General features: G+C 45.8%; 10 protein-coding genes across 14 annotated transcripts in view; 7 read left to right on the top strand and 3 right to left on the bottom strand.

Annotated features, from left to right (window-relative positions):
• The window catches only part of LOC306715374 (inosine-uridine preferring nucleoside hydrolase-like), a 3,071-nt gene extending 1,532 nt beyond the window's left edge, over positions 1-1,539 (top strand). The window contains exons 4-8 of the mRNA XM_079185719.1: positions 20-131; positions 229-365; positions 496-573; positions 1,104-1,220; positions 1,310-1,539. Coding sequence (XP_079041845.1) covers positions 20-131; positions 229-365; positions 496-573; positions 1,104-1,220; positions 1,310-1,462 — 597 coding nt within the window. The 3' untranslated portion in view covers positions 1,463-1,539. The remainder of the gene's footprint in view (positions 1-19; positions 132-228; positions 366-495; positions 574-1,103; positions 1,221-1,309) is intronic.
• A 562-nt stretch (positions 1,540-2,101) lies between these two features.
• Positions 2,102-5,006, top strand: LOC306715373 (inosine-uridine preferring nucleoside hydrolase-like). The gene is made up of 8 exons (XM_079185718.1): positions 2,102-2,189; positions 3,121-3,301; positions 3,452-3,631; positions 3,751-3,862; positions 3,977-4,113; positions 4,278-4,355; positions 4,466-4,582; positions 4,666-5,006. The coding sequence occupies exons 1-8, from the start codon at positions 2,140-2,142 to the stop codon at positions 4,816-4,818; spliced, it is 1,008 nt and encodes a 335-aa protein (XP_079041844.1). The 5' UTR covers positions 2,102-2,139; the 3' UTR covers positions 4,819-5,006.
• Positions 5,007-5,325: 319 nt separating this feature from the next.
• LOC306715375 (inosine-uridine preferring nucleoside hydrolase-like) lies at positions 5,326-7,913 on the top strand. Of its 3 annotated transcripts, XM_079185721.1 has the most exons (9): positions 5,326-5,481; positions 5,609-5,793; positions 5,872-6,051; positions 6,467-6,578; positions 6,666-6,802; positions 6,899-6,976; positions 7,070-7,186; positions 7,280-7,452; positions 7,605-7,913. In XM_079185721.1, the coding sequence occupies exons 2-8, from the start codon at positions 5,614-5,616 to the stop codon at positions 7,430-7,432; spliced, it is 957 nt and encodes a 318-aa protein (XP_079041847.1). In that variant the 5' UTR covers positions 5,326-5,481; positions 5,609-5,613; the 3' UTR covers positions 7,433-7,452; positions 7,605-7,913. The 3 variants fall into 3 exon arrangements, with proteins under 3 accessions (XP_079041847.1, XP_079041846.1, XP_079041848.1); XM_079185720.1 differs by having other exon boundaries at positions 7,280-7,913; XM_079185722.1 differs by having other exon boundaries at positions 5,359-5,481; positions 5,576-5,793; positions 7,280-7,913.
• Positions 7,914-8,034: 121 nt separating this feature from the next.
• On the bottom strand, positions 8,035-11,079 carry unc50 (unc-50 homolog (C. elegans)). The gene is made up of 6 exons (XM_079185373.1): positions 11,001-11,079; positions 10,051-10,322; positions 9,845-9,965; positions 9,599-9,738; positions 9,258-9,365; positions 8,035-8,707 (listed from the first exon to the last, which is right to left on the bottom strand). Exons 2-6 carry the CDS (start codon positions 10,316-10,318, stop codon positions 8,571-8,573), a joined length of 774 nt encoding a protein of 257 aa, XP_079041499.1. The 5' UTR covers positions 10,319-10,322; positions 11,001-11,079; the 3' UTR covers positions 8,035-8,570.
• Positions 11,080-11,340: 261 nt separating this feature from the next.
• LOC306715397 (NADH-ubiquinone oxidoreductase 75 kDa subunit, mitochondrial-like) lies at positions 11,341-16,482 on the top strand. Its single transcript, XM_079185759.1, has 19 exons — positions 11,341-11,422; positions 12,245-12,321; positions 12,420-12,511; positions 12,658-12,765; positions 12,903-12,979; positions 13,066-13,147; positions 13,254-13,384; positions 13,479-13,664; positions 13,762-13,896; positions 14,050-14,164; positions 14,295-14,440; positions 14,527-14,655; positions 14,777-14,906; positions 15,016-15,176; positions 15,271-15,425; positions 15,518-15,693; positions 15,789-15,923; positions 16,013-16,085; positions 16,174-16,482. Exons 2-19 carry the CDS (start codon positions 12,249-12,251, stop codon positions 16,263-16,265), a joined length of 2,196 nt encoding a protein of 731 aa, XP_079041885.1. The 5' UTR covers positions 11,341-11,422; positions 12,245-12,248; the 3' UTR covers positions 16,266-16,482.
• Positions 16,483-17,052: 570 nt separating this feature from the next.
• LOC306715106 (ras-related and estrogen-regulated growth inhibitor) lies at positions 17,053-20,977 on the top strand. The gene is made up of 8 exons (XM_079185347.1): positions 17,053-17,139; positions 17,308-17,412; positions 18,314-18,370; positions 18,471-18,544; positions 18,677-18,815; positions 19,299-19,392; positions 19,594-19,665; positions 19,923-20,977. The coding sequence occupies exons 2-8, from the start codon at positions 17,361-17,363 to the stop codon at positions 20,029-20,031; spliced, it is 597 nt and encodes a 198-aa protein (XP_079041473.1). The 5' UTR covers positions 17,053-17,139; positions 17,308-17,360; the 3' UTR covers positions 20,032-20,977.
• Positions 20,978-24,746: 3,769 nt separating this feature from the next.
• On the top strand, positions 24,747-43,919 carry creb3l1 (cAMP responsive element binding protein 3-like 1). Of its 2 annotated transcripts, XM_079185349.1 has the most exons (13): positions 24,747-25,013; positions 32,291-32,426; positions 33,199-33,285; positions 37,378-37,532; positions 37,636-37,717; positions 37,997-38,220; positions 38,451-38,597; positions 38,761-38,819; positions 40,252-40,320; positions 41,594-41,696; positions 41,790-41,952; positions 42,179-42,341; positions 42,435-43,919. In XM_079185349.1, exons 1-13 carry the CDS (start codon positions 24,903-24,905, stop codon positions 42,478-42,480), a joined length of 1,545 nt encoding a protein of 514 aa, XP_079041475.1. In that variant the 5' UTR covers positions 24,747-24,902; the 3' UTR covers positions 42,481-43,919. The 2 variants fall into 2 exon arrangements, with proteins under 2 accessions (XP_079041475.1, XP_079041476.1); XM_079185350.1 differs by lacking the exon at positions 33,199-33,285.
• Positions 43,920-44,053: 134 nt separating this feature from the next.
• harbi1 (harbinger transposase derived 1) lies at positions 44,054-46,914 on the bottom strand (the record flags this gene model as incomplete). Its single annotated transcript, XM_079185603.1, has 6 exons — positions 44,054-45,611; positions 45,724-45,899; positions 45,978-46,185; positions 46,272-46,347; positions 46,449-46,651; positions 46,750-46,914. 6 exons carry the CDS (start codon positions 46,912-46,914, stop codon positions 45,411-45,413), a joined length of 1,029 nt encoding a protein of 342 aa, XP_079041729.1. The 3' UTR covers positions 44,054-45,410.
• A 680-nt stretch (positions 46,915-47,594) lies between these two features.
• atg13 (ATG13 autophagy related 13 homolog) lies at positions 47,595-53,067 on the top strand. Of its 2 annotated transcripts, XM_079185901.1 has the most exons (18): positions 47,595-47,750; positions 48,230-48,310; positions 48,457-48,537; positions 48,662-48,781; positions 49,014-49,060; positions 49,410-49,550; positions 49,662-49,702; positions 49,809-49,905; positions 49,998-50,105; positions 50,201-50,294; positions 50,478-50,576; positions 50,751-50,828; positions 50,967-51,079; positions 51,181-51,307; positions 51,385-51,462; positions 51,552-51,659; positions 51,830-51,958; positions 52,041-53,067. In XM_079185901.1, the coding sequence occupies exons 2-18, from the start codon at positions 48,242-48,244 to the stop codon at positions 52,116-52,118; spliced, it is 1,608 nt and encodes a 535-aa protein (XP_079042027.1). In that variant the 5' UTR covers positions 47,595-47,750; positions 48,230-48,241; the 3' UTR covers positions 52,119-53,067. The 2 variants fall into 2 exon arrangements, with proteins under 2 accessions (XP_079042027.1, XP_079042028.1); XM_079185902.1 differs by lacking the exon at positions 50,478-50,576 and having other exon boundaries at positions 52,041-53,064.
• Positions 53,068-53,125: 58 nt separating this feature from the next.
• kpnb3 (karyopherin (importin) beta 3) lies at positions 53,126-61,779 on the bottom strand. The gene is made up of 26 exons (XM_079185900.1): positions 61,667-61,779; positions 59,858-59,938; positions 59,259-59,451; positions 59,066-59,168; positions 58,852-58,948; positions 58,660-58,764; positions 58,397-58,519; positions 58,165-58,285; positions 57,965-58,052; positions 57,757-57,863; positions 57,544-57,668; positions 57,362-57,451; positions 57,104-57,277; positions 56,804-57,022; positions 56,619-56,702; positions 56,404-56,536; positions 56,196-56,317; positions 55,977-56,073; positions 55,694-55,866; positions 55,491-55,602; positions 55,317-55,372; positions 55,118-55,240; positions 54,800-55,019; positions 54,477-54,705; positions 54,250-54,391; positions 53,126-54,158 (listed from the first exon to the last, which is right to left on the bottom strand). Exons 1-26 carry the CDS (start codon positions 61,748-61,750, stop codon positions 54,072-54,074), a joined length of 3,288 nt encoding a protein of 1,095 aa, XP_079042026.1. The 5' UTR covers positions 61,751-61,779; the 3' UTR covers positions 53,126-54,071.
• Between the last annotated feature and the right edge of the window lie 3,557 nt (positions 61,780-65,336).

The following is a 65,336-nucleotide window of genomic DNA, read 5'->3' as shown; positions in this document are numbered from 1 at the left end:
TATCTGCTGCTGTCTGCAGGTGATTCTCGTGGCCACGGCGCCCCTCACTAACCTGGCTGTCGCAGTGCAACTGGACCCCGACCTCCCAAAGAAGCTGAAGGCGCTCTACATCATGGGGGGGAACACTGAATGTAGGTTACCTACTGTTAAGTCTAGAGTCGATCTTTTATTCTTCTCTTCTGTGCACTGATGGTACTGAGAATAATGACTGTGTGTGTGTGTGTGCAGCCAGGGGTAACACCACGGTGTGCGGAGAGTTTAACTTCGTGGCTGACCCCGAGGCGGCCTACGTCGTGCTGGACCGCTACACCTGCCCCACCTACATCGCCCCCTGGGAGTTCAGCTGCAGGAACAGCCTGCCGTGGGTGAGCTTGAGACAGAATCATTGACAATCATCCGAACAGTGACTTTGAAAAGACTTCCTCACTCACTACAACAGTATTTATGTTAAAAGTGACGATTGAAAAGAGATGTAATGATGATTGCCTCCCTCAGTCTTTCTGTGACCAGTTGCTGGCTCATGACACAGAGAAGGCTCGCTTCATGAAAAAGATTTCGTGCCTCTCGATGAAGGTAAGAGATCGGGTGGAAAAACATAACCAACGCTTCAATGTCAGGTTGTACAGTTCGGAATGCAAAGCAGAGCATGTCGGCACAAGTATAACGATGTTCTCAGAAGGGTTATTATGCACCACCGCCCATTACACCTCTCCATGTATGCACCAAGGAAATGTTCTGAAGTGATCAAATTATATTTGTCATACGTCAAATATGTTCACCAGGGCCGGAACAAGCCTTTTTTGGGGGCCCCGGGAAAGAATGACCCCTCCAACATTCTCCACAAAATGTGCCAGCAACAGCTAACTCGGATCTAATACAACTACAATCAGCCAAAAGTCAATGAGTGACACTACTGTGTTTGTTAAAATCCCCAAACTGTTTATTAGCAACCACATCCCAAGATTTTGTTGTTCATTTTATCCTGACGTGATTGACAGAATTGAGTACTATGTGTATCTTTAAATGCTCATGATTACAGAGAAACACATAGATGTTGTTTGGGGGCCCTCTAGTGGCAGCTGACTGATGTCTTGTCTCTGCAGAAAGCTCAGTCAGCAGACTACCAGAAGGAGGTCACAGAGGGAAAAGGGTTCAATTCCTGCGACACCTACGCCATGGCTGCCGCCATCGACGACACGTTCATAACGGAGAGTGACGAGGTGAGCATCTGCCGCTTTAATGTCTTTAAAAATACAAAGCATGCCCGTTCAGATCTTCACCCGACAACGTTCTTGTGTTCCGCCACCAGGTTGCGGTGACAGTGGAGTTGGAGGGGACCTACACCCGAGGCATGATGGTGCTGGACTACATGGACCTGCTCAAGAAGAAACACAAGGCCGTCGTGATGAAGAAAGTTGACTTGGAGAAGTTCAAGCAGATGTTCGTGAATTCACTGAAGTAGAATGATTCTGTCACATGCTGAGGGCCTGACGGTGCTTCACCTTAATGAATAAAACTGACTTTTGTCATAAAAACATCTCCTTGGACTTTGTTTTTGCCTGTTTTGGGGTTAAATCCATTGCAAAATCCAGTTTCACATTCCAGAAGAAACAAGGGAAACACATTTTATTGACGCGTTGAAACCCAAGAGTCTGCAATCACTTATGTTTAGATCAGATGATTCACAGATGTTTTTCGGGCTCACTGTTCGATTTGGCTGAACACCAGACAGTTTGATTCAAAGCACAAGCTGCACTGTTATCTGTTGATTCCTGCTGCAACATTTTGTCTTTTGACTGTTGTTTGTGCTGCAGAAGACGCAGGACGTTAAGCAGCACTGAACAAGTTGAACAGATTATCTGCTTTGTCGTTGTTCCTCTAAAGTAGTAAACAATCTGGTTTTCATTACAGAGGCAGCTTTGAATGCATCTAATAAAAAGAAAAATACATAGTTGTGAAATAAACACTCACTTCCATGTTCAAACTACGACCGACAGTTTATTAATCTTCTTTGGAATTCAACGAACACAAAAAACGACATTCTTCTAACGTCCAGATGGGCGGTTGCCTCTTTCCCGTTAGAAACCCCTCCGTGTGCCTCCGTGGCTTTTAAAAGGCGGCTCACTTCAAGGCGGTCAGATGCTCCCAATGCAGACAGCGGTAAACATCGGCCAAGCTCCGTTCACCAGGTGAGGATTTTCATGTTATTTGTGTGATTGAGTTTTTACCCATAATGTCAACATCATCTAATCCTTAAACTGGTACTCGGAATAACTTTTAATTTCCTCAATAAATTAAATTGTCACAGGCTCATGTTGTGTAGAAGGCAAGGGACGACTATTTGTTTAGCACCTTTCAACAATAAGGTAAATGAAAGTGTTTGACTTTAATATAAAAATGCATTTGCAGGATAAAGTCGATACAAAACTACACATAGAATAAGGAAGAAAAACTACGCTAAAGTGGAAGAAAACTGTATAAACAGACAAATAGGAAATCACACTTGAGGGCAAGAATAAAAAGTCTTAAATAAAAAACAGAGGCACAAGATTCAAAGCTTTGTTTGGAACAACCGTCAAGTTTCCTTGGGAGTGTGTCCAAGATGTGAACGGCACAGAAACTGTTCCTCTTTGTCCGTCTTTGTGGGAACTCTTAGCAGCAGCCTGAATCAGCTGCAACTGTAGGAGCCACAGAATAAAACGAGCAAATGTAACATTTGATGCTTGTATCTTCACTCTATCTTTAGACCGACCACGGTACAGCTGCTGCGTTCGCAGCTTCATGGTAACGTTCAAGAATAGAACCAATTTAAAATAAGAAATAACAATTTCTTTCAAAAATTTTAATAAACTTTTATGAACCTTTAAAAAAATTTTAATTCATTTTTTTGAAATTGAACTTAAAAACAAAAAACTTAATAAACTTAGAGAGACTTAGCCACCATTACAATGTTCCTTTAGAGATAAAAGCATATATGCACGTTTTTCACCAAACATTCCTGAAACACAAGTCCTTTGACACCAAAAATGAGTAAAGTAGTGTGCCATGAAACCAAAACAAGAAGCTGAAAGACCCTATATCGCACGTATTAAGCTCTTCTCGTTGTTGAACATACTCTAGGATGAAGAAGAAGCTGATCATTGATGCAGACATCGGCGTGGACGATGCTCAGGCCCTCATGGTGGCCATCGCGGACCCCGATGTGGAGATCTTGGGGATCATCTGCTGCTACGGCAACACGCCCCTGGAGAACGTCCTCAAGAACACGCTGCGTGTCCTGAAAGTCTGCAACCGGCTGGATGTAAGTCTGTGTTTTTAAAATACACGACTTTGCCTACAACCAACAGAGGTGTGGTGATGGTTGAGTTGTGATTCAAGGGGGGGTTCATATTAGCAGCTGGGATTGGGCAACACACCCCTTCACAAGCGCGATGTACCACCCCCTCCTCAGATCCCAGTGTACCGCGGCTGTTCAGAGCCACTGGTGGCCCGCAAACGCCACGCCGGGGATTACCACGGGAAGGACGGTTTGGGCGACGTCCCGGATCCAGACGCTCCGGGCCTGGAGCTGCTGCAGAAGAAGAGAGGTGTGCCGGCCATGATCAAGCTTGTCAACCAAAACCCTGGAGAGGTGAGGCAAACCCAGAAAAGGAATTTCACGGATCTCAATGTGAGATTAGAAGAAATAAGAACTACTTATAGCTTCCCCCCCCCCCCCCCCCCCCCCCCCCCCGCCCTCTCTGAGTTCAGGTGACTCTGGTTGCAGTGGCGCCCCTCACTAACCTGGCAGTCGCCATACAACTGGACCCTTCCTTCTCCAAGAAGCTGAAGGCGCTCTACATCATGGGAGGAAACACTGACTGTACGTTATTCGTCTCAAAATCAATTCACCCGCCCAGATGTGTCTCTGCGATTTCCACCTCCGCACTCGCGTTAATTAAGAACGATGAATGTGTGCGTGTGTGTGTGTGTGCAGCCAGGGGTAACACCACGATGTGTGGAGAGTTCAACTTCGTGGCTGACCCCGAGGCGGCCTTCATCGTGTTGGACCGCTACACCTGCCCCACCTACATCGCCCCCTGGGAGTTCAGCTGCAGGAACAGCCTGCCGTGGGTGAGCGAGGCTGAACGTCCAACCTGTTTTCATACAGTCTAGTTTACAAAGGACTTCCTGGATGTTTGGAACATCAAAAGCAATACATCCACATGGCAGTTTACTTTCAGGAGTGTCCTTTGACATGTTCTACTATCCAGTGATGTTAATGTTTCTTCCCTCAGTCTTTCTGTGAGCGCTGGCTGGGCCAAAACACGGAGAAGGCTGCCTTTATGAAAAGTATTACATCCCTCTCCATGAAGGTATGTGCAGATCGTGGGAGCAGAGTTTAACATTGTGGCTTTAAGAGCCCTTTAAGTGCCAAGTGATCTCCTGTCACAGCATGGACCTTCGTGATGTCTTGTCTCTGCAGAAAGCTCAGTCAGCAGACTACCAGAAGGAGGTCACAGAGGGAAAAGGGTTCAATTCCTGCGACACCTACGCCATGGCTGCCGCCATCGACGACACGTTCATAACGGAGAGTGACGAGGTGAGCATCTGCCGCTCTTACGTCTTTGAAAATGCAAAGCAGCTCAGATCCTCACCCGACAACGTTTGGTGTTCCGCCACCAGGTTGCAGTGTCAGTGGAGTTGCAGGGGACCTACACCCGAGGCATGATGGTGCTGGACTACATGGACCTGCTCAAGAAGAAACACAAGGCCGTCGTGATGAAGAAAGTTGACTTGGAGAAGTTCAAGCAAATGTTCATGAATTCACTGAAGTAGAATGATTCGGTCACATGCTGAGGGCCTGACGGTGCTTCACCATAATGAATAAAGCGGAACAAAGCAGTATTTTGTTCTTGTTTTCATTTTTTTAAATACGGCTGAAGCATCTGTGGCGTCTTTTTTTTTGCATTTTGCACGGGCTGTTCTTGGATTCCTGCCTGGTCGCAATAAAAACTACCTTCACATGCAAAACAGGAAATTCTCCCTCTGTCTTTCCCTTGTGCTCAAATAAGGGTGTGATGAGAAATCTAATAGTGTGCTTAGTTGTCAGGCTTCAAAAGAGACAAATGCGTGGTTGCACTGACACATGAGACACAATTGTCCTCGCGTGTTCTCGGATGACTTGATCCGCGTCAAAGACGCCCAATAACCCAATTAAAGCATGAATAAGCAACTTTTTATAGACTCAAATAAAAATACTTCAATAGTAGGAGGAGTAAGAGGAGGAGACTAAACACTCCCCTCAAACATGTTTTTCTTTTGCCTTGAGTTCACAACAACAACCGACCTCATATGCCCGCATTGGCCCAGCCCACATGTCCGGTTACATCACCTTTTTTTTTTTGCTGTATAATTAACAGAGTGCAGCAGAGAGATGTTTCACTCCACAGTTGACTTTAGAAAAGGATCACACTCTGTAGCTGAAACTTTTTCGGACTGGTAAGTCAATCTCTGTGCTCTCTACCGCTGCACTGAATGGTTGTACAGGTGTGTTTACTCCCAAAAACAATGGCTTTTTGTTCTGATTGTGGAGGACACATCCTCCTCCTCCCTCCATTCCTTTAAGACACGATGGGGAAGAAGCTAATCATCGACGTGGACACCGGGGTGGACGATGCTCAGGCCATCATGATAGCCCTCGCAGCCCCCAACGTGGAGATCCTCGCGATCACCTGCTGCCATGGGAACACTTCCCTGGACAACTCCTGCAAGAACACGCTGCGTGTCCTGAAAGCCTGCAACCGGCTGGATGTAAGAAGGTGGCGGGTCACAGCTGTGTGATGTAGTGATGGCTCCAGCGCGTGCTAATAACCCTGTCATGCTCCTCAGATCCCAGTGCACCGAGGCTGCTCGGGGCCAATGCTGGGCCACAAGCGCCACGCTGGGGATTTCCACGGGAAGGACGGTTTGGGCGACGCCCCAGATCCAGACGCTCCGGGCCTGGAGCTGCTGCAGAAGAGGAAAGCGGCGAACGCCTTGGTCAAGATTGTCAACCAAAACCCTGGAGAGGTGAGGAGTTGGTGGAGCGCTTTGGGACTGTTGTATCAATGCAGCACATAACACATGATGACAACTGTTTCATCATGTTTTCCCTAGAAATGGTGTAATATATATTTAGTCTGTTATTGATGCTTTTTATCTAAAGGGAGCCACCACAAGTTTTTGGAAAGTTTGAATATGCAAAATGAGGCATTAACTTATGCTACCTTCTAGTGAATTTAGGAGAAATCAGACACAAATAGACAAAGCAGAAAAATCCATGCATCTTTATTAAAGAGTTGTTTGCTTCTTGTTGTTAAGTCTCTTATTCATATAAAGGGAGCCATCTACAGGAAAGAAGGTGAACTAATTGCTACAGCAGATGGTACATGATCAAGAAGTTGAACTGCACGTCACGTTTTCCCCTCACTTGTACTGTGTGCAGGTGACTCTGGTGGCCACGGCGCCCCTCACTAACCTGGCCCTCGCTGCACAGCTGAACCCTTCCTTCTCCAAGAACCTGAAGGCGCTCTACATCATGGGAGGAAACACTGAATGTAGGTTAACATGCGAGTTATCTGCTGTATGTGTTTAACTTGACATTGTGATAATGACGAGAGATGTGTGTGTGTGTGTGTGTGCAGCCAGGGGTAACACCACAGTGTGCGGAGAGTTTAACTTCGTGGCTGACCCCGAGGCGGCCTACATCGTGTTAGACCGCTATATCTGCCCCACCTACATCGCCACCTGGGAGTTCAGCTGCAGGAGCAGCCTGCCGTGGGTCTGTATTTAACCACAACAAGACAATTAGTTGAGTCACGCCAGTGTTGCGGAATGCAAAAAGACGAGCGCTTGACTTCCATCCCGTCTCCCTCAGGCTTTCTGTGACACTTGGCTGGCCCAGGACACGGACAAGGCTCGTTTCATGGAGAAGATTTCCCTCCACACCAGGACGGTACGACGGTCGTTTCATTTAAAAACACTGAAATATAGAATTCCGAATAAAATGTCACTTGTGTGTCTCCTGTTTGTTTTTTGGTGACTGCAGATGGTCCAGACTGATCGGTATCAAAAGGAGCTGGTCTCAGGACCCGGGTTCAACACCTGTGACACCTACGCTTTGGCTGCAGCCATCGAGGACACCCTGGTGACGGAGAGCGAAGAGGTTAAAATGCTGCCTTCACCCCGTTGGACGCTGGCATGTTCAGACCGTTTTTAGCCGGAACAAATCCAAAGACTTCTCGTCTTCCTCCTCCAGGTTGCGGTGACAGTGGAGCTGGAGGGGAAGCACACCCGAGGCATGATGGTGCTGGACCACATGGGCCTGCTGAAGAAGAAGCACAAGGTCTTCATCATGAAGACCATCGACATGGAGAAGTTCAAGCAGCTGTTGACGAATGCACTGAAATAGCATGACGTCTGTTAAACAGGTACGCACATTAAAAGGAGCGGATGATCTGTGTAGTTGATATTTTCTTTAAACATTTGTGTTCATTGGAAGTGGATTGACTGATGACTCATTCGTTATGTTTGTGTACACATTACAAATATCTAATCTTCTGTGTTTGTTCCTCTTCATCGGGGAGATTATTCCCACTTGTGGTGGAAGACTCGGAATGGAGGTCGTCTCCGATCTTTTTTTCATATTTCCTGTTAAGTATCTTGTTTTTCTGCTTTTCTATTGTATTCTATGGGCTTTGAGATACAGTATCTCATATCAAGGATGTTTTTATTTCTATTATTAAAGGTGTAATTGGTTTTTTCATTGGTTGTTGCCGCCGTTAACTCGAGTATAAAGAAAGATGTGGATGATTCATATCGTGAGTTGCTTATAAACTATGAATTTGTGTACGTGTGGTTCTTTTAAAACAAATAAATGAGTTGATACTGTGTGTGTACAGTCTCTGAACTATTTCCTTATAATTAAGAGAATGTAATGGCAGATTGTTGCTGATGGTTGTTATACTGTATATAGTAAATATAAAGATAAAGGATCACTACATACAAACAGAGTCAAGCTAAGTCAATAAAACCTTTTATTGGAAGTGCTTTGGAATGTACACTTTCAGAAAAAACAGAAAGGGGGGTGAAAAAAAAGTGCCATTCCCACGTTCCTCCACTTTCCTTTTTACCTCCTCAATAACCAGGATTATTTCTTTTTTTTAAGAAAACTCAAAGAAACAAAGCAAATGTTTTCCTCCTCAGAAACAATCCTCTGTGTATATATTACAACCTGCCAGAATATTTACAAATCATACAAAAAGAACAATAAAAGCTGTATCTCCTGCTTTCCGCAACTAGAGTCCAAACACATCCCTGTTCACCGACCTTGGAGCTCAACACAAGAGCCGAACAGAAAACGAACAGAGTCAATTGAGAGTCGACCAGCTCAGCGTCCCAGTTCACGGAGAGTCCACCAGAGTCCTTCCCGACCAGATGCTGACTAACAGAAGCTGGAAATTCATTCTTGACACCTAGATGTGAGTTGGAAGCAGATTTTGAGTCGGCCTGGAGCCGACTAGAGTCCAACCTCGAGAGACAAACCGGTCCTACTGGACTCTGTACTTGTAAAACCAGCAGAGGCCCTGAGTGAAGTTCCAGCCCAGAGAGACGGAGAGGACGTAAACGAGTGCGAGCAGAGCGAAGGGGTAGAGCAGCACCACGGTGTTCTTCAGGAAGGGGAGAGCTGCGTGGAGAAACACAAGACGAACACATCAGCGGCCGCTTTGTGCCGACGTAACAGATCTGTAAAGTCACGTTGAAGTGTGCACGACATTCCTTTATAGGGAACAAAACCGTGTTTAACGGAGACTGCTGCTTCACCCTTAGATGGAAATAAACACTCCAACCAATAAAATGAATTGCTCGGTCTATAAAATGTCTGAGAATGGTCAAACAAATGCCCCTCACAACTACTTGAAACCCAAGTTGCTGTCTTCAAATACGCAGTTTTGACCAATCAGCAGAGTAAACAGCAAACCCTCTCAACAGAGAAGCTGCAACTTGCAAATGTTTGTTCACTTTGCTTCAAAAAGGTCTGAAACAACTTATCGATGATCTAAACAGTTGACAATGAATTGACTGTCTATTAACCGAGACAGTTCTTGTTAAGGACGGAACAAAATACAACCAGAAGTCATCAGTCCAACCCGATCTGATCCGTCTCTTCGCTGCAATATTGGTTCTTTTTAGTGAAGATTAAACACAATCTGTTTATAAATATGAACGGGACTTACCGTTGTAACCTAAGAACGTGATGTAGAGATAATAACTGATGGCGATCAGCCACGTAGTGTTCCCGACAAAGTATCCCACGAACCAGTCTGAGTTTATTACCACAATATCTGAAACACACAAAACAAACAGTGAGCGTGGTGACAAAGGAAGGAAGCAGGTTTAAATCTACACTACATGAATACACATGTGATTATCAGAAGTATCATTTTATAGTAAACTTATGAGGCTCGAAGGTATTTGGTTTTAAATTTAACACATAAAATGTACTAAAGACCATTTCATGCCTTGGATTGGAAGACGTCATTTGGGAGACACTGCTACTGCTACACGTGCTACTCACGGTTGATGAAGAAGAGCTGCAGGAAGTGCAGGATGACTAGAAGAGGGTAGAAGGCATTGAGGTGAACATCGAATGCGTAGCCCCACTCCACATCAAAGTTTCTGCTGGGATGCTTCAACAGGTACTTGTTGCTGATAACCCTGAAAAAGACAGAATACATAACATTCAATCTTAACATTAGCTGCACAAGCAAGGCTTACATACACACAAAAACATGCCCCTCAACGAGGCAAACCCTCTACTCACCACATGAGGGTTGATATGAGAAGACCAACTCCTATACAGTCAACAACGACCACCCACAGCAGCAGCTTCAGAGTCTCCACCACTCCCATGTCCAGCACCAGCCCAAAGCCTACTGTTGACACTGCAGAGGAATAGAGGGAGCGTTGAGTCATCGCAGCACAGCGACACAACATCTGGATCCAACGCTTCACCGGTTGCAGACTTACCGCACAGCCAGATGCCGAGCAGGACCAGGAAAGCCGGGTCGTCCCTGGCCCACTGGTCCTTGGTCTGTTTCCTGTAGTGGAAGTTGCGGTAGACTCTCTGCGGCGACGTGAACAAGTAAAGCATTTGCCACAAGGCGAAGTCAAAGTCCATCTGTTTGAAATGGAGCAGCCGTCGCAGGTACTTGTAGCGCTTGAAGCCTGCCGTGTGCCGCGCGGTGTCGCTCGAACCGAGGGCGCCGTTGCTGTTCGGTGAGGTGGTCGGCAACATGGTGCTGAGTGTTACATGAGAGGGAGAAGGAGGTAAGGACAAGTGGGGAAGGAGAGGAAACATCCTGAGGAGGTTCAGCACTCTAATCTTAAACGACATGCAGATAAACCAACGCAACTAAACTCATGAGCACTGTATCATGCAACATTTTGGGGTAAAAAAATAGTTTTATAACCTGATGCATCACTCTCACTTTGAACCTTAGTCTGGTCTAAAGCTTCCAGTCTACAGTGATTACATTAAAAACACTTTAAATGCAGTTTTTTAAACTTAAAAGCATATCATATGTTATGTATGGTGTATTAGGGCGATATACATGAGGTTTATAAACCTCTTTTAAAAAATGACAACACAGAAACAGAGGATGCTATCGCTAACCGTTGCTACATATGCTCTAAGTTACATTAAACACTTCTAAACTATACATATTTTCTATCCTAAATAAACCAAATACACTGTTTATTTACTGCACGGTATGCGATGTACCCACAACAAGCACTGACATATCAATGTTGTGTTGGTTGACGCTGTGTTTGCTAGCAGACAATGTTAGCTTGTTGCTAACTAGTTTAATAAGATAAGAAGGCCTGGTCGGTTTTATTTGTAAAATACTTAGTAAACGCAGCAGTAACTATTTGGTAAAAGTTAAACACTAAACGTATTTACTCTGGATAATATTCACCTGTTTTTGCTGTACTCCTTAGTAGGAGAAAGCCCAACTCTGGCTGGTTTATGTAGCTATTAGTAGACGCTTCCTGAACTGTCGCGAAAATGAACACGTAGATACTTCCGGTATCAGCCGGTGCACCATGGGAAATGTAGTCTAAAATGAGAGCATCGCCTTCAGTACAAAATAAAAGATTAAAAAAGAAGATCTCCTTCAGTGATGTACATGGTTTGAACTAATACAACATGACTAAAGTGAAATAAAGTATTAGATATGGTTAGTTTCATATTGAGAACGTGAAGATTTTACTTTTATTGTGAAATATTTTAACGGAAGTAGGACACTATTCTATTTCCGCTACTTACGCCATAGTTATTTGACTGGTAGTACAACTGAGATCACCGCTGTTCTGGTCAAGAAGGCCAAATAGCGAAAAGGTAAGAATCAGAATGACATTATGTACTGATGCATGTTTTACTCTATTTGTTGTTTAATTGCAAAACCAGAGGAAATGATCGTGTTTGACCTCATTACCCACTGTAACCCTCCGACAACATTGCAATGCCCGTGTCCTTGAGTGCTCTTAGCTAACTCTGCTAGCATGTAAGCATCGGAAGGTCCATGTTACACGAGTCTTCTCCTGTACACATAAGCTGATAAATCGTATATAATGCTGTCCGACATGTTAGTTATGTCGATATCTTTCCAAATGTCTGCTGTTCGTCTCTGTGCGTTGTCTCCTTGAAACGTTAACTACCTGTTTTAGTGACAACATCATCTGTTGTTGACAAAATTCAAGACTTCCAACACAGTAAATATTTGTATTCTAGACCTGCAGCTACACCTTGCATGAAATCTGAGCATTATATGATAATGTAATGACATCATGTCTTTCCCCAATAAAGCAAGGGCTCTACTAATTTAGCATATTGCTAATTTTGGGAGGAATTTTACAACCTCTTCATTAAAAAAATAGTTATTTTGTTGAAACAAAACATATTCTGGATCCTCATCTTAAAACAGTGTTGTTGCAATAACTTCAAGACATTTTCTGCAGAACAGAGATGATGACAGCTTGACAAAAAACATCTGGCAGCCATGTTTTCTTACTAACAAACAGACATTTTCAACACACTCTTACTAGTTGTGCATTGGGCTGAAACAAGTTGTCAATTTTAGTTGATCAGTACATAAAAATACTCATAATATCAGATTTAAAGTTGACATTTGAAGGCTTTCTTTCTGTTTTTCTCTCACAGAGTCATGTTGCGACTGCCACACGTCGGCAGGGCTTTAGCCGGAGCTGCCAAGAGCAGCCTGGCTCCCTCCAGCACCGGTGAGACTTAATTGCGTTCAGGTAGAAACTCGTGCATTTCATTTTGTCCGGTGTCATTTAATCTAAAGTGCATTTGACCGTTGTATTTCCACAAACAGTGCGTACTTCGGTGCGTGCTGCCAGCAACATGGTGGAGGTGTTTGTAGACGGGAAACCACTGGAGGTGGCGCCTGGAACTACTGTGCTGCAGGTAAGAAACATCAGATTATTTTACTGCGAACATGCACCGATGTTTCATACGGTCCCTTCATATTGTACACTGTATTTTTTTGTGTATATGTAGTTACCAGTAGGCCATCTGTGTTCTTTAAATGACTGTTTCTTTTCCCCCATCAGGCCTGTGAGAAGGCTGGAGTCCAGATCCCCAGGTTCTGCTACCATGAGCGGCTCTCAGTGGCGGGAAACTGTCGTATGTGTCTGGTGGAGATTGAGAAAGCTCCGAAGGTAACCACGTGCATCTGATACATCACAAGTAGCCATTCAGCTGGAAATTGAAGAGTTTTAAACATTAGACTAGAAATAGCTATAAATGCTTCTTAATCTTAATTTGATGTGTGTGTGTGTTTGTGTTTGCTCCTCAGCCGGTAGCAGCCTGTGCCATGCCCGTCATGAAGGGCTGGAACATCCTCACCAACTCAGAGAAGACACGCAAGGCCAGGTACAAATTGAAGTATTCACAAGCGAGTCAAACTAAGAAAATCCACTGTGGAAACTTGCTTGATGAACGTGTTTGTGTCTCATCAGAGAGGGAGTGATGGAATTCCTGTTGGCCAATCACCCGCTGGACTGTCCCATTTGTGATCAGGGAGGAGAGTGTGACCTCCAGGTAACTGTGGATATATAACACCTTGGTTTAGGACTTAACCTTTATTCTAAGGGTACTGCTGTTTTCAGTTTTCTACTGTTGACTCTCCTGCCTGCTGCGTTCTCAGGATCAGTCCATGCAGTTTGGTTCAGACCGCAGTCGTTTCACAGAAGGGAAGAGAGCCGTGGAGGACAAGAACATCGGGCCCCTCATCAAAACCATCATGACCCGCTGCATCCAGTGCACGCGCTGCGTCCGGTAAGTGCATCACAAACATCCACACAGGGAATAGTATAGCAATCGCATTGGTGTAATATATGAGATCACAGCACGGTCATGCGTTCCGTTCCAGTTTTGCCAGTGAGATCGCAGGTGTTGAAGACCTGGGAACGACGGGAAGAGGCAACAACCTGCAGATCGGGACGTACGTGGAGAAGATGTTCATGTCGGAGCTGTCGGGCAACGTTATCGACGTCTGTCCCGTCGGAGCGCTCACCTCCAAACCCTACGCTTTCACCGCGCGGCCGTGGGAGACCAGGTAGGACGGGATCGGACAGTTACTGTTGCTTCCATTTGAAGTTCACTCAGTCCAGTCGTGCCGGTTTCTTTGGCTTCATCTCGTGCCGTCTTTGCAGGAAAACCGAGTCGATTGACGTGCTGGACGCTGTGGGCAGTAACATCCTGGTGAGCACAAGAGGAGGGGAGGTGATGAGGGTGATGCCCAGGCTGAACGAAGACATCAACGAAGAATGGATCTCTGACAAGACCAGGTGAATGAAAGGCCGGGAAACATCTTTCTGACTGATTTAAAGAAATGAAACCAGTCTCACTAGATACACTGTCTGTAAAATAAGTCGAAACATCCCATATGTTGCCAGCTTGTTTAAAGAGAAAGGGAATCCCCCCCAAACGTGTGTCCTCAGGTTCGCATATGATGGTTTGAAGAGACAGAGGTTGACCCAACCAATGGTGAAGAGCGATTCAGGTCAGCTGACCCCGACCACCTGGGAGGACGCTCTTTCTCGCGTCGCTGGAGCAGTAAGTGTTGTTTTCTTCTGTTTTGAATCGGCCCGGTGAGACGGGTGTTATTCACGCCTTATTGTTCACGCATCCCGTTTTGGTTGTATTGTCATATTTGAGTCTGTATGTGTGTGTGTTGTGTGTGTAGCTGCAGAGCGTGCAGGGCAGTGAGGTGGCGGCCATTGTCGGAGGGCTGGCTGACGCTGAAGCTCTGGTGTCCCTCAAGGACCTCCTCAACAGACTCAACTCAGAAAACCTCTGCACCGAGGAGGTCTTCCCCATGTCGGGGGCCGGGTAAGACTTGGTTTGAAGTCCAAAGTGTGTAGCGCACAGAGTCCCCGCGGCCTCTTAAGCTGACACACTCCTTTCTCTCCCCGCAGCACCGACCTGCGCTCCAACTACCTGTTGAACACTCGCATCGCCGGCATCGAGGACTGCGACCTGCTGCTGCTCGTGGGAACCAACCCGCGCTACGAGGCCCCGCTGTTCAACGCCCGCATCCGCAAGAGGTAAACTCGGCGTCGTTTTGTGTCCTGGAAACGGTTCGCAGTTGGTCTTTGCTTTTACCGGATAAAGTCAAAGTTATGTAATCAACGCGTCTTGTCTCTGTTCCTCCTCTTCCCGTGTCAGCTGGCTCCACAATGAGCTGCGTGTTGCCATGGTGGGTCACAATGTTGATCTGAGTTTCTCCTACGACCATCTGGGAGAGGAGACTTCGGTGCTGAAGGAGCTGGCAGACGGCACGCACCCCTTCTGCCAGGTAACGGACTCGTACGCAGTCTGACGCGGAGCACAACGGAGGGAGCTTTGATGCCGATTTCATGAGCTTTCACTTGAAACGTTCCTCTCCTCTCCCCCCCCGCCTCCAGGTCTTGTCAGCCGCTAAGCGTCCGGTGGTGGTCGTGGGTAGCGGCGCGCTGCAGAGGGAAGACGGAGCCGCCATCATGAGCGCCGTGTCCACCATCGCTCAGAACGCCAGAACCAGTAGTGAAGTGGAGGAGGGGTGGAAGGTCCTCAACGTCCTGCACAGGTACAACATGGCAGTCCTCTAAAGACTCATTTCACGGCAAGAGGCATGAGGTGCAGTAGATGATTCCTGCTCATCTTTGTGTGTGTGTGAGCAGAGTGGCCAGTCAGGTGGCTGCGTTGGACCTGGGCTACAAGGCCGGAGTGGACTCCATCAGGGCAAACCCCCCCAAAGTGCTGTTCCTGCTGGGAGCCGACGCCGGCTGCATCACCAGAGCCGACCTGCCCAAAGACAGCCTCATCATCTACCAGGGTACGCACGCGCGGCACAAAGCGTGCACACGACCGGCGGTAACCACAAGAGTGTGAATATATATTTTAAAGATCATTTTTCAACCCCTCCAGGTCACCATGGGGACGTAGGAGCACCGATGGCGGACATCATCCTTCCCGGTGCTGCGTACACGGAGAAGAACGCCACATACGTCAACACCGAAGGCCGGAGCCAGCACACCCGGGTGGCCGTCACCGCTCCCGGAATGGCCAGAGAGGACTGGAAGATCATCAGGGCCGTGTCTGAAGTGAGCAGGAGGTCACTCGCAGGCTACATACAAATCTAGCCCAAGCAGGTACGGCCGTTTTTTAAAAGTGACGCCTTTTGCGTGTTTTTTTGCAGCTGGCCGGCGTGACGCTGCACTACGACTCTCAGGAGGAGGTCCGATCCAGACTAGCCGAGGTTTCTCCCAATCTGGTCCGCTACGACGACGTCGAGGAGGCGAACTACTTCAAACAGGCCAACGAGCTCGCTCAGGTACGTGCATGAAACATCCATAGGGTCTCGCTCGCTATAATGCCCGAAGGAAAGAACGCCGAAATAACTCCGTCTCTGATCCTCCGCAGGCTGTGACCCAGGACCTCATAGCAACTCCTCTGATGCCACCTCAGCTAACGGCAAAGGACTTCTACATGACAGGTGTGTGTTTTTTAAACGCCAGCAGAAAATAGAAAAACGCATAGAAATGAAACATCTTCTTCTTATTCCCGTCTCTCTCTGTGTGTAGACTCTATCAGCAGGGCCTCCCAGACGATGGCCAAATGCGTCAAAGCCATAACGGAAGGAGCGGCCGCTGTCGACGAGCCGTCGGTCTGCTGAACACCCGGAGACCTCCACACACACAGTACAACTCTCCCCCCTCCGCTCAAACGACACAACGACTCAGACAAACTCAGTGTTGCTCCTTAATTTAAAGTTGTCCTCGATGCTTGTACCATACGGTTCATTCGTTTTCACTCCCTGCGAACGAGCTTTGTTGAAAAAAAAAAGCGTATTAAAAGAAAATGTATGAAATATGAATAAAATCTTACAAATGTCTTTACTCCAGTTTGAGTGGTTTTCATTTTATTGCGTTTTTGTTTCCAAATCATTTGTATATGTTTTAACCTGTAAAACCCTCGCTGCATTACCTCACACATCCAAATGTCAGATCTTTCCAGGCAGCGTTTGCCAAATACTCTCCTATGAAATATGCTCGAATCTGGCTTCTCGCAGGAGGCGGTCTCTGCAGGATCCAGAGGTCAGACCACGGCCACTGCATGAGCCGAGCAAATAATTAAGACATTAATCAGCTGTTTGCTTTGGGCTGTGTTTGTTTTGGAGCTCTCGTGTAAAAGAGAGGCCGCAAGTACAAGTTTCAGCAGTGAGTCCAGGACGGATCCCCCGTCATTAGCACAAGTTGTAGTTCATTTGGGGAAATGAGTCGGATGAGAGGAATGACGCCACACCATCAGCACCGTTTCCCAAAACGTCAAATGAGTCCTTTTAGACTTTGGTGGAGTTGGACAAAGTTCCTCCAGACAAATGGCTCTTGTCATATACTGCTCCCGAGAGAGAGAGAGAGAGAGAGAGAGAGAGAGAGCTCTTGTAACTAAACAAGCAGAGAGAAGACAGTCCCATCTCTCCATTCCCTGTCTGCTCAGTGTCTGACACTGAACACCTCTCCATTTCTGGAAGTTATTTCTACATACAGGTCAGTATTATTGCAACCTATAGTGTAGCAGCACTATTTTTACTGCTGTGCATTTGTCTTTTTACAGATATTGTCACATGAAGTTTGTTTTTGCGAGGCTGCGTGTAGTTTCAACGTTTTGTATTCCGACTTAAAGTCGACTCCGCTTCCTCTTTTTCGTCTCCGAAGGTGTTTCCTCATGCGGGGACAGACGGCAGACTAATACTGGACCCAACAGGAAGATGGTTCCAGTTAAACTCCTCATTCTGGGAGCTCAGAACACTGGAAAAACGGGTAAATTACAAACATTAATATGCAGAAAAGAGGGAGACAGGATGGGGATGCGTGTGCACATTTTTGATTATGTAACAGTGGCTTAGTTTGGACACACAATCATGTTTTTTTTCACAGTTTTGCCAAATAAAAGAGGTTAAGTTTAGGGTTGAATTCTGGTCACGCTCGAAAAGATTTTGCCTAAATATGGAAAGCTTTCACAGGTCTAACGTTGACCCCACCGCTTCTGTCTTCTGGCTTGTGTCAAATCTTCCCATGGTGGGAAAATAGATCAGTGTGAGAAATTGCTTTGTGTTCATGCGTGAGCCATGGTTTCATTATAAACTGATGTGCTTATTTTGATTCATTTAACACGAGTAGTGACGTAAGTGACTTGTTGGGTTGTTTTCCTACAATAAAACGAAAGAACAGGACCTCGAACAAAAGTTTTATACTGTAGATTATCATTACATCGCATTTAGACTATTATAATAATATCAGATATATCTGCAAGGGGAGATGCAGATGTGACAGAGGTGGACAACTTCCTTTAAATGCCAACTCATCGCTCTTTCTTCAGCTGTCAAGGCTCAAATGAACAGGCCTAAATAACCTGCGAATGTGTGCTGCCAGAAGGAAATACAGAGAAACCCTCAAACACCAGACGCAGACGTCAAACAAACCGTCCAGACCCCGTCCGCCCAAACGCAGAGAAAGCACTCCTGCATTTGTTTAAACAAGGCAGGTAGCATTACTAAGAGGATCATTTGCAAAGCAAGGATGCCACAACTTACTGCAGGCTGCAGATCAGATGCAAACGTGCGTGTGTGTGTGTGTGTGAGTGCACAGTATGGAAAGGGGATTATTAGTTAGTGTGTGCTTCTGGCAGTTCACTCTGTTTGTGTCTGTCTTGTGTCTCCAGCACTGTGTGTTCGTTTCATAACCAAGCGCTTCATTGGCGAATACGACCGTAAAAAGGGTACGTATGTATTGCAATAAAACAAAGAAATAATATGACCATGCATTACTTGTTACTGACTGGATTAAAGGAGTAAAATGTGTTTGTTTTTTTACCACAGAGGTGACCTACAGATGCAGCCGGGCGCTGGACCAGGAAGCTGTCGATCTGGAGATTTTGGATGTAGCTTGTAAGGTAAATGTTGGCTTCTGTTTGGAAAGGGAAGGAGCTCCATTTGCCAACATGTGTAACCGATCCTTTGTTTGCACCATTAAATATAATGAGGTTTGACATTTCTCAGTGTCTCCAACACGTTATCTCCTCCAGGAGAGCTCTGTGGCGTCCCTGGAGTCGTCCATCCGCTGGGCAGACGGCTTCCTGCTGCTCTACTCCATCACACAGCGCCTCAGCTTCCAGGACGTCCCGCGACTCAAGAAGCTCATCGAGCAAACCAAACAGAGTCTGGGTACGGAGCGATCCAAAAACAGGTTACAAATCAGATCGTCTGACAGTTAAATAGTTTGAACTCTCCCAGTGTGTTTTCACACAGTATATAATGTCAGCATCACTAGTCGCGACTGTGTATTTGTGTTAATGACGACTAAGAGACAAATGAAGCAGCTGTTGAACTACTGAACCAGCAGTGTGATCTCAAGAGGAACAGTCTGCTCACTGTGTTTGCTCTTAAAGTCCAGTGAGGCTCTGCTCTAACTCCAGCTGACATCTGTCTATTGTCACCTTTACACACACACACACCCCACACACACACATATAGTCCATGTATGGTAGGCCGTCCTGTGATCTGTAGGTAACCCCTGCATGCCACAGCATCATCCTGCCAGTTTATCGTCACTATATTTCTGTGTGTGTGTGTGTGTGTGTGTGTGTGTGTGTGTGTGTGTGTGTGTGTGTGTGTGTGTGTGTGTGTGTGTGTGTGTGTGTGTGTCAGTTGTACCTACAGTGCTGGTAGCGAATAAGGCGGACCTGGAAATCGGCAGGGAGGTGACAACAGAGGAAGGACAGAGACTGGCCAAGGATTTAAGGTGTGTGTTTGCACATTTTTTTTTTAAATCATTTCTCTAATTTAAAATTGAAATTCACAATTAACATTTATTTATTAAAATAGTGTGTCTTGTGTTTATATTTCTAGCAAAAATCGACACAGCACTGAATATTGATATGAAGTATTAGTGTGTGCATGTGCCTCTAATTGTGTGTGTGTGTGTGTGTCTGTGTGTGTGTAGGTGCGGCTTCAGGGAGCTGTCGGTGGCAGAAGCTGTTTTAGCTGTGGAAGCAGCCGTGTTTCAGCTCATCAGGTATACACCGGTATATACATATATATATATATATATATATATATGGTACTGATGATAACTGTGACATTTAAAAAGAAAAAATGAATATTGTTATCATGTTATCATATAAATCCACGCAGATAAACTGTCAAATGGGAGGTACTTTATATTTACCAGCCTCTCATATCGTATCTGCGGTCTTGAGACGGTGTCACCTTGTTGCATGTGTTGTCCGATCAGCAGTTGGTGGTGACGTTTTGTTTTCGTGTGTCCGTCAGGCTGGTGTTGGACCAGCAGCGTCCTCTGCCGGACCGCCGCTCCTACATGCTGACCGTTCGCCACGCTCTGACCAGGAAACTGACCCGGTCGAAGACCATGCAGTGGTGACCGCAGCAAGCAAACCACTCACCCGGTGGGACATTTGTGAAACTGACACTGCAGTTTTACGGATTGTAAGATATCAGCACTGCAATAGCACTCCCTGGCCTCATGAAGCATCTTGAACTGACATTGCTCAAGGCATCTACTTTAGAGTTTTTATGTGTCACTGATTTATTTGTCCTGACTCATTGTTTTACAAAGACGTGCACAGGAAAACTTGCAGAACGTACAAACTCTGGGAACAAGAGCACATGTGTGTGACCAACTAAAGTGTGCATTTACATAGAGATACCTGTTTCGGCTGCACTCAGTCACATGCATTATTTACTGTCGACGTGTGCTCACTACTGTAAAAGCAATCATCTGTACCCACACTGAGAGCTGCTCTTCACCATGTCAGAAAGTGACTTTTGTTTCATTCTCCAGTAGAGGGCGGTACGGTCATTTCATCCGGCGCAGACTCATCCCCAGTATGTCAAATACACTGTTCGCCTAAAGGTATATGAATAACCCTTTGATATGGAGTGAGCTGACCCACAATCTGTGAGATCAGAAGAATACATGCCAACATAGCAGCAGATTAAGGCACTTGTTCTTTGAATTACATGATAAGGAATCAAGTATGGGTGTAAGGTTTGGGTGTCCGTATAGTCAACTTCATGCAGAAGAATACAAGCGTCTAACCCGGGGATGAACCAGGCATCAGTCTGTGAGTAAAACCGTTGAACTTGCCCTTGTTGTAGGAGTGTGTCGATGATGTAACAGTGTGTAAAGAATGAAGCTGGCTTTGATTACAGTCTTGGCGTTATTTGACTGTGTTCCCGTCTATGTATCTGTCTCTGTCTCTCCCTCTCTCCTCCTCGATCACTCTGAACTTTATGATCGGCGAGAGACATCTGATAATAAAAAAGAGACGGAGGTAAAAGCAGCACAGGGAATAAAACAGGGATCAAAGCACTGGGCGTCTTTGGCATCTTGTCTGTAAGAAAAAAAGAGAGCTGCTCTGTTTATACACACTGCTCTGGCTCCTGCCACTTGTGAAGGCATTATGGGAAAATTGACTGTGTGCTTACTCCCGCTGTCCAACCCCACAACCGTTTATTATACATCAACTACTCCACCCAACTGCCACCAACCTCAGAACCCCAATGGGCTCTGAATCAGAGGATGGAAATGTGAAAATAGTTACATATTTATGGCTCGAAAGTTATTTATACCAGACCCAATTATTGATACTATTTTAAGCTTTCTATGTATTTTGATGCTGTGATTGCATCGCTATATTGTAGTTTTTATTGATACTGGCAGGGTCCGCCTTTCCCGCGTGTTATTAAAACACACCTGCTGTTACCACCGGTCACCACAGGTGCCGGTAAAGCGACCGTGACTTATGAAACAGTCGAAATAATACCGATGCCTCTGTATGACTAAAGCAAATACGACCATCAGCTATTTCTATTCTTAATGCCTGTCACCGGGTCCGACATGGTTTTGCATCATATGAATTAACTTTGGCGGCTAAAACAGAGTTGATTTTGTTTCACCGTTGTCATATTACAGTTTTTAATCTTACATAGATGCATTACCTCATTGCTATGCGTCCTGCAAACAAAAAAATGTATAATAAATATAAATATATATAAATGATTTGAGTCTTTCTTTCACCCGCATCCGTAACAAAATGCTAGCGATATCAAGATATTCACGAAACGAGGTGGTGCATGGGAACAATACCGCTTTTGTCCACAGGGGCCGCCAAAATCTACACAAAAAGAAAGTTCCTTGTAGCAGTATTTAGTAGTAAATAGTATTAGCCACAATTTCTTTTAAAGAAATAAGAGGATATTTGTAATTTTCTTTACCAGGTTAAAACTATTTTCAAAAAGTCCTTAAATGCGTACAACAAAATATATGCTTGTGAATGCCCCCCAGAATGACAGATTTAATCACATTTGCATTAAAATAGGAATATATTAACATTAGTTTGACTCAAGGTCTCCCTTAATAGCTTTTTTCCCCCAGAGAAGACCATGAGATGACGTTGAATGCTCCGACAAAAGCGAATCAGAGTCTGTTTGTTTGTTAATCTGTTGGATTTATATGCTGGTTTATGAGCTATTTCTCTGTATACCTCAGTTCTAATGGCGCTAGCGTTATTACAGGTGAGGGGATAAGTTGGATGGTTGAGGGGGGGTCTTACCACAGGTTTAATATTAACAGACTTGGGAACAGAAGTCATAAATATCAAAGTTTGAATTTATATTCACCAACATGAGTGGGTGCTACAGTGAATACGCTCCAGCTTCTTAGCAAGGTCAGCACAGGGAGTGAGAGAAGGAGACGACGTGGGGACTACAAGTCATTTTCTCGTAGCGTTTGGGGAGTCAACCTCTCATTTACTCAAACAGACAGACATGAACGGTGTGTTCTCCGCCTCGATGCCCTGCTGCTTGTTTGTGATGCCATCAAACCTGATTGGATTTGATGAGACAGACGGAGGCGGACGAACGACGACGACGACGACAACAGTGGATGTTTGGAGAGGTGATGACATCACGGCGGTCCCCAAGGAGACGAAAGGTCAAAACCCAGAGTCCCCTCTTTGGCTCAGAATAGAAGATGAGTCATACCTGCATCAGCAGGCCGGGAGCCAATCAGAGAGCTGCCTGTCGCAACCTGCATCAACAGATGACAGACCAATCAGAGAGCTAAAGCTTTCGGGTTCCTATACGTTTTTGCAAATCAGATTCATTTTGAATAAATACGTTAATCTAATGTACTGCTCTAATCCTGAATTAGCAATTTACATACAAAGTTAGGTCAACAGTTCTTTACCTTGTCATGTGATAAATGCCACTGCAATGATCAATGGCAGCCATTCATTACAGCACAGTTTCAAAATGTAGTTGATTTCACGCTGAAGTGTCATAAATACAACCCAATGATCTTATTAAATAAGGCACAATTAGCATGTTAAGTGCTTTTCCTATTTTATATAAAACTTTTACCAAGACTTTATTGAATGCTTGCAGAAACTGTGCTCCACTGCTCCACAGTGCCTCCAGTGGCCAAAGGCTCCACAAGGTACCTTTAAATTTCAGGTTCATTATGGTCAATGGAAGGTCACTACAGTTACACAACACCGATGTGTGTGAGGGAAAAGACAGAGACGCCCTGTCCCTCGAGGAAGGAACACCTCCGTAAACTGATATCTAAGGAGAAAGAAGACAGACAATAGACGTGAGGGGGAATGATGAGCGATAAGGAAAAGGAAGAAAAAAGAGAAACACGGAAGGGAATAAGAAGAAATGATGTTGAGTAACATGAGATCATTACATAACAGTTAGTAACTATTGTTTGAATAGGAACATAAAACATAAATACCTGACGGGAATCACTGTCGTCCAGTATGTATGAGAAAAGGGATTCTGTCTCTCAACGTCATTAGGATTCATCCTCTGGGAACCATGAATGTCTGTCCCAAATTTCAGGGCAATCCATCCAACAGTCGTTGGGGTATTTTTCATTCTGTAAATAAACAACACTTGAAGATGCCAATTTCCCTGTAATCTACCCAGACTATGTAAGAGGTCAGAGCTGCAGCACACACACACACACACACACATATATGCACTTTAGATACCTGCAACACAATGGATTTCAATCTCTCTGTCTCTGTCTCTCTTAGGAGGAACAATCTGGGGCAGGATGAGAGATGAGAAATGAGACGGGCGAGCCTGAGCAATCATGGAAGAGATAGAAATATCTATTTCATTACCACTTTGCAGAGAGAGAGAGAGAGAGAGAGAGAGAGAGAGAGAGAGAGAGAGAGAGAGAGAGAGAGAGAGAGAGAGAGAGTGTGTGTGTGTGTGTGTGTGTGTTGTAGCTGGAGGCAGTATCTCAAGATGTCAAAACAGTCTCTACCTGTTCTGTTTTTCTTTCACACATAAACACATTCTGCAACTCCTTTTGTCTTGTTTTGATTGTCTTATTTCCAATTTATTACACACATATTGAAATAATTCAAATTGCAATGACTCCCTCTGACCTAAAGGGGGTAACTCTGGTAAAACATCTCCAGTTGTAGACCTTTGCATTGACTTTTAGGCTTGTCATAGCAAGAAAAGCCCAGGTGGAACTAATAACATTAAGGGAGGGCTCAGTTAAGTGTCTCAGGAAGTCATACCAGTAAGCCACCAATCAAAGAAATGGCCTCTTGAAGGCCACTTAGCCTGTCTGATTAAAGCTGATGTAGCACTAATGAGATGATAAGATAAAGCTGCAATGCCCCTCCAAGCTAACAGGAGAGTGTACACCACACAGTCCACAACAAGACTCATACAGCCTTCACTTATGTAAATGAATCTGTTAAACTGCATTCAAAATGTTACTTCAGTTATATTCATCAAGTGGAAAATCAGAATGAAAGGTAAAAAAGCACATACAGACATATATTATATCACAAATGAAACGTATTGGCTATAGCACATACACATTTTACTTGAATGTATAGCATCATTTTCGCAACTGATGATACATTAAAAGTTTTTGGAAAGATAGTATTTGACATAAAATCGATATTTCTGTTTATGTTTTGGGCGTGTTGGTGATTTGACACCACGGGGCGGGGCTTCACTGAATATTCATTGAGAGAGAGCGCGAGAGAGAGAGAGAGAGAGAGAGCGCGCGCGAGAGAGAGAGAGAGAGAGAGAGACGCACACAGCTGGATGGATAGCAACGTCTCCGCAGCAGCAGCAGAAAGATGTGAATTGTCGACATTGCTACATTTTTAATGAGTTGAATTTAGGATTTTGCGACCAGTTCAGATAACTGCTGAGCGTCCGTCCAGTGAGCTGCAGACAGACACACAGACAGTCATGATGGAGTCTATCTTAGACAGTTTGACGGCAGATAAACTCTACCCGCCCGGCGGCACCAACCTGTTGGACCTGGAGGAACTCAGCGACGGAGATTTCCTCACTAACGTGGTGAGTTCGTGCTGCATTTAATTCCACAGTCCACAGTCTTTATTTTCATATATATATATATACATATAACCCACCACGGGGCTGTTTCTTCTTCTACTGGAAGTCAACTGTCAGTGTCTCAAGTGCCTTAAATCAAACGCACCTCTGCTGCCTGTTCCGCCCGGAGCCGGACCTCAGGAGGGCGGTGCAGTTATTAAGATCCTGACTGACATCCGGGGCTCGTAACCCGCTGCGTGCGTGCGTGCGTGTGTGTGTTTACTGTAATTGTGCAGACCAGTGTGTGCGACTGGGAACACCGACACAGGCTGCCGAGTTACTGGTTAACTTGTGTGTGTGTGTGTGTGTGTGTGTGTGTGTGTGTGTGTGTGTGTGTGTGTGTGTGTGTGTGTGTGTGTGTGTGTGTGTGTGTGTGCACTCAGCGGGCAGGTGTTGCAGTCCTCAGCTGCAGACCTGACTATTAATATGGTGTGTGTGTGTGTGTGTGTGTGTGTGTGTGTGTGCACTCAGCGGGCAGGTGTTGCAGTCCTCAGCTGCAGACCTGACTATTAATATGGTGTGTGTGTGTGTGTGTGTGTGTGTGTGTGTGTGTGTGTGTGTGTGTGTGTGTGTGTGTGTGTGTGTGTGTGTGTGTGTGTGTGTGTGTGTGTGTGTGTGTGTGTGTGTGTGTGTGTGTGTGTGTGTGTGAGAGAGAGGCTGGACAGAGTCTGGCTTGAGCACAGCTGGTGTGTGTGTAAGAGACAGACTGTTGATTGACAAGTGCACAATACATTCATTGGCTATATTGGTCTTCATTAGTTTTCAATGAACTCAATTAACTCTCCCAGTTATATGAAGTAAGTATTATTTTTTGTGTTTTCCTGACTGTTGGTCAGACAAAACAAGACATTTAAAGATGCCTTCATGGCCTCTGGGAACTTGTGACCGGTGTTAAATGTCTAACTTTTAGACTTCTGACTTCTCTGAGTTAACTAAACTCAGATTACTCCGATAAAGTGCATCCGAGACAGTTATTCACTGTCAAATTGCGACCATGCGTGCCATTAGCTACTGTGGATACTTTAATTAAATCTTGTCCCACCAGCTCAATGCTGCTGCAAAGTAATCAGTGTTGCATTGAAACATCCGCACACACACACACGCACGCACGCACGCACGCACACGCACACACACACACACACACACACACACACACAGTTCTCACTGTTGCAATAAGAATCTGAGGACAATTACAAATCACTAAATCCGGGAGCCCCCTTTAGAAACCACCTGTTGCGTGTATCATCTCCTGAGGCACCTGAGCCATTGCGTCTTTAATAGACTGTGTGGTAGAGCTGAGCCTGTAAATCTAATTGTAACGAGAGCGTTGGCAGCCCTAACGTATGACAATGTATTCCTCCTCCTCCCACCCTGTTTCCAATTGTCCTGCATGTGTGCGGTGCACCTCCGGCCACAAAATGCCAAAAGTACACTGCCGTGCCCTCGATGCACGCCATGCTTTGCACATTTAATTTGTGATTCCAATGATTCGTTCAGTGATAAACATCACGATATCAGCAGAAAGTACTTTGTTTCTGTCTCTTTTTCCACTCTGCGTCGCTCCTTCTTTTCTTTCTTTTTCAAACAGCACCGTTTTTTTTTGTTTTTTTTAAGCAGACCTCTATTCTAGTCAGTGAGTCACCCCAGCAGTCTGCTCGTGGTTTAAACCCCCTCCGTCCCTGTTCTAAATAAAGTAGTCCACTCTGCTGTGAAGCCACTATAGGCTGGGCGGTACCACTGAGGACACCAGAAAGGATGGAGGATTAGCTGTAATGCAGCACGCCATGCTTATACATATTTTAACCTCTCCTTATAACCTGCATTTGTGTTGCATGGACAGGTGCTGATGAGACCTCCTTACTGTCATTGATGCTAGCACTGGGCGAATAGCATCTAGAAGTGACGGTAGAGCGTGAACCAAAAGGAGTAAAGTTGTTCGGCTTAAAACCAAAACAAGGAGCAGAAAGATGCTATAGAGCTCCAAAGAGATGAAAGAAACTGCAGGGGACTGACTCTTGCACACTACACGTTGTCATTTCATCCATTGTTAATCCAAAATAGTGATTATAGCAGCTTTGTTGTTGGGGGAAGAGTACAGGATAAGTGAATTGACAATCACGATCTTTTAAAAAGAGCAGAAAGTAGCATGAAGTCACTTCTATGAATTCCTTCTGTCAATTCTAGGTGAATATCCCTTGGCTCCAGTTAGGATTGTGCATCATGTTCACTGAGCCGTTTTATCACCGTATCAAGGGCCATGCATGGATAACCTCGTTAGCCACGAGTTAGCAGAGCTCTCCTAACCATTATTCTCGTGATGCATTCGTCGTTCATTTGAAACTGGGAATTTGTTTTGGGATCGTAAAGTCATGCCGTTAACCGCGACATTGACCTTTAATTAACCGTCTGCTATGCGGAGTTGCTGTGGCTCACATCTGAGGGCCAATTGGAAAACATGTTGACGAAACTGTGTGAAAAATGTACAGCCAACAAAATGGATGTGCTGATTTATTACGTCCGCGACGGAGCTGAAACAAAGTCTTTTAACCGACTGGATGATTGACAGAAACTTCAATTTAAAAGTCAATTAATCATTGATGTGATTTGTTATGCAGAAACACTCTCCGGTTTCCGGCTTCTCAAATGGGATGATTTCTCGATTTCTCTGTTTTCCATAATTGCAAATTGAATATTTTTTGCAATGTAAAGATTTGGATCAACAGACACACGAGTACAAAGTGAGGCCAGTCTACTCTATTCGATTCTTTTCTATTTTATGTTCGTGGAAAAACAATATTTGGACTTTCTGTCCTCTACCTGTTATGCTTTTCTCTACATTTCGTATTCTATTCCCTCTGTTCTCCCCTTTCTATTCTATTCTATTCTACTCTCCATTCAGACCCTGTACTCCAGCTTTTAAAAGGACACGCCCATCTCATTTGCATGCTCGTTGCCGATTGGCCGCCGAGCTGCCCGATGGAATGTGAGCAGGCATGCAGCAGTATGTGTGTGTGAAGGAAAAATACTCTTCTACTGTTTTTACTGAGATGAACTATAGCTGAGTTCACTTGAGATCTCAACACACACACACACACACACAGTAACCTCGGCTCCTCTCTCGGTTTCAAGTGAAGCCAAGCACAGCCAAGCCGCTGCAGCCACACACCACCACATGAAGCCAAATACAGTATAGAGAACAGTGCCATTTTCTTATCTGTGGCAGCCACTGTTAGAGGATAACGACACGGTGTTTTCAGGTCTCTCACTATTTCATTTTACACTGCAAAAAGTCTGCATCCTCAACCAGCCATGTCATCTTTTATTGACTTCTAATGTCTTATTTAAAAGCAGTTCAAACGTCTGCCAATGGAGTCAATTAAAAGAGTACACCAGTGCTTTTGCATAGCCTAAATCATGTTTAAAAAAAGTGTGAAAAATGGGTGTAATTATTTCCCCACTGTCCGACTAACAGAACACAACCCAAAGATACTCAATTTGCAATCATCTTTGACGAGATAAAGCATCAAACCTTCACTTTTGAGATGCTGGAACAAGGAAAGTTATGACAAATGAGCGATAATCCAAATATTTGCCGAATATGATTGTATGTATGGGGATCTTTTAGGAAGCATGTGACTGTGATGGAGTGAGTTCAAGTCTGCTTTGATTAAAAGAGTGTGAAGTTAATGTAAAGCAAAGGCTTTTAAGTGTAACTGATATTAATTTATAGAACCCATTCCAAATCTATATGACGTATTCATTAAGACTTTTTTGGTCCCCTTTCCTGCTCACCATGGTGGTGTTGCAGTATCTATGATAGGGTGAAAATGAAGCCATCGCAGTAGACAGTGGTGATGCAGCAAAATGAACTAACTGTGGGAAAGTGAATTCATGCTGAGAGGAAGTCTGTCGAACATGACGGAGCGTTTCCTGCAGCCTGGCGCAAGATGTGTCGGGGTGTAGTCATAGTACCTGCAAGTACACTAACAGTAACACAAGCCACGATATATATTAACAACTGGAACAAACCGAACCGGAGCCACGACAGTTGGCACGTGAAGACTCTGAGACTACATGACTTGTAAAAAAAAGAGCTTCTACAGTGTAGGCCTATTTCCCTCTGGCTTTTACACGATGATCTCAGGAATTTACGATGGTTTCCACTGCAGTTTTCATGCCATCACTACATCAAATCTTTTGGCCTCCCTCTCAGTCCAGTTTATCCCCCGTGCTTTCCCTCAATATTCTTAACATGCAGACCAACGTTGGTGATTTCCACCTGAACCAGTGAGGCATCCAGATGAAAGGAGAGGAGAGAGAGAGAGAGAGAGAGAGAGAGATGTTGAGGCAACACTGTTAATTACAGGCATAAGGGAGTCGCTCTCTGCTTTTATAATTACTCCTTTTGCGTCTGTCTTTCTCCGTGTGGTTCGCAATCTCGGCCCCTTCCCCCTGCTAATGACACACTGACATAAGCTTTCAAAAACAGTGTGTTCCTCCCCTAATGTGATTCTTTTCTCCCCAGCAGAGAGGGTCCAGGTAATGAAAGGTCCAGACCTCCGTTTCCTCCGGTCGCACCGGCTGCAGCTGTTCCTTCACCAGCCCGTCTTAACACATGAAGCTTCCTGTCCCTAAAGCAACAATAACAGCTTCTATTGTGTGTGTGTGTGTGTGTGTGTGTGTGTGTGTGTGTGTGTGTGTGTGTGTGTGTGTGTGTGTGTGTGTGTGTGTGTGTGTGTGTGTGTGTGTGTGTGTGTGTGTGTGTGTGTGTGTATGTTTCAACACAACATGACATTTACCACTAATGTGGTGCAGGTGTGATGCCGGTTAGCATCAGCGCTGAATTCACTGTCAGTGTTGACCTTTTTCTCCCATCAGTTCACTAACGCCGCGACTCCCACAGCAACAGTTTGATGTCCCTTTTTTTGCTTATGATTCTTATAATTGATGCTATTTTTAATAGTTTTTAAAAACTAAATCAATCCTTGAGGGGCTGCCTCATCATTTCCCTTTTCTCTCCTCTCATTTTTCATGAAAAATGCCCCCCAAAAATATGAAATACCTTTGATTATTTGTCTATACTTGATTTACCAGGCGCATTTCTAATTGACACATTTATTAAACTAAAAACAGGAGAGAGGGAGGGATAATTCAACATGTACATGCCTGAGAGGAGGAGATCTTATCAGCCGGAATAGTTGAACATGTCGGGTGTAAGAAGAACATCTGCCATGGGCACAGGATAGTCATGCCAGGTGATGGATAAGAAAAAGATTAGCCTGGAGCAGGGCTGTGCTAGTCGTGTGTGAGAGCTGTATCACAGGCTCCAGGTGTGTTGGAGGTGAGCGAGTATAGGTTACCGACACACGGTCACCACTGTACTGTATTGTGTAATCGTTCCTCTGCTTCTTCTCCCAGCATCATGACAGTTTCTCCATATGGGAAACTTATTGGGTCATTTTGGAGTGGCCCAGTTTGAAAAGGGCCCCATGATGTTCCCCTAGTGGAGCAGAGTTAAAGCGGCAGTGGGTTATTGAATATGATGATATTGTTCCAGCAGTTATGCAGCGTTCCAAATCTCGTACCTTTTCTCTGCAGCTTCCCTCACAAAGTCCGTACTGCTGCATGCAGTATATGTGTTTAAATAGGGAAGAGCATGCAGCAGGAGAACAAGGCGTCTCTGTCAGTGTTACTATTTCTGTGGGTGGCGTTTATTTGTGAATGAGCGAGTATCCACTTGTGTGTGGCTGCAGGATGACGGAGTGTATATGCACGCTCTTTGTTGAGCAGCGGCTTGTCAGTCGCTTTTTTTACCCTGCGGTGAGCTCTGTTGAGCCCCCCCCCCGTTCTAATACAAATATTGGTATGGTTCCTCGACTCGCTGTCAGCGCGAACTACTGTGACAAATGGCTCGTGCTGCGACCGCTTCGCGGCCGCCAGTTGAACGCTTTCAACGTCAAGATGTCCGGTTCGCGTTAGCGGCGGAACGCTGTCATCTTTATGACGATTCAAAGTGAATCCGGTGAGAGAATTAGAAAAAGTCCAAACGTCAGCGGCTCTTCGTGTGTCATGCGCTCCTGTGCGTCTACCATCTGCACGTGTGTACGTCTGCTTACCCCACATGCTTTCATGAGACAGCTGCGTGTCTCCCAGAGTTTCACCACAGACACGCATGACCTCCTAAACACACACACACACACACACTGAGATAACACATGTGTGAAGGTGTGAATGTGGCTTGTTGACTTGTTTGAATACTATTAAAGAGTATTGCAGAACTTGCAGGCATCAACAGTGATTCCCATGACTCATACCCACAGTGTCAAGCTGCTCGACTTTCATCTCTTCCTCTTCCTCTTCCTCACTCTACTCCATTTCTGCTGCAGTGATGGACACTAATGGCAGCATTGAAGCTTGTAATAGTGTCATGAAGCCAAACAAATAAAATTGATGACTGCGCTACGCACTAGAATGTTTAAAACCATTTGCCTTCTTGGCCCGTGCAAAGAGGTCCGAAAAAACTGTTAACTCCTCCATCGTTGATGCCAACAAATATTGATTTCAGCTCCGTATTTATTATCCGCCGTGTCGTTGTTGTTGCTACTGGACTGATTTAATCCGCTGCGACACTTCTGGCAGTTTTCTTGGGGAAGAGTTGAAGTTAATTAACAGGAATACAACATGTAAACCTCTTTGTGTTGGTGCTGTTCATGCTGTGTCTGCCTGAGAAGCGTCCAAGCAGAGTTTACTTGCATATTCAATTGGTTCCAACCCATCTGTGTGTGTGTCTGTGTGTGTGTGAGTGTGTGTGAGCTTCGCACTGCTCCATGCATGTTTGCTCAAGAACAGGGTGACTCATATCGTGTGTGTGTGTGTGTGTGTGCATTTGTATGTGTGTTAAAACCGGTGAAATCAGAGCACCATGCTGTCCCAGGCTCCCAGAACATCATCTCTCAGCTCAGTGACTCATCTCATCCAGACTGAGGATGAATCTATCAATGTTTCCCATTGAATGACTCGTCATGCCATCAGCACAGTCTGGGCTGTCTGGACTCGGACTGATAGTCTGAGGTGGAATCGAAAGAGAGACGGATTAACAGTCATCAGTCTTGCAGAAACCACATAATGCCAAGTGTATCATGTATAGATTAGATTGTTTACTGGTTTCTCAACCTTATCCTTTGGGAGAACCGTTATTTTACTGAATAGAATGTCTCCATGTTTCTCTCCACGCTCTCCAGCCTTTCTCAGGTGACCAGATGGACGACTTCAGCAGTGAATTATTCAGCAGTTTTTTTGACGACCATCTATTAGAGCGGCCCCTTCTGGCAGACAGACCTTCGCCGTTACACATGGACATAGAGGACAGCAGCCCAGGTCAGCTCCTCTTTTATTGTGACAGGTCATTAAAAGAATATACATACACTTTCCTCCTCGCGGTGTGAATCATATGTTTTGGCACCAGGGGTTGGATCACAGTGGTCGCTCCTTCCACTAACATTTCTCCAAAGTTCACAGCTATTACGCAGCGATAACAATCTCACAGCAGGTAAATGTCGGTTGGTTGAACCCTTTCCAATCCCAAACCACTGCGCTTTTAGGCCCAAACAATACTAAAAAAAATCACTTTCCGTAGCTAATAGTCACATTTGGATGACCTTGTTTCCCCTGATAACCTCCAGCAGTGCAGCAGCCAGTTGTTCCGCTCAGCAGCCAACGTCTGAGTGGAACAAAAACAACCCAATCTCATTATTTAGTTGGATTCAAAAAGCTACAACTGCGGCTCAGTCTTCCCGATAGAGGATAAATTCCACCATATGAGAGCCAGTTTCTGTTGCCAAAGTCTGTGACTTCCAAAACTCCTGTTTCTCAACCATCTACCCCTCACCTCACAGGTGAGGGGTCTGAAACTGTTGACCGACCAATCAGCATGCAGCATGACAACAAATCAGAACAAAATGAACAAAATGATTGAAGAAAGGGATAAAAAAATATGATTTTTAGGCGATATTTACATTTTCTAGCGACCATAAGGAACATGTACACGACAGACACCCGTGTCTGGATGAGGAACTCATTTAACAGCTTGATGAGCACAGCAATGTTACGTTTTCCATGTCTGAAAAATAAGGGCTTTTGAACCTCACAGATATTCAAGCAGAGCACAGCTACTCTTTCAGCGAAGACTCCGCCCCCCAGAGCCCAGCCCCGTCAATCAAAATGGACCATGAGTCTGGTAGGTCGTCCTATTCCTTAAAAAACAATCTTATCTTAGTTTCGAACTATTCAGAGAAAAAGCGCACAGCCAATCAAAACTCTGCTGCCGATGTCGAGTCTGGTTCCTTATCGTCTTGGCTCAGTGGCTGCATGATGTCATGCTTAACATGCAGTTTGACCCCCGTCTGTCAAATAGTATACACTCTGATTGGCTGAAACCGCTGTCTGACATATAATATGTGTGATGATGGGCTTAATCCATATCTATTATATTGAATGTAAGAGGTGCTTGTCGAGACAAGTGTCTACTGCAGCTCGGTATATGAATCCTGCACATTTCTGTGTTGCTTTCAGACTCGTCCGCCTCATTATCTCCACCTGTCTGTGTCTCTACCTGTCTGTCTTCACTGTCTGCACGCTGTCTGTTCTCCATTTGTCCCAGGGATCCTGCTGTCTGAGCGGCAGGATCCCTCTCTGAGCAGCTTTCCTCCAGCTAAGCCCTGCCCACCTAACACACACACACACACACACACACACACACACGGACTCACACAACGCTATGACAAGCATATGGTTTTGAGTCTGCAGCTTTAGCCGAAGCCAGCGGAAACTCTCTCTTTTGTCAGGTTATCTCTCTCTCTCTCTCTCTCTCTCTCTCTCTCTCTCTCTCTCTCTCTCTCTCTCTCTCTCTCTCTCTCTCTCTCTCTCCTTCCTGTCTATATCTCTCTCACTCGCTTACTTCTGTTTTCTATCTCCCTCCTTCTCTTTTTTCCCCTTAATCCAATTAAATCCGCTGCTTCATTGGTGTGGATATCAGATTACACGGATTTCCAAAATACCAAAAGAAAAGTCGATCTCACATCTAAAAACTACTTGCATGTTTCCACTTAAATGAGCTACAATATTAATACAGATCATATTTTGCTCTTCAGAGAGAATGAAATGACGGCAGACTAACGAAATCGATTTAGAATCAAGCCGAGCGTTTACGCTTTAGTTAGAATGTAAAGTCACGCCAAAGCAAACAGGATGTTAAAATAAAAGAAATCAAACATATCTGACATATTAAACCTCTAACCATCAACACACTATATGACCTCATAAAACAAAACATTTCGACAGCTTTCATTCCAAGGTAGTATATATTTAAATGTGTTCTCGTTCATTGCCTCCATGTGTTGCTGCATAACTGTTGTCTCAGGCTCACATATGGAGGACACACACACACACACACACGCACATATCGTATGTATTTAAATCTCTTCCAGGATATTTGATAATCCAAAATTAATTTCACAACCTGTATCTGCTCCACATGGCTAAAGAAGCCTTTGGGATGCGTTCTTTCCACCATTCTTATTTGATTTTGAACGGCTGATTGACACAAAACAGATCTACGGTGTGCAGTTACATGTACAGGTTTTAAGCACCATAAGGTCTCCAGTCGGGTTGCACCTGTTGAATGCCGCTCTGCTCTCTGATTGGAGGATGCAGAACTCCTCATTTTGGAGCGGCGTGGTTTTCATTTTTTGGGCTTTAGTGCTCTAGCTTTGATCACATTTTTTTCCCGTACGAAACAGCTGGACTGTTAGCTGTAGAGAGGTATTTTGACAAGACTGCTGCGGCTGAGGGGGTTTATCCAGTTATCCGGCATTTTCTGAGGTTGGAGTCGGAAGTGTTGGAAGTATATATTGTTGTGTCGCACCACTCGTACGTCTGGAGAAGCAGTCAGCGTTTTCACCTCATCTTCAGCCCTTTGTAAACGTGTTGCCGTCGACTTGCGAGCGGCTTTTTAACTTCCCCGTGCCTCGTTCCCTTTTCCCCCTCTCAGCCTGTGGTCTTAGTTCTCGTTGCTCTCGACCAGTCGAGGAGAAGCTGCATGTTTTTTTTTTTTACTGCAGCTCCTACTGCGTCGCTCCAATCTATTGTTGTAATAATCCTGCCGTCCCACTGTGATCAAACACAGTCGCCACCTCTCCTGCGTTAGCCCCCTGTGACTGCCAGGAGCCTTTGGTCATTAGCCATTTACTCCATGATAGGATTTCTTACCTGGCTTTACTAGCCTCATAGGCAGACTGTCTTTTATTAGCAGCATCCAAAGAGATCCCATAAAGTCGAGAGAGGAGAGGATCAGGTTTTACTCTGTTACTTTCATCCGCAGCATCTTTTACATGTACTCACTTCACTTTACTTAGAAAGTATCCTTTTTTGGACCTGGCTTGTGTCAATTATGCTTTAATCAAGTCAACCTGCAAAACCCAAAGCTCTGTCAGCTGCAGTCCATACAATGACAATGGAAACTGTGTACACCTCATAGTATTTATGAAGTGTTCCTATGGTAATAAGAAGAGAAAGACAGAATCCCCGCATACACGAATGCACAACCTTCCTATGCATTGGCCAGCAGCTTCTGGTATTCATTAAAAGATGGTGGTCGAGGGCGGCCAATCAAGCCCTGGCTTAACAAGGGCAGCAGGCTTAACGAGGCCCAGACTAAGCAGCAGGGACGGCCTCATTAGGAGAAGCCTCTGAGGGTCTGACTTACCCTCAGAGGCTGTACGTGGGAAATATACGTAAACGGTGGATCCACCCCAAACCCGAGTGCACATTTTACTACCAATTTATTTCAATATGTTCCTGAAAGATGGAAGAATCACCACGAGCAACGACGACCGACATATTGGAGGTCTGCAGAAAGAGTTGCGCCGCATGTCTGTTCAATTCCATTTTCCTCTTCCTGCTCATGTGTGAGGATTTTGCTGCTTTTCCCTGTTTCATATGAGTGCACGCCGACTATGTCGGAGTTGCGGAGTGTTGATCGGACAAAAACCAGACGTTTGGAGACGTCAGCCGACATCGCGTAGACCCAACAAATCACCGTCCACTTATGCGCTGATCCAGGAACTGAGCCCAAAAAACAACAACACCGATAGCACCTTCTCTAATGGGCTAATGAGAAGATTGCGATGATACAGCTGATCCCCGCTGTAGTGATGACGGGATGAAGCTCTCTCACACACACACACACACAAACACACACACACACACACACACCTCCCTCTGCTTCCACCCGGCACACTCAGCTTGTAAACTTCATAGCATTTTACCAGCAGACATGTTGCTAGGAAACCAGGAGGTGATTAAAATGACGTTCACTCCCAGCGCACACACACACACAGGAGCAGCACCCGTCTTGTTAAACTGCTACTGCTCTCTTTCCATACACCATGGGAGCTCTTTCTGGTTGTGTGTGTGTGTGTGTGTGTGTGTGTGTGTTGTGGCAAACATCAAAGTGTCTACTCTGTCCTGGTGCTCGTGTCTTATTCGAAAAAATTAAAAAATGCTGACTCACTCCTTTTTTGTGACTAGTCGGCTCTAAAAATGTACGATTCCTCTTCAATATCAAGTTAGAAACGTTTGACTGTTTTTGTGGACTTTTTCCTAATGAGGTTACTTCGCAGCATAATCAGCTCACCTTGGAAAGGGGCCTTAATTGAAAGCATACATTCAATATTCACATCTGGTAGACCCATCGTCATTCTAAACTCTCTAAACCTTTTTGAGGAAAAGTCAGCAGGACACCAAATATACCAGGAGTGCTTCTGACTAGTCTTCCTGCAGCCCCGGTGTGCCATTTACGCCCTTAAAACACGTCCTGCAGCTCACAGCAGACTAAACAATGCAGTTACCTGTGAGATGCTCTTATAAATGTCCTCATTGTGTTTTTTTAAGGGAACCGCCTTTAAAATTGCACTCCGTCCTCGTCGTTTGGGTCGATTACGCGTACTTTCTGCAGTGTTTAAAGGCCGTTTCTTTTCTCAGGAGGGACGGGCGAAGACGAGTTGTTGGATTCGAGCCCATCTTTTATTTCAGGGTAGCGAGCTCACTCGCTGGAGGCAAATTATGCACCGCAGTTGCCAGAGCGACGTCGTCCAGCAGCCTGTAATAACCGGTTCTGTCAGGAAGCGTTCAAATGTTTTGGGGAAGCTCTTTGCAAGTGTGATTTATAAGCCACCGGTTACTTCCCATTGGAAGACCTCCCTGAAGGTCCTGGAAGTTTATTCTGCTTTTTGGAAAAGTTTTCAAAGTTGATTTTGTTTTTCCCCCTCAGAGTTTGAATGGAGCTTCAGCCAGGACCTGTCGGCCATCTTGGTGAAACAGGAGGAGCCGGATGTGGGTCAAAGGTTAGATCCTCCGCCTCTCGAAGGCCCGCCTCTCATATTAAGCGCGGCCCCCCCACACAGAGGGTCGCCATGGAAACGCACGGTTAGCACCCACCCGGCAAAACCATCCGAATGATGCCGCTGTCGATTTTCTTTTCTAAAGCGACGTTTCATCAGCGGCTTTTGTTGTCTGTGTGTTTCTGCAGGAGCCCAGTCAAGACAGCGGGAAGCCAGTCGCCATCAAAAACGAACCCAGAGAGGTTGGACAGTACCTCAGCCTGCCCACCGGTACACACACACACACACACACACACACACACACACAAGCACACACACGCATGTTACAGTGGTAGCAAAAGAGTAATTTGTGGGTTTTTATACCCCTGAACTCATACGTGAGGACAGAAACTCTCTTCATCTGTACAATGTTTGAGATTTCAGAATGAACCAATACATTTGGGGCTGTCAGTGGACCCATTTCCTGCTTCGGCACAGTGATTCAGTGGTCAAAGCAAAAGGGAGTTCATCGCAGAAGCACTCATTTTCACCTCCCTCGTCTCCTTTCAGACGACGCTCTCCAGCTCCCGCCCACCCCGCCCAGCAGTAACCACGGCGACAGCGACGGCTCCCTCCCTCCGTCCTCGCCGCACCTCGCTCTGCCACCGTCTTCCCCTCAACCACAACAGAGGCCAGGAGGTCGAGCCTCCTCCTCCTCCTCCTCTTCCTCCTCCTCCTCCTCCTCGTCCTCTTCCACAGCCATCTCTTCCTCACCTCTCCTCACTGCGCCACATGTGAGTGAAGTTGTTGAATGAACCAAGTGCAAAAGATATATATATAGTGGCTGTGAAGCAGCTGTCATCATGAGGTTAAATCAGTCTCGGCCCATTTCATTAAATCCAATCAATTCAGTCGGACTTTGCCCGATTCAGCAGATTTTCTCACATGAATCACATTTGTTCGAATGCCACAACGTCTGACTGAATCTCCAATGCTGATAATGGTGCTTTGGTTGACGGTGCAGAAGCTGCAGGGTTCAGGACCCCTCTTGCTGACGGAAGAAGAGAAGAGGACCCTGGTCGCTGAGGGCTACCCGGTACCCAACAAACTTCCTCTCACTAAGAGCGAAGAGAAGGCGCTGAAGAGGGTCCGACGGAAGATCAAGAACAAGGTAAACACCGCACCTCTGTGAAGCCGAGTCTTCTCTGGCGTCAGTAAGCTCAGACAAGAGATCGACATAATTGATTAACAAACAAAGCATTTATTTAGGCAGCAAATCCATCTGAAGGTTTGCGGAATAGAAATCGTGACACCGACTTTGTTTCTCTACCCAGATCTCCGCTCAGGAGAGCCGGAGGAAGAAGAAAGAGTACGTGGAATGTCTGGAGAAAAAGTAAGCCTTGGAAAACCTCTTTGTCCCCGTGTTTCCATTCCTTTTCCACTCCTTTTTGGTTTACCTTTGTATCTGGCGGACCTTTTGTGATTTCCGAACCCTTTTTTTTTCTCATCAAAGTCAAATAGAAACTCTCCTTCAGTGTATCAGCGGCCATAACCATTTAGAATAGTTCAAATTCTTGCCTTGGTTCTACAACCTCTGACTTTACCCTGCTGTTATTGGCACAGTGACCAAATATTGAAGCATAAAGATTTTTCTTACAGTCAATAGATAAAGTGAAAAGACCAAATGGATACTTCCCTTCAAAATGCTCAGCTGTTATGTTCGCATCACTTATCTTCAGAGCTTTTCAATCAGAACTAAATCATTGAACAAGTGTTGTGCTGCTGAATTATTACTGTTATTTCACCCAGTATCACGTCACTCCATCTGAGGGGTCACATAGAGTTGTCAATGCAGGGAACGCATACATTCTTTCTTCCTCTTCTCCGAGCTGTCTAACAATGCATTTAAGAGTGTTGCATTTGGTCCAGAAAGCAGCCGTGTTGGCCACTGAGGTTTCACCCTGAGCGGAATCTAACCACAGGCCTTTTTTTTACATATATATATATATATATAAGTGTGTGATTGTTAAGTGCATCACTGGTACAGAAAAAAACATGAAAAATGCAACTGGCGGAAGAGAGAAAGGAAGAGAACCGGGCAGTTGAAGTATAATAAAGAGGATGGATGCAGGACATTGAACTGTCGGGCCTAATGGTATAAATGTCCACATGGACACGTGATACTTATGATGTATTTCGTCTCTTAAAGGGAACTTCTCTCCTCTCTTATTCGGGCCATTCCTCGCTGTGGCGGGGCTCCAGTAACCTGCTGAACACATGGGGCAGATTCGCTGACAGGGAGAGGGAAGGGGAGGTGAAAATGTGGGCTTGCTTATTTCTGAGCAGAAAGCACCCAAAGAGGTTCACACAGGTGGTGGCAAAATGTCCCACTAATCCCATTAGAGTAGGGGGAGGAATCGCCCTCTTTCTTTGTGTTCATGTTTTCTTTTCGCACACGAGGACAGGATTATTGGAGGATCTCTGCAGAGCGAAAAACAGCAGGACGACTCGCTGAAAGGAATGTGTATGAATGAGCCGTATTCAGACCAAACATATAGGTGGAGATCAGGAGGATTAGGAGGAACGGAGCACGAGATTAAGAAGATGTTTTCGCCGATATTAGATATAGGACTAGCAGGAGGGAGAGGACACCCTGCGGATCCACCTGTGTGCAAAAGAGGATCGATTGGGGAACTTAACTGTCACAATGAATTCAGTAAATGAACAGTGTGTGCAGAGCCGTGGACCTGCAATGAAGCTGTGTGCGTTAAAATGTTAAATCTGACAAAAATTTGTGTCCGTCTGTGTGTGTGTGTGTGTATCAGGGTGGAGAGCTACACGTCAGAAAACAGCGACCTGTGGATAAAAGTAGAAAATCTGGAGACCGCCAACAGGTGAGGCTCACACACACACACACACACACTGGCTAACATTAGTGTCGTCTTGCCGTTGCACCTCTACAGTTCTTATGCAGCGTGCTACTCGGACAGAATTATAGGAGTCTAAACATAAATTTGTCTGCTCCATATGCAAAGTGTAGACTCACCCTGCTCCTCTGTTATTACGACAATATGAAACCAATCTGCTATTATCCAGGAGGGGGTGGGTGGGTGGGTGTGGTGGTGAAGAGGGCTGAGGGCTGAGGTGGGGGGGGGGGTCTGTCTCTATGTCTGTCTGTCTGTGGCGGTCTGAGCCTGTTATTACAGCTGAAAGCTAACAGTAGCTTTCATCATGGAAGGCAACCCCCCTCTACCTCCCTCCCCACCACACACACACACACACACACACACTGATGAATATGTTAAACCACCACACAGAGGAACAATGAGTTGGCGCAAACTGGGGAACATGAGTCAGCTCGCTCACTCTCACAGAAAGTCCAGAATATGTGCAGGGCTGAAAACAAAAAAGAAGTTTTTTTTTTAAACAAATGAAGTTAATTTAAGCTCCTCGTTCCTAAAAATTCCCCAAATGCAGTTATTAGTGGTCGTTTTGTTCTCCTGCAAAACTGCATGCCCACTTAGCGCTGCTGGTTCATGTGTTGTACAAAAATAAACCCCACCTCCATGTAGTGTTAAATATGTATTAAAAAGTCTGGAATTCTGCTTGAGCAGACACTCAAACACGGACTTCATCTACCAGAGTCACACTGATAGTAGCTTGAAATGTGCTTAGCTTAGCACAAACACTGGAAGCAGGGGGAAACTGCTAGCCTAGCTCCTTTTTAAAAGTGAAAAAAAACAAATTTCCCATTCTTGTGCGGAATATTTACACACACACAATCATCACCGAGTCAACCTGCATGAGCTTTGGAAGCGTTATAACGTCAACGGTGAAGTGAGTGACGGTTTATTGTCCGGTTTAGAGCCTTAACGTATTAAACCGACTGGCCGACTTCGCTGAGGCTCACAGCGGTGTCTGGGCCTCTGTCTCCGCCTAGTGGTCAGAGAGGCTCCTCACAGCTCATACCATCAGAACCCTGCTCTCCAGATCCCACTGATGTACTCCATTCTACTGCTTTCACTGGTGCAGTCGATGATGAAGTTGACTTTAAAGTACACAAAGAGAGAAATCAGCTGCAGGGGCTTCGGGTGGCTTTCCTCGAGGTGAGGCTCATCCTTTTCCTCCGCCTTCCTCGCTCTTTATCGGCTCTCTCTGTCTCTCCAGGTCTCTCCTTCAGCAGCTCCAGAAGCTTCAGTCGTTGGTTTCAGGAAAGGTGATCCCCCGTTCTTGTAAAATAGCCTCCACTCAAACAGGGACATGCCTCATGGTAAATGTTGTTGACTTCATTAACCTCTGAATCTGTTTTTTTTGTTTATGTTTGTGATTGTTCACTGAGTGTTTTGCTCCTCTCTGTGTGCAGATGGTGGCCGTGTGTTTCGTCCTGGTGCTGGGCTCCTTCTCTCCTTGCCTCTCCCCTCTCTCCTTCCTCACTCACACCTCCTCTTTGTCCTCATCCTCCTCTTCCTCCCATCCGTCCTCCCCTCCTCCGCGTCCGACGGCGGACCTCTACACCACCAGTCAGGGTGGGTCTACAACTACAACACCATTATGGAAATTCAGTTACAATTCTTTGAATGCACCAACAAACTTCCCCTTAGTTTACAGTGTCATACATTTCCCATAATGCCTTTCAGCAACCCCAAGAGAATGAGAATGAACTTTAGTCCTTGTAGATAGAGGATAGGATCAATAACATCCAAAATAAAAGCACATGAATGACATGAGAATGATGATGTTTGTGTGTCACAGTCCGTTCTCGCAGCCTCCTCTTCTACAACGAAGAGGCTCCATTGGAGGAGAGTTTAGTGGCGTCAGAAGAGGGCCGGCTACAGTCAGACCACATCCAGACAAGCCGATACACAGCTGACGCTGACAGCAGCAACCAGACAGCTGGGCCCGAGTCAGACCGGAGGTAGAACATATATATGATGTGTATGATCTCTTTGTGTCAAAGAGCTGTTGTTGTCCTCTCAATATTAACAGAGTGCCTCTCTTCTCTCCTCAGAGAAACAAAACCAGAAGGAGTCTCCGAGGTTTACGACACAGCCTGACGACTCCTCCCGTGACTTCTAACCTCGAAACCCCCCTTAAAAAAAGCCCGAAATAACCTCCAGATTCCTCTGCCAAACTGGACCAGAATCTCAGTCCACCATCACCCCTTCTAGTGAGACGCGGGACAAGACCTCCTTCAGTCCTCCACAGCCGGTATTCTGCCTGCTCGACACGCGGCGCTTCACGTAAACGGACTCTGCTACGCCTGAATATACTTGATTTTAAAGAGACCATCTTATTGAAATTCCAACTTTTATGCATTAAAATATAGTATCTGTTAATACTGAATTAAAAAAAAAGGTCGTGAAGAATATTTTAGATACATTAAACTTAGGGGCTTAATTAAAAAAAGTTACAGATGCAATTTGTAGCATCTTAACGAAAATATCACCACAAACTCGTGCGACCGTTTGCCAAAAAAAGAAGGCCGATATGAGCCACTTAAGCTGTGATCATGTGAACAGAGTTTTATCTCGTCTCGTCACGACAGACCTGAAGAAACGTGCGCTTTGCTTTATGGGAAATGTGGTCTTAATGTTGTGAGAAACACAGAACTCATGAACATGAATACATATAAATGGATACTTGACAGAGCACTGTGGGAGTTTATGTGATGTATTTGAGGTATTATATGTATTTTACTTACAAGGTTTGTTTTTTTTAACCAGTCACAGGCCGTATGTTGACAAAGGGCTGCAACTAACGATGAGTTTGGTTATTTTTGTGATCAATCATTTAATCCTTTTTAGAGAAACTGGAACTGGAAGTTTTTTTCTTGATTCCTTCTCCGTCAATCAACTAATGGAAGAATCGTTTCAGCTCGATGTTAGTAACGGCACATTAATGAACGCAACATGTGTTGCTACTAACATGTTACAAAGCTAAATCACGGAGATGAACACGTCCTTTTGAGAGGAGGCTGTGCCATTTGTAAAAGTGCCTTCCACTTCAGAAACATGACCGACTTGGCCTTAAAGCTAAAGCCCACACACGCAGCTACTAACCTGGAAACGTAACTCTAAACTAGATTACAGACCGTTTACTTTTAAATAATCATAAACTGGAACAATGTTCAGGACTTACGTGGGCGAAATACTTTATTTCAAATGCCTCGCAAACCATATAGTACGTTGTATTTTTCCACTTTTTAAATTCACGTCTAAATCCAGCATCATTTGGGAGGTTAAACATCTCCAGACCAAGGGGCTGTTAAAGGGGTCCCGACAAGAGGTTAGGGAACATGACATAAAAGTATTTTTATGGAATTAAAAATTGTATATGTAATATATTTGCAGCATCAAAAAAGAGCATATTTAATTTATGCAACAAAAAAAAAAAAGAAATACCGAACGTGTTTTTAAAGTTAGTTTGCCATTGTCTTGTTCTGTTTTTCTAAATAATGTTTACAAAAAAACCAACTAAAATACAACTTATAATATATTCAGAGCATCAAAAAAAAAGAGCATATTTATTTTATGCAAGAAAAAAAAAAGAAAGGAATTGTATGTTGTGTTTTGGCCTTTAGGATGATGAAGTTTTACATGATGGTGTGTAGTTGACATGCTGTTTCATGGAGTGTAAAACTTTGACGTGATCCGTTTGTGTCTTTTAACTGTAATACAGTGTTTATGTTTCACTGCTGTCGCATGAAAAGCCACGCTTTTTTTTGTTCCCTCGTAAAATTTAAAAAAACGCCATTAGCGTAAACAAACCCATTTTTAGCTAAAAAGCCACAGAAATTCATCGCAAATAAAACGGCACCAATTTGAAATGAAAACATTTGACATTAGCGCCTCATGTAGATATCTCCCCGTCATAAAATTCATGCTCAAAGGAAGCAGCGGAGGAAACGTCCCAACGCCGATGCTCAACGTGCTCATGCGACAGCAGTGTATGTTGTATTTATTCCTGTTTGTAGAAAGTGTGTATATATTGATGAAGCCAATCAGGGGACTAATACATTCCAGGAACTAAAACACCACTAGCTTTGTTATCGCCACAATCTGAAGGAACATCGGGACATTTACAAAGAGTCTTTCTTCACCACTATTCTGAAAATGTAAGAAGAAGAAGAAACGTGACGATTACATGTCACGGTATTCCTTCAAATGCAAAGCGACGAAAACAGGCATTCCACTGTCCCAGTCCAAATCATTGAGGACATAATCACAATTATGAAATACTTTTTTTTTTATCATTGCAATTAACACAGTTTTTCTTATTCATCTCTGTACCCGTTTCGTTTTGTGTCCCTCATACTGTGTGTGTGTGTGTGTGTGTGTACACACAAGAAACATCATGTGACTGCAGCCCGTTTTTGCGCAGACATCCAGTCATTTTCACCCTTAACAGTCTTAAAGCACCGGTGTACATAAATAATGAAGAACCTAATGTGCAGTTGTTGTAAATAAGGGCCTTGGTTTTGTATTGTGACATAGTCCAAGATTTTAACCTGTGGAAGCACTTGGAAAGGAAAAATATTGAGAAAATTGTTTTTTTGGGGGGAAAGGATATGTAAATGAGGGGTTAAAAATAAAAGGGAGGGTGACTTTTTCCACTTGTAAAGAAACTTTGATAACACAGCAGCTGCACACAGTTCAAATAGTTGTAAAACACCAGGGAGCGCTTGATTATTCGTACCTCTTGGTGAAAATGTTTGAGGAGAAATAATCAAGCACTTTCCAGCGATTCCAGTTATTTCAAATGTGTTTGGGTTTCATGTTGTCTTGGTTTGTTGTATAGCGTCTTGCATGTTCCCTCATATCCAACTATGTTATCTTAGTGTAGTCAGTAGAGTAGAAACGAGCAAAATATAAAAAACCTGCATCAGCAACACTGTGTCTCTGGAATTTCTTGCTTCAAATGCGACTTTAAAAAAAAAAAAAGGTCCCAGTCTTGATTTAGTCTTGTTTCCTTTCCGACCAGCCGTTCAGCTGAAGTGTTTGAGTATCAGCTGTTTTCGGAGGTCCTCTGCCTGGCTGTCGCGGTCCTCGGGTCTCTGCTCGAGGCTCTCGGGCTGCTCCAGGGGGTCGGTTCTCTCCAGAGTCCAGGCGTCTAATCCAGACTGCAGGGAGGCGTTGTGGAGCACGCAGCAGGCCAGCAGGATGGACGAACTCCTGTCGGGAGAATACTGCAGGACAAGAGAGGAGACAAGATAGCTGGATGACGATGCTCCCAGTGCGATGCTGCTCTGTGTGCTTTTATATTTGACAGGGAGAGGTTAGCTCAGCATAGAAAAGTACCTGTAGGTATCCTTTGGTGCCGTCCAAACATCTGAATCTGGTCTGGATGGCTCTGAAGGTTCTGTCCACTATCTCGTGTGTAGCCGTGTGGGCCAGGTTATATTGAAACTCTGCAGGGGACTCTGGGCAGTCGACCGGGGTCATCAACCACTTCCTTAGAGGGTAACGACGGTCACCTAGGAAAGAGAATAGGACTTTAATCCTTCGCTGGACCTTTTACAGACTAAAACGTGATGTTGAAATCCACATCTCACCCAGCAGCCAGCCCTCCTCTGTGTCCTGCAGCTGTTTGAGGAGAGCAGACCTTTCTAGAACATCCGTGTCTCTGAGACCTCCAGGCCAGTGTGTCTCTGCGCTGAGCAGCAACCCTCTGGCATCACAAACCAGCTGACAGCCCACGGAGTGAAACCCCTTCTTGTTCACGTAGGACGAGTCTTCGCTGTTGGGAGCTTTGATGGTGACCTGGAGATGAGGGGGAAACAATATCAGTCAGGCTGTCACTTGTGTACAAAGTGTTCAAAGTTTGAATACAGTGTAATATAGTAAACCTGAACATAGTCCAGCGCCCCCAGTACTCCTGGGAATCCTGCCACCCTCTGAAACTGCTCTGTGCTGGAGGGATCTCTGCATGTGAAACATAAATATGGCTGTTATTGTAATTTGTCTCCTTCTTCTTAATGTTTTTAATATTTTGTCTGCCTCTATAATACAGCATGGCATCACACCTGCTGAACGTGATGAACTGGGGTGCTTTCTCCACCAGGGCTCTGGTCACATTGGACACGCATCTGGACATTGACGCCTGGCTGATCCCTATAGTGTCTCCCATAGATGTCTGGAACGAGCCAGATGTGTAGAAGCCCAAAGCAGCCAACACCTGGACCTCAGGACTGATGGCTCTGGACCGCTGTGTCCGTCTGCAGAGAGCCTGGCGCGCAGAAACACATCCACATGCATAAAACACATTTAAATGGACAGATAACTTGATGAGATTATTCAAAAACTGGGGGATGAGCACATACTAACCTCTCGGAGTAATTCCACCAGATACAGAATGAACTCTCTGGGGAAGCCAAATTGCGAGAGGAGGACAGTGTCTGGGACAGAGCCCAGGTCAAAGCGGTCCAGGGTCTTGTGGCCTCGACCATGTAAGAGCAGATCACAGTCCAAGATGGCTATAGGGATCGCCATGCTGTGGGCAGTAACACAGTTATATCAACACATAATCTGCAATGATGGGAAGCGTCTTGTTTTGCATGTTATAGTTATGGTATAATAGAGATTATAGCAGTTTTATTTTGTTTCATTTTATTACATTGCCAATAAAGCCCTTGCTGGCTAAAAAATGGTGGACGATTATAACTTAACAGCACGGAAAACCTGTTAACATGTTTTAAAGCTAACGTTATTCTTACTTAGTACAGAATCAAATGAAGCCAAGACGCTAACTAGCTAGCTTGCTAGCTAGCTATCATCTGAGCTTTCTTAATTTCAGCTCTGCGTGCCTGTGGAGGCCACTTTACTAACTCACTCAGATGAATAGCTGTAACGTTGAATGAAAAGTAAAGCATAATTCATTTTGTTTGCATTGTTAAGGAAAGGGCCCTTACCTTTAATACAAAAGTCATGCAGCTTTTACAACCAAAACAAACCTCAGGAACACCAATCTTAAGAACCACATTCGCAGATTCGACAGGAAGTTGCAATTTTCTTTTTTTTTCAGATTATTGTAAAAAAACCTTTGATTTATCTTGTTAATGTTCTCATAATGTGTATAATGTGTCTCGTGTTTTATTGACGATACATTTTAGAGACACTAAAAATATCGACGAAAGTGCCGTTCTGAAAGTGCTACTACCCAAACACGTCGACATGGAGAAGATAAACAGAAAAGTAGCACAGTCGCTGTTGACGTTGTTTACATCTGAATTAAGCGCGTGAATGTCTGTGGTACACAGCGTCGCGTGACATCTGTACTAAATTAATTAGTATTTTATTGAAGCTGCATTCCTAAGGGAGAAGCTAATGTGAGTAATGGTGTTTTCTGGTGACGTTAAAGTGCGTGCAGTTTAGCCAGCTAGCAAACATTAGCCACATGCTAACGCTAGATGGCTAATTATCGATAAAAATAAGGTATTGCACTTTATAGAAAATATGCCAGCTGGTGTAGTGTCCCGTGTAAGCTAGTTGTCCGTATTATGTCGTTCAACCTCCAAATATTATTCGGACAATTTCATCTGGACGTGAGCTGGAGGCCTCACTTGCTTAACTTAATAGATGTTATACAGATAGAAGGGTTACATTGTTGCCAGTTGGTAATGTTAGATAGATAGCTAGCTAGCAAAGTAGGCCTGTGTGTCAAAATAGTGCCTTTGTTATTGAGTTTTAAACGCATGGACTGAATGTATGGTGTTAATATTCACTAATAGTTTACATTTATTCAACTTTTCTCTGAAATTATTTGTTTCTGACAATTTAAATTCATTATATTTTGTAATGATTGCAGGGTCTTGACAACATGGACAGTGGCCTGAGTCCCCAGGATAAGAAGGACTTGGACAAGTTCATTAAGTTCTTTGCCTTGAAGGTAAACCTCCTGTTTCTAGTGGCTTTCTGTCATTGGTATCTACTGATGCAGGCGTTTTGGTTTTGAGATACTTGCCACTGATATGCTGCGGTGACTCTGGATACTCTGCTGCTGACTAGTGAAGGTTTCTTCTGTCCTATGTGTAGACTGTCCAGGTGATTGTCCAAGCTCGTCTCGGAGAGAAGATCTGCACTCGCTCGTCCTCATCGCCAACCGGCTCTGATTGGGTAAAATAAGTCTTTGTTTGACCTTTCTGTTATTGATCACATTTACAGTTCCCTGTATTTGACTGTTGTTCTTTTTCTTTAAAGATGTCAGTTAAATCGTTTTGTTTGTTATTATTTCTTCTAGTTTAATTTGGCCATCAAAGACATCCCAGAAGTGACTCATGAAGCCAAGAAGGCACTGGCTGGCCAACTCCCAGGCATCGGGCGCTCCATGTGTGTCGAGATCTCCCTCAAGACGTCGGAGGTAAAAACCTCCTTTGATCATCTGCTGCTGTCCCTTTTCTTCTTTTGTTAATTTTACTTCTCACTCACAGGACCTCCAGCAGTGCAGGGACTTTAAATATTCAAACATAACAGATAATAACTTCAGGTATCAGGTTTATAAACGAACAGAGACAACAACATGTTGTGTACCTTTATTGCGGAGTGTCTATATATCTATATATTTATTTAAATTGTCTCTCTGTCTCACTCAGGGTGACTCAATGGAGTTGGAGACTTGGTGCCTGGAAATGAACGAAAAGTGAGTGTTTTAATTGTTTTAGATTAAGGAATATTTAGGAAAGTAAGAGGTTTATCAGTGCTGGCTTGAGAGCAAGCGAACAATGGCGCAGCACAAAAATAAATGGCCGATGCTTTCAGTTATAAATGGCTTACTTTGTCTCTATTTCAGTGACATTTTGTAGTTGTATCACGTCTGTGAAGTGCTGCTGTTTGATCCGCGAGAAACACTTTAGAAAAACCATTAAAGGAAAGTTATTCTGGCTTCATATATTGAGCTGTTGAGTCATTTTGAGTTGACATTTCTGGGAAATGTCAGCTCCGCGCTGCTGAGTTGTGATGAGTCAATGTGTCGTCTGTCTCTGCTGTAGGTGTGATAAGGACATCAAGGTGTCGTACACAGTCTACAACCGTCTGTCTGTGCTACTGAAGTCTCTGCTGGCCATCACGAGAGTGACACCCGCCTATAAGCTATCCAGAAAGCAGGGTCACGACTATGTCATATTGTACAGGTGCGTGAAACAGCTGGATTAACTGCCCAAGCAACACCAGCTCTGATCTCTCTCCTGTTCCACACAGTGGATGTATGACATATGTCCCCATTTGTTTCTGCCTCTATTTAGGATTTACTTCGGGGAAGTCCAGCTCAGTGGATTAGGAGAAGGTAACTCAAGTCTCAGGCGTTACACTGAAAATGTGCCTAACTTGTGTACTAATTCATTTAAACATGTATCCGTGCAATCCGTGAAGCTCGTCGTTTGTCTCTTAAGGTTTTCAGACGGTGCGGGTCGGCGTCGTCGGCACCCCCGTCGGCACGGTCACGCTCTCGTGCGCTTACCGCACCAACCTGGCATTCATGTCCAACAGGTAACCGACACGCTACCACGCAACATCATTTGCTTGTTAAAGACAGAATGAGTGAATAACCGGTCCGGCCGTTGACACGGCGTCTCCTGCAGACAGTTTGAGCGCTCGGCTCCCATCATGGGGATCATCGTGGATCACTTCGTGGATCCTCCCGGCTGCGGCCAGCGGCCGGCCATCATGGGACATCCCTGCAACTACAGGTAGCTCCAGAAAACAATGGAAATCCGGACGTTATATGCCCACAACTCCCACTCAAAAGTTTCAATCTTCTACTTTACAACATGCGTGTGTTCAGAGCTCCAGACGAGGACGATGGAGGACCGTATGCAGGGGTTCAAGATTCACAGGAGGTCTGCACCACCTCCTTCTCCACCTCCCCTCCCTCACAGGTAAGAGGACACGGTCACTCGCTCCTCTTTATCCTCTCCATTTTCATACCTGTTCTTTATTTCACTTTCCTTTTTCTCTCTCTGTCTGTTTTCTGTCCTGTTGTCTTTTTTATTGTATGTTTATCTGTCTGTGTGTCTGTGTGTGTGTGTGTGTGTGTGTGTGTGTTGTGCGCACTCTCTCAGTGCGTGTGCACACTGAGTCCTTCGCCCTCTAAACTGTCTAAGCCCCTCCCTCTGGACAGTCTGCCGCTTCCACTGGCTCCGGGACTTGTCACTCACACTGTGAGTTTATACTGGCCACTGTGTGTGATGCTCCATCGCTTACCTCAGCCCAGAGTGTGATGCACCGTAGACCTGTTTCATTATGACGACTCATCATCTTGTACCACATAGTAAACCCACATTCATCCCAAGAGCACATCTGTAATATTCCGTCTTCCTCCTGTCCGTCTCTAGCTGTACGCTTCCAGGTTATCGTACCATCCTCCAGCTCTAACGGGAGCTGCTGAGCTCTGTCACCCTGCTGCAAACCAGGTGATACACCAATCAATCCACCTCCAGATCCATATACATTTATCTGTGATACGTCGCTTGATAAGTTAGGGCAATATGAGTAAAAATCACAGATTTCGACTCGGTCCACTATATCTCTGCCCTGTTCCTCCTCCTCAGGTGTTGCATGCTGGGAAGGAGCATGGAGGGGCTGCGTTGGTTCCTGCCCAGCCTCCTCACAGAGCCGACGCTCATCTGACGGTGGAGAACGCCGCCAACACACCCGGCAGCAGGTATTTCTCCCCCTTGACATCACTGAAACCTGTGCAAACATCTTCGTCCTGCCCCGTGATTGTTAACATCCAAGCGACGACTCGCTCGTCTCTCTTCCCAGCGGCGACGACAACGGCCTGACGCACAGCGGCGAGAGGAGGACGAACGCTTCCCCCCCGGACCCCGTGGAGTCTCTCAACGCGTTCACGAGGAAGATCGGCGCCTTCGTCAATAAAGCCAACGCACCGGTAGGTAACTGGCCAACAGTTGTTTTGTAGTGAGTGAAGAGAACACTGAATGTAACCCTGCGTGTGTGTGTGTGTAGATAACAGCAGCCAGTCTGGACCTGCCATTTGCTGCATTTGCTCCTCGAGGCCTGGACCCAGAGGAGAACGATCCCATGGTAGATATTACGATCATTTTTTCGCCCTCATACATCACGATACTTTAGTCAAGTTTTGTACAGTTGGTATATTCTGTGTGTGTGTTCAGGTGCAGCCTCCAGACTCTCCTTCCTGCCCCTCACCCCTGCAGGCCAGCCTCCATTCCCAGGGCTCGGAGGGATCGGGGCAGCAGGACGACTTCGTCATGGTCGACTTTGTGCGTAATTTGTTTTTTTACAGAAATGTGAAGTTCATATATTTGCTCTTAAAATCCATCGACCAGCTTTTGTTTTGCAGCCTAATAAATTCTGGAGAAGTTTGTGAAATCTAAAGGTCTCTTTACCCGTCTGTGTGTGTGTGTGTGTGTGTGTGTGTGTGTGTGTGTAGCGTCCAGCCTTCTCTAAAGACGACTTGTTGCCGATGGATCTGGGCACTTTCTACAGAGAGTTTCAGAACCCCCCTCAACTGGCCAGCCTCTCGCTACACATCAGCTCCCAGTCGATGGCCGATGACCTGGTAACACTTGTTTTTAAGCCACTATTAAAAAGTCCGAAACCGAATGCCTTCTTGTAATAATTTCCGATTTTCTCGTCCGCAGGACTCACTGCCAGAGAAACTGGCCGTTTATGAGAAGAACATCGACGAGTTTGACGCTTTCGTGGACATGCTCCAGTAGAAGAGACGACGTGTGAGGAGAGACTAAATGGATGGTGGCAAATGAAGCAGAAAAGGGAGAAGCAGCGTGAGAATCGCTCACACTAAAAATCACCTTATTTTAATGTGAATTGCTTAATTTTCTGACATTTTCCGCTCCCACCTTCCCGTCAGGCACGCTCGCACAGATCCCTGTAAATACTGTATCATCTCCTCCGACACTGGAGAACACCCCTCTCTGGTCTGGTAGTGTTCATCTAAAGCTAAACTTTATTTTCTATGTGGCACAGCTCTGCTCACATCCGTGTTTAATCAGGCGTGTAACTCAGAGGACGGACGACCTGCTCTGTTAGTTTTTGTGAAACTAGCTCGCTATAATTGAGCCGCCCTCCACTGAACACTACTAGCCTCTGAAGGTCTCCGCGACATCACGGCCTTTAGTTCTTTGTGTCACAGGCGTAGTCTCCGAAACTGAAATCTTGAAAAGCTGGTCTCGCCAAACGTGTTGTAATTCAGAGCTGCTCGTCTTTCAGTTACCCTAGCTGGTCTGGGGATTTATACGGGCAACGTTAACGTTAGCAAATGGCCCCGATGGAATTTTAAAATCAATCAAATGCTTCCCGTACGCACACAGAAAAACATTTCTCCACGCTGAAGCAACTTGAACGACATTCAGTTGCCAATCTATATTACACTGCATTAGTCCCAGCTACCTACTAGACTGGCAACTGAGTGTGTTAAATACAGGCTGTGTAACATGCATATGTATATTTTGGGCCGTCGACTGAAGGGGTCACCATCCATGACTGTTGTTTGGTTGAAAGCTTTAATTTAAACTTCTTCGCTGTTGGTGTAGATGTCCTAATAATAAAGCATGGCTGCTCTGTTGAAACAAGTGATGTCTGTCAAATGCTTGGGGCCACAAAAGTGACGTGTGTGCACGCGATTACCACACAAGAGATGAGGTTTAATAGGATTAAGAGATGTTGAGCAGACTAACTTACGCCTTTTAATAAATCAAATGAAAGCACTTCTCAAATGGAATTTTATTGTTGGTAGTTTTCCATCACATACCTGCAGGGCTGCAAAGGGTCAAAACCATAAAGTTAAGTATGGTAACACGCATTTTACAAATACTCTACAATTCATGTTTCACACACACCGTGACCAGCTAAAGACGCTCTTGGTTTCTGAGGGCCCCTCTTCTCTTAAACTGCTACCTAAAAAAAGGGGCCGAGAACCGTTCAGCGAACATTTTAAACTTCAGACTCGTGTCCCGCGAACAGCCATCCTGAAGGTCTACGGAGGGGAAACTCCCAGACAGCGATGATGTAAATCCCCCCCTAACTAGTTATGTTTTCTAAGAGTTAGCCACTGAACATGCCGTTACTTTTTGACACACGTCCTCTGAGCTGTGGACGAAACGGACGAGAAAAAAACAAAATACAAAAAGAAAAAAGGTTTCACAGGAGACGGGCAGTGATCGCCCCAGTGTGCATTTTCCACCTCATTCGATTGCTCAGTCCACTAGAATGTCCTGTCCCCCCCCACCCACGGTGGCCCCCTCCGAGCCCCGACTGTCCAATGAGTTTGTGTTGGGTCGGCGTGGAGAATGAGTCCCTCGAGTCAAACGTCGGGGGGAATGGTTGGGGAGGACGACTGACACTTAACTCTGGTTGCCACTTCCTTGGACACGGGGTGAAAGTCTTTGCGGTGGATGGCCAATGTCCTCCATTGTCATAAATATCCAACCTGCTCCCCCCCCCTCCCCCTCCCAGTGGGCTGAATGTAGGTGGGGTTATATAATAGTGGGGTCGGGGTGGTTGAAGCCAGCGTCCATACACGCTACAGATCAGAGCAGGAGGAAGAGGAGGGAGTGTATGGAGGAGATCCAGGAGCTCGACTTTACTTCATGGGCTTATTTTTTTTAATTTTTAATTTTTTAAAGGGCGGGGAGGTGACCGGGGGTCCGGGCTCAGGCGGTGTTCAGTAGGTCCTGTATGGCTTTCTGCTGCGTCTCGTTCAGCGTCGACACGCACTGCGTCCATAGACCCTCCGACACCTGGAGGACACGACAAAACAGATTAGTTTACTTCATGTCCGCTCGGGTTTCTTGGCAGTTAACACTGTGTGTGCGAGCGGTGGAGGCTCACCTGTACTTGACGGATGACGTTCGCCAGCCGTTTGCTGCACGCGTCTTCACTCTTGACCGATTCGTTTGAGACTCCGTCCGCGATGATGAGGAAAATTTTAGGCAGGTTGGCGTTGTCTGGCCCGAGGACAATCGGGTTGTTGCTGTGGAGAGACGACAGAAGATTAAGATTTGTACAACATAAATGGAACAAAAAATGAATTTAAATCAATTTGAGAGTCGCCCGACCTTTCGATGAGGTCGCACAGGAAGTCAAACGTGTGGACGGCCTCTTCTTTGTCCTCGTTGAGCGGCAGCCAGCTGAGCCAATGGGGGAGGATCTCGTTGACGTTCACACACTCGGGCCGAAACCTCATGACCTTTCCGACGGCGGAGATGCAGTTCTCCGTGGCGTTGACGTTCTCTTTGGCGCGCGAGTCCGCCGCCTGGATGACCCTCACCATTAGGGGGATGGCCTCTGGATCAAAAGGAAAACAAATGCATCCGGTTAACCGAAAGAGCGACGCGAGCCGACGGCAACTCAAGTGATGGGCGGAGCCAGAGGCCGGTACCTGTGCAGAACGGGCGGTAGCTCTCTCCTCCGTGCTGGGCCATGACGCCGGCGCCGTAGGCGGCCGCCTGCCGGACCTCGGGGCTCGTGTCGCACAGCGACTGCAGCATCGGCCGCAGGAAGTACTCGGCGTATTTGAAGGAGGCGGGGCTGCAGTGCTCCACCACGTCGTCGAAGATGCACAGACCCCACTGTCTGTCCGCCCACTGCCTGCTGGGACACTGAAGACGAGGTCGGGTTAGTTTCTGTTGGCCTTTAAGGGACGATAAATATGCACAACATGGCTGCAGACGTTATACAGAGAACAGGAAGTACTCACTATTAGCTGGACGATGAGCTGCAGCAGCTGTTCGAACCAAGGCAGCACCTTTTCTTTGTAACTACTGAACACCGAGTGCAGGATGTCAGACACTTTGGTCAGGATGTACACGTCGTTCTCATCCTGCAGAAGAAAAAGATAATGAGGACTCGCACTATATTCTTCACGATTTCTGACTAGTCGAGGTCAAAAAGTTCACCTCGTCTTGTAACGACTCCTCCACCTGCTCGTCGTAGTCTTCATCCTGTCTCTTGGCTGTGAGGAGCAAAGAAGTGTTCGGTGAGGATTGTGCATAAACGCACGCGTCTTTTATTTGGCTGAGACGACGGAGCGGTTTTTAAAAACCTATTCTATGGCTGGAATGACGTCTCACCCTGTCTGAGCTCCTGGTTCTTAAAGTGCTCCTCCAGCTTTGCTTTCAAGATGCCGCCCAGCTCCTCAAAATGCTCGTTGTGCAGACAGCCGTCTCCCATCAGCTCGATGCACTTTAGACCGAAAACAAAAACGCAGGTCACAAACCGAGCCCAGCTCCTAAAAACGGATCCAAATGTTAACAGAAACGCTGCATGAAGTTACCTTGGCAAAGGAGTGCATGATCTCCGACAGGACGTCGGAGTCCGGCTCGGTGCCGATGGCCTTGATGAGGGCGTCGCACATGAAGTGCCACATCTGGGTGAGGTACTCCGGCCCTCGGACCCGCGCGCACTCCAGCAGCAGGGGCATGGACTCGGCCGCCGCCACCCGCACACGTGAGACAGTTAAGGGGAACACCATCGAATCCTCAAACCCTTCATGTACACGCAACGCCACCAGTCACAGCTCAAAAAAGGTGAGAAGTCACCGTCTGAAAAAAGGATATCGTCGTGGAAGTAGAACTTGAGCAGAGGAACCATCAGCTTCACCACCTGCTCCGTGTACTCCACGAAGCCCTCCTTCAGCTCTTTGGCGTAACACACCTGGAAGAAAACAACAGAGTGTCTCACTGACGGGACTGATCTCAGTATCTAGAGAAGAGACAAACAATGGATTTACATCTATGCTGCCATCTGGTTTCTCCGGAGCGGACCAGACTACTCACCAGCATCTGGCAGGCGGTGGCCTTCTCCTCCAGGCCCGCCGTCTTGATGCCGAAACTCTGCTGGTCTCCCAGGTTGACAAACTCCCAGCCGTCGTCCTCCGATATGTTCTCCATGTCTTGGGCTACGAGACGGAGACGGACGCGTTCAAATACCGCCGCTGCTGCTTTTGCGTCGTAAATACGTGAAACATGTGTATATAGTACTTACTGTCGAGCAGGGCCACCTCAGGCTTGATGGAGGCGGTCTTCATCAGGGGGCCCATCACCACAGGCAGGTACTGCTGAAACTCCTTCCCCAGGATCTTGCACATCCGGGCCCACGCCGAGATCATGTAGGAGATCTAAACCGCAGCAGAACAGCGTGACTATATTGCAATAAAGAAAAACCTGGATGGTACAAAGTTTCGTTCAAGCCTCCCCCACCTGCGGATCGTCGTCCTCCAGGTCATTGAAGTCCGTCTGGGTTTTGAGGAGCAGCTGCATGACGGCGGAGGCGTCTGGCATGAACTGGGAACAGAACAGGAAGAGAGGGACGCATGTGAAGATGGCAGCCATCCTTCATTTTACAGAATCTCTCGGGGGGGGGATATTTTCCCGAGCAGACGTACCTTCTCCTTGCCGACCGCCAGCCCGATGAGGCTGATGCACTCGATGGTCTTGCCGCGAAGCAGCCGGAGCTCCTTCTGCACGGCGTTCTCGACGATGTGCTTGAGCGACGGCATGAACAGGTCGTAGTACGGCACAAACTTCTCCTCGGCCGTGTCCGCCACCGAGGCGATGGACGTCACCACCTGCTCCAGGACCAGTTTGGTGCCCTTCTGGATCAACTGGGGAGGAGGGAAGGGGACACGGTCAAGACTCCCGACAGCCTGGCTGGATTCATTAAAAAGACAAGTATGCATTTGTACCTCTTGCAGCTTGGCTACCATGATGACGTGAAGGTGCTGCACCAAGCTGTCCAGATACGGGATCAGCAGGGATTTGGGACAGTCCTCTGTGAAGTTGATGAGGGCGGCGGCGGCGTGCGCCTGCACCCGAGGGTTACTCTGGTCCTCCATGGTCTGAAGCAGGGCCGAGATCACCTAAGGGGGAGGCGGATGCAGCGTCAGAGTCCACAGTAGTAAACCGTTACCGTGTGAACCCGTCCCGCACGGATCACTTGTTACCTTGTCGTGGAATTTCTTTTGGAAGGTCGGGGCAAAGTCTGTGGCCATTTGTCCAATGGCGTTGCAGGCAGCGTAGCGCACCCGTGGGTGCTGAGGAGGGAAAAGGAAGCCAAACTCATTACCACCATATGAGATGCTGCGTAAAGTCCCCCCTTAACGTAAGTAACTAAATCATTTCTTACAGGATCGGAGCAGAAGATGAGGACGAAGCTGACGATCTCTTGGAGGATGGCCTCCATCTGCTGGTGGCAGCCCTCGCCGATGGCCGACAGCGCCATCAGCCCGGCGTGGCGGTACTTCCAGTCAGCTGGCGACAGACGCACAGGGTTGATCTCATGTCCACGCCGAACTGATTTTGAATTCTGACAGTTTGAATAGCGGCAGGTTTCACTTACGGTTCTGCAGCATCTGCATGATGTGCTGCTTGATCATGGGCAGGATGATCTTTCCTCCCAGGCCACAGGCGATTCTGTCGAGAGCGCTCTCCCCGGCCACAGCGTTACTGGAGGGGAACAAGAAATAAATCACTCAACACACTTTCAAACCTTTCGTCTTTGAGGGTCCCTTATATCGGTGTCTTGGTGGCGATGCACCAGGCCTTACCTGTCAAAGTCATCGTCCTCCAGCTCGTCAGCCATGGCCCACTCGTCATCGTCCTCGAGGTCCACCATCATGGCCAGCATCTGGGGCACTGAAGACACAGCACACGCATAATTACGACTGTCCAAAAACTAATTTCGCCCGGATCCTCCGGGGCGGACGAAACTCATGGGGGAGCGAACGGTTAGCGCTCTCCTCCTCACCGCTCTGAGCCACGATGGCCGTGTGTTTCCTCAGCATGGCCGCCGCCGTCTCCGATAAAGTGACGATGACCTCCAGCGCCAACTGCCGCTGCATGTTAGTCAGGTTGGTGTCGGCACACAGCTGAAGAGAAAACGGCGACACGTTGGGTCACACGGGAGCTTACGGTCACATGCGGTGCAATGCAAATCTGATGCCAAGGAATATTTGGCATTCGGGTGCTCTCTGACTCACCTTCAGACAGAGCTGCAGGGTGGGCTCCAGGTTGGGCCTCAGGTATTTGGGTGCCGTGTCCGCGATTTCCACTAAGGACTTGAGCACAGAGTCGTCCGCCTGGTAGCACGAGTCGTTCACGGCCTGATTGAAAACAGAATCTGCGGTCAGCGTTGCAAATGCGTTCATTCGGCCTGAGGTCTCAACCGCCACCTGCCATCATGAGTCACAGACGCTCACTAAGACACTGGTGCAGTAGATCTCGCATCTGTGAGGTATCTCACCTGCAGGAGGCCTGGGAGGAGGTCGGCGAAGTGCTTCAGCAGAGCCGAGTTGCTCTCGTTCGACAGAACAAAGGACGCTGCAGCGCGAGCCGCCAGGGTGCGAATCTGAAGGATAGTTTGAAATAAATACAATGTACAGTCGTATAATCGGGATATTAAACGGCCCTAAATCCCGCTCGGGGGAGCTCTTACCTGTGGGTTTGCCTGGTCCTGCATGCACTGAACAAGCATGCGCTTGATAACCTCCATATAGTGCTGCTGCTGGTTGCCAAAGATCCCCGGGAAGTTCCTAAAAGGAGGACGAGACACACAACTGTCAGCCGGTAGTGCTTACAGGCAGACGAATCGTGTAAAATGTACACGTCCCAAATAAAAAGATGTGGGGTGAAGCGAGCAGTGGGCTCACCAGAATATGTGCAGGGCGGATTCTCGCAGGTTAACGCTGTCAGAGTTCACAGAGTCGAAGAGGAACTTGAGCACCTCGGGCCACTGGTTATTCCCATCGTCATCTGGATGAAAGACGGCACAATCGACGGTTCATTTTCTGAGTAAAATAAGATTTACACCCTACATTTGTCGCAGTAAAATGAATCCGTTACCTATGAGGTTGCGGGTGAGCTCGGCTGCGATGTCGCAGACCTTCTTGCGGATGTTGGGCGAGGTCTCCTGCTGGATGCTGGTCAGCAGCTCCGTCTTGATGGCCGTCTGCATCTCCAGCGTCAGGCCCGGGTAGACCTCCTCGAAGGACGCCGACAGCAGCCGCCGCAGCAGCACCGCCGCCATCTGTTTGACCTGAGCGGCGAGTAGAAGCCAGTTTTATTTATCCTGTTTTGCCAGTTTGTGTTTACGGCTACCAGACATGCACAGGAAACATTTGGTGGAATAAAATGCACTGACAGCATCTCAGAAAGGCAGCATCACTCTCCAGGGGCCAAGCACCTAGTGCCTGCTCCCATTTCAAGACTCTAAATATATCAGCCTTGGGGTAAAGAAAGGGAGAGGGAGCATGAGGGACCAAGCAGCTGGTGAACTCGGAGTAAACAGAACCGCCCGGATGCCAAAACCGTGACTCATAACGAGCCAACGCGTGGTGGCCGCGCTACATTCGCGAGATGCCGCGGACGTGGCAGCAGAGACACGACAGTGACGCTGCGTCACGTGACCTGCGACTTTTGTCGGCGTTAAAAAGAGCACAAACCTCCTCCGCGGCGGATGCATCTCGGATGGCCTGCAGCAAGAATGTGATCTTGTTCTGGCCCAGGATGGTGTCATAGGTCTCCTGTGAAGAAAAAGGGAACGGGGTCAGCGGTGCGAGTGAAACACGACTCATCACAAATGCACTATTTCAGCCCTGCGAGAAATGTATCTCTACCGAAACGGATGCTGCTTCCCAGCTTATTTCATCTTTAAGGGTGAGGTAACAACATGGGTGTGGTTATTTAAAGGCCTACGTTTCATTCACTGGGTGTTTATGGCGCTGACTAATCGGTGTATCCTGTAGGCCTTGGATTGTATCAAGTGGTAAAGGAATAAGCAGGACACGTGTATACATAAGAGCAGTAAATCATAATAAAAACGTCTAGATTTGAACAAGTTTCTAACAGACAAGTGTTAAAAAAATAACAAGGCAAGAATAGAAGCAGCCACTAAGTTCTTTGGACACTTCAGACCCTCGACATCATGGGACGTTTTAAATAAATAAGACCGGTTGTTCTGTGCATTTGGTTTGGTCCCGAACGCTCTCAAGCTGCCTCACAGAAGCCATAAAAGAAAACGCCAACACACACACGTGAAGGGCTGGGTGTGCTCTGAGGCGAATATTAAGATGATGGTCACTGTTGCAACAGTGTGACTGGAGAGAAACCAGATTACTGAGTCAACACTTTGAAGTACAAACCGTACATGCGGGCTGCTCCTGCCCTAACATGACTTCTCCTAATAATCTGATTTCTTCACCAGCATCATCAGCCTCACATCCACTAACATGTGTAGCTTTTAGTAGCTCTTATTATGCTCCCAAACAGCCGAGATGACTTTAAAACTAGCTATTGCAAAAGCTCAAAACAATGGTGACACTTCATGGCTCGCCATCCCTTAATGTGTGTTGTGGGCACCTCTAAATGTTCAGCAGCTGTTGTCTTTAGCTGTTCATATATGGGTTTAAAGTCCTCAACTGATGGATACATTCCTATTGTGTGTGTAAGAGTAGACAGGGGGGATTTTTTATAAAAGGATGGATTCCAATGAGCTTAGTATCGCGGCAGACAGTCTGTGGTTCAATAAAGAAAAGCGCTGACTGCACAGCGAGGGATGAGCGTGATAAGATTCAACCACCTCATCCAAAAGAGGTGAAACTGTGGAGACAATGCTTTTGCCGCGACAAGAGGCTCATCATGGTGGTGGGGAAAGTGAATAGGCCAGCTCGACTCAGCCCAAACAAATCCACTGGAGCACCTAATCCAGTGAGGGGATGAGCCGAGACGAGCCTTAACTGGTGACGTGACTGAAACGGAGATAATTCACTTTAAACTAAACTCAAGAGGACAACAACGCGTTTGTGTTTAACTTGACTTCCAGATCAAAATGACTGAAGGCCATGGTACAAATCACAGCTAGCATAGCTCTGCTGTCTGACTCCACCTGTAACATAACCACAACGGGTTTGTTGTTGATTATTCCACCTATAACGTGACACGTGTGTGTCGCCATTTAATGTCTGGTTCTTTTAGCAGCCACACTCTGTTCCGCTCTAGCTTGCTAGCTAATGAAACTAGCAGCACTGTAGCAGCTCTCGTAGCTTCATGCTACTTCCGGTAGTCTTCTAGCTATATCCCCCCCTAGCTTCACATTGCACGTGGGCTATCGAGCCTGACGCGAGAGCTCACTGCGCGCGCGGCCGGACTGGGTGAGCTATAGGCGGCTAGCTTTTAGCTAACCCCGATAACCACTGTTTTATACAATCGCAGTACTTGTCACGCGTCAAATCCGCCACGTGTGGTTCTCTCACCTCCGATTGCTTCCTGACGGTGTTGTCAGGGCTCATCAGGTTGCCCAGCAGGAGGTAGAACTGCTGCTGCTGCTGGTCCGCCATTGCAGTGAGATCCAAAAAAGACCAGCCGGGTGGAGAAGCGGCGAAATGAGCCCGGCAGAACAAGCGTCGGTCACACAATGCTACTCTCCGTCCATTGGCTGGCTGTATCAACTCTGCTCGTCGTTCATTGGACGAGAGCACCGTCTCAAACGCACGCCATTGGCTCACAGCTTCTATTGGACGGACGTGACACAGAGAGGTGAAGGCGCTGATCCTGTTAGTTAATAATGAATAACCAAAGCGCGGGAAATGACTACATCATAGTAACAAAGTAGAAACAGCTCATTGTTGTTTTACGTGTCTATTAGCAGTATGGAAAGTAACTAAGTATATTTACTCAAGTACTTTACTTAAGTACAATGTTGCGGTTCTCGTACTTAACCTCAATATGTCCATGTTAAAAAAGTATACATTTTATAAATGATAACTTTAAATACACAATAATAATTACTGCATGCAAACTGTATTTCAAGGGAAAATGTAATTCCAATTGTGTCAATACTTATTCAAATATATTAATATAGTATACATTTACACAGACCAGTATGACTTCAAAATGACAGTACACTACATCAAATTCAGAAACTTCAAGGTTACACTAAGTGACTAATTTCACTTGGGATTGATAGCAGACCACCTTAGAGAATATCAGGACATTCTTAGGTAGAATTTCAGAATAAAAGCCCTTTAAAATCTCATTCATGAGCCAATTTACCTCAAATGTCATATTAGATTTAAAGGAAATGGTCTATAGTTACATAATTGTTTCACTTCAGGTTAATAGTACACAACCTCAGAGTGTCAGTCAGGGATAATCGGGACATTCTGATGTAGGATTTCAAAATTAAGGCCAATTACAAAAACAGCAATTAGATTTTCTTTTAGGCGCCTCTTGAAACATTTTATAGAGGAAATTTCTAATCTTTAATTCGACATGAATTGGCTCATAAGAGTGATTTAAAGTTAGCTCATTAATGAGATTTGAAAAGGCTTCAATTTTGGTGAGTATAATGTGACAAATATAAATAATCATACACTGTATGTTATATCTGCTTGTTCCAGCACCTAATTTAATCCACGTTATGCTTACCTTGACACATTTGGTGTATAAATAATATATAACGTTATTATAACAAGGGACAGGGCGATGTCCCAGCAGGTGGCAGCCAAGCTTAATTTCAGTGATTTTTGCCATGTATTTGTTGTCCTCCCAATGATCCCAGCAAACCTCTGCCATTAAAACCAGCTGCATGTCAAAGGGTACCTTTGATTATGACGACATTGATGTCTACACTGTATCACACGTGACTGTTAATTAATATCAAGGCTGCTTACTTTTCAGACACACGAGCCTCGCGCCCGTTCTCTCACACATCACCGCAGTTTAGTACACGTTTGGTCCTCATTGACAGCACCCCTACTGGTCTGGCTCACCCCTACTGGTCTGAATTTAAGCTGTGACTTGTTACAGTTGACAGAGCCTGCAGCAGAGTCCACACAGGTCCGGATAGATGAACCTGCACCATCTCCGTCTCTGCAAAAACCTCACAAAACAGCAGGAAGCGCACGAGGGAGTGAAAGGTAAGCTCGAGCTTCATTTAACTGTGACTCAATTTCACGAGGAAGCTTTTGAAAAGACAGTAGCCTACTTCTTTTTTTTGTGGTTGTTTTCGGTGCCGAACTTTCCAGAAAACGCATTTGGACTTAAAACATTTAACGCGTAGTTTGTGTGCGCGCTCCCGTTCGGGCGTCCATTCACCAAGCGGCAGTTAATGCGGTGACGTGTGTTTATGAAAAACGGGTCGTAACGCATGCTCTGGTACCCGTGAAAACACAACGCTTCACTGTTAAATGTGGTAAATTCGGCCTCACATCCGTAATCAACCAAACAGTGTTTACAATCTTTCTGACCTGATTAGCTGCTGACCACCACGGTGCAGTATGGAGGAAGAGTTCAAGGTAATTCTGTTGTTTTGTATATTAAGATGAAGAGGCTTCATCATTATTCATAAACATAAAAAAGTACTTTTTATGCTGGTGAACAAACAAACAGATTGGCATACCTCTTCTTGAGTTTGTGGAGGTGCAATAACTGTTGTTAACACTTTACACTCAATTATTCATGACCACAGTTCAATGTGTGGATCCTCATGCACCTGTCAATCATATATGTGTACCGATAGGACCCTATCACATGTATTTATTGGTAGTTTATGGTTACATAAATAACTCTACGGTAGATTTATTTTGAAACATTGAATTACAATCTGTGTGGAAACCGAGCCGCTAAGTCCTCTGCTGCTAATATATAACCCCCTAAATGGAAGTGGCATTAAATCATTAATCTGGACGCCTGAGCGTGTTACCCACAGACCTCCACAGTTTCACATGAGGTCAGGCTGAAGTGGAAAAGGAGAGAAAGATGGATGAGGAGGGAAAGAGGGCCGAGGCTGATGGACAGGCGGCTGGGTGTTCAGGTTTCCTCCACTCACACAGCCCACAATTCAGACTCTGAGACTGTGTGTGTGTGTGTGTGTGTGTGTGTGTGTGTGTGTGTGTGTTTCACCTTTATTTATTCAGGGAAAGTTATGTGTTTTTCTTGGAAAATGTGGTAGAAAGCAACAGTTATCCAACATCGGTGGATGAGATTTTTGACGTTTAGCATCTTGCGTTTGGGTCCATCATAGCTGTTGGAGGCGAAGGAGAGCACCCAATAAGGGATTTAAACCAACAACCTTTCAATCGCAAGTGACTGACTGTGTTTTATTTAGGGGTTTTGAGACGCTACGTGAGATGCTAACCATTACCCGTGGTCAAGAAATAGCTCACATTTCTACATTTATATTTTGACACGAGTAAATAAACAAGATGGGAAGTGTAAATAAGACAAGTCTGGACTTCTCATCTCATATTTAGCATATTTCCCAGAATGTCAAACTCTCAGTTTAACCTAGATTTTTTTAAACTGCTTCTAAACTGCACATCTACTTGTGTGTGTGTGTGTGTGTGTGTGTGTGTGTGTGTGTGTGTGTGACTCCTATTAGCACAGTTGTACTCTTCCATTAGAAAGGTAAACCTAGGTGTCTGCTGGGGTTTTTAAAAAATCAACACAGCCAGGTTTGTTTAAAACGGAGCGAGCTGAATGTTTGAAGGATTAAAAGTCAATATTACTTTGCGACACGCGGGCCTGTTTCACAGTGGAGCGCTATGTGCTGGACAAGGCATCCATTGAGGGCTGTGGCGTGGGGTGGGGGGGGTCGGGTGCTGGTTTTGGGGGTTAAGAGTTGTTGGGTTACCGCTGTAGGCCTCCGTTGCAGCTGGTCATGGACTAATGGAAATCTTTGGAGATAATGTGCTTTTTTAAATTCAGCGTTTTTGCATCTTTTGGTCCTCTCATCGGTGTGAACCCAAATTAAAAAAAGCTCTAAAAAGAAGTAACAGTGGCCTTGTGATTGTTTTTGCCTTGAGCCCAAATGTTGGCGTAGTTAAAGCAGCATGAATCAATATTTCCTCATGAATAATAACAGGTCAAGTGTGATGTGCAATTTATTGCTGCCCCCAAGTGGCAACAAACATCAGTGAATGC

This window comes from Pholis gunnellus, assembly GCF_910591455.1.
Source record: "Pholis gunnellus genome assembly, chromosome: 24".
NCBI classification, from domain to species: Eukaryota; Metazoa; Chordata; class Actinopteri; order Perciformes; family Pholidae; genus Pholis; species Pholis gunnellus.
Note: the sequence above shows the minus strand (reverse complement) of the source record. Positions and strands in the feature narration are given on the sequence as shown.

Excerpts from the sequence above, each read along its gene's own strand:
- LOC306715373 (XM_079185718.1), top strand. The coding sequence starts at position 2,140 with ATGCTCCCAATGCAGACAGCGGTAAACATCGGCCAAGCTCCGTTCACC. Across the intron at positions 2,190-3,120 it reads GGCCAAGCTCCGTTCACCAG|GATGAAGAAGAAGCTGATCA; the intron begins GTGAGGATTTTC and ends AACATACTCTAG. Across the intron at positions 3,302-3,451 it reads AAGTCTGCAACCGGCTGGAT|ATCCCAGTGTACCGCGGCTG; the intron begins GTAAGTCTGTGT and ends CCCCCTCCTCAG.
- LOC306715375 (XM_079185721.1), top strand. The coding sequence starts at position 5,614 with ATGGGGAAGAAGCTAATCATCGACGTGGACACCGGGGTGGACGATGCT. Across the intron at positions 6,052-6,466 it reads TCAACCAAAACCCTGGAGAG|GTGACTCTGGTGGCCACGGC; the intron begins GTGAGGAGTTGG and ends TACTGTGTGCAG. Across the intron at positions 6,803-6,898 it reads GCAGGAGCAGCCTGCCGTGG|GCTTTCTGTGACACTTGGCT; the intron begins GTCTGTATTTAA and ends CGTCTCCCTCAG.
- unc50 (XM_079185373.1), bottom strand. The coding sequence starts at position 10,318 with ATGTTGCCGACCACCTCACCGAACAGCAACGGCGCCCTCGGTTCGAGC. Across the intron at positions 9,966-10,050 it reads GCTCGGCATCTGGCTGTGCG|TGTCAACAGTAGGCTTTGGG; the intron begins GTAAGTCTGCAA and ends ATTCCTCTGCAG. Across the intron at positions 8,708-9,257 it reads CACGTTCTTAGGTTACAACG|CTCTCCCCTTCCTGAAGAAC; the intron begins GTAAGTCCCGTT and ends TTCTCCACGCAG.
- LOC306715397 (XM_079185759.1), top strand. The coding sequence starts at position 12,249 with ATGTTGCGACTGCCACACGTCGGCAGGGCTTTAGCCGGAGCTGCCAAG. Across the intron at positions 13,385-13,478 it reads CAGTGCACGCGCTGCGTCCG|TTTTGCCAGTGAGATCGCAG; the intron begins GTAAGTGCATCA and ends GTTCCGTTCCAG. Across the intron at positions 15,177-15,270 it reads GTCCTCAACGTCCTGCACAG|AGTGGCCAGTCAGGTGGCTG; the intron begins GTACAACATGGC and ends GTGTGTGAGCAG.
- LOC306715106 (XM_079185347.1), top strand. The coding sequence starts at position 17,361 with ATGGTTCCAGTTAAACTCCTCATTCTGGGAGCTCAGAACACTGGAAAA. Across the intron at positions 18,371-18,470 it reads CGAATACGACCGTAAAAAGG|AGGTGACCTACAGATGCAGC; the intron begins GTACGTATGTAT and ends TTTTTACCACAG. Across the intron at positions 18,545-18,676 it reads TTTTGGATGTAGCTTGTAAG|GAGAGCTCTGTGGCGTCCCT; the intron begins GTAAATGTTGGC and ends TATCTCCTCCAG.
- creb3l1 (XM_079185349.1), top strand. The coding sequence starts at position 24,903 with ATGATGGAGTCTATCTTAGACAGTTTGACGGCAGATAAACTCTACCCG. Across the intron at positions 37,533-37,635 it reads GGTCGCCATGGAAACGCACG|GAGCCCAGTCAAGACAGCGG; the intron begins GTTAGCACCCAC and ends GTGTTTCTGCAG. Across the intron at positions 41,953-42,178 it reads CCTCTACACCACCAGTCAGG|TCCGTTCTCGCAGCCTCCTC; the intron begins GTGGGTCTACAA and ends TGTGTGTCACAG.
- atg13 (XM_079185901.1), top strand. The coding sequence starts at position 48,242 with ATGGACAGTGGCCTGAGTCCCCAGGATAAGAAGGACTTGGACAAGTTC. Across the intron at positions 50,106-50,200 it reads GGACATCCCTGCAACTACAG|AGCTCCAGACGAGGACGATG; the intron begins GTAGCTCCAGAA and ends GCGTGTGTTCAG. Across the intron at positions 50,577-50,750 it reads CGGGACTTGTCACTCACACT|CTGTACGCTTCCAGGTTATC; the intron begins GTGAGTTTATAC and ends GTCCGTCTCTAG.
- kpnb3 (XM_079185900.1), bottom strand. The coding sequence starts at position 61,750 with ATGGCGGACCAGCAGCAGCAGCAGTTCTACCTCCTGCTGGGCAACCTG. Across the intron at positions 57,864-57,964 it reads GAGGACGATGACTTTGACAG|TAACGCTGTGGCCGGGGAGA; the intron begins GTAAGGCCTGGT and ends GTTCCCCTCCAG. Across the intron at positions 56,074-56,195 it reads CCACCGCCTGCCAGATGCTG|GTGTGTTACGCCAAAGAGCT; the intron begins GTGAGTAGTCTG and ends GTTTTCTTCCAG.